At 41.1% G+C, this 72089-nt stretch overlaps 1 protein-coding gene across 1 annotated transcript; it reads right to left on the bottom strand.

Moving 5' to 3' along the window:
• Positions 1-25555: 25555 nt before the first annotated feature.
• Positions 25556-61643, bottom strand: LOC121169076 (nuclear RNA export factor 2-like). Its single transcript, XM_040999544.1, has 22 exons — positions 61613-61643; positions 59643-59732; positions 34158-34341; positions 33799-33946; positions 33421-33504; positions 33210-33314; positions 33028-33108; positions 32833-32902; positions 32593-32681; positions 32366-32473; positions 32076-32185; positions 30879-30915; positions 30416-30484; positions 30284-30339; positions 30028-30135; positions 29853-29911; positions 29643-29758; positions 29504-29546; positions 28665-28734; positions 27992-28174; positions 25882-25942; positions 25556-25743 (listed from the first exon to the last, which is right to left on the bottom strand). The coding sequence occupies exons 1-22, from the start codon at positions 61641-61643 to the stop codon at positions 25705-25707; spliced, it is 1941 nt and encodes a 646-aa protein (XP_040855478.1). The 3' UTR covers positions 25556-25704.
• Positions 61644-72089: the final 10446 nt, after the last annotated feature.

Genomic DNA, 72089 nt, shown 5'->3' with positions numbered 1-72089 from the left:
GGACTCTGAAAGAGATCGCTTAGGCTACCCTCCATCAGGCACAACATGGTTTTGCTTTCCTAAGGTACTCTTGGTTTCCATGTGATGTGAAAGGAATAAGAGTCTAGTGAGCTTGTGAGTGTAGCTACAATCCTATGAAAGGGCTTCAAGCGTTATGGAGTAATCAGCTATAATCGAAGGTGATAATGAAGTCAGAGGACCAGAAGGCTAGTCTAATACGCCCAGAGAGATGTGAGTCATTCTCAGGCGGCAGACTCAACTCTAAATGCTACCAGGCAATGTGTACATAGACAGGGCAGAGAACATTTCATCCAAGTACCCTGACTATACTCTGCCTCCATGAGGCTCTGGAAACCAGCACTTCCAAACTGCAATGTGCATGAAAAGCACCTGAGACTCTCGTTAAGTGCAGATTCTGACTCAAGAGGTCTGGAGTGATGCCTGAGAATGTGCATTCATAAGTTCCCAGGTGATGCTCATGATACTGACACTTTAAAGGAGTAAACACAGAAGCCACACCTGTAGCTTCAGACATCTGGACATGCCTTTGGCAAAGAAGCATAAAGACTGAGGAGACTCTTCTAAATGTTTGAGCCCTTTTGAGGGCCCCATAAAGGCATAATTTAGAATATGTTAGAGACACCAATGAGCAAGTCAAAAAGTGGAGGGAAGGAAGAAATTTGTATCCAGCAAATAGCATTGACCCTACACCTGTCTTAACACCTCCTGAGGAGGTAGTCTGATATGTTCAAATGACAACAATCATGACTAATCAGGTGGACTTTCATAAAAGGAATAAGAGAACAAGAGTGAGTGACACTCTACTGCTGTAGAAAAAATATATCAGAAAAAAATATTCCCCCTAAATATTGGAGTGGCATGGGTTATCTCAGATGTAAAAAGCCCAAAGCCAAAGGAAGGACAGCATTTGAGAAAGAGCAGTGGCAGGGGCCTTAGTTCTCACTAGGTCTCTAAGGCCATGGGTTTCAGAAGTATCAATAGCACATGCATTCAGCAATCTCCAAGGATGGCTGCCCAGGTGAAACAAGTGAGATCTCTAGAAGGTGAAAAGACAGGGGTTGCAGCAGCAGCTGTTGAATCACAGACTTGAAAGAGTATCTCTTGATCTTCTTGGGAATGTAAAAGTACACACACATCAGGACTATGGGCTGGAAGAGTTAGGGCTCTGTAGCGATTTTGGAGAGTTACCAGCTGTAGAATCTGAGTTGTCCTGCTATGGAAGTACAATGGGAGTGATGCCATGTGAGCAATTAGGGTGGTTATAGGCAGCAAATGACGCTGTAACACTATTTGGTAAACATTTCTCAAAATCCCATTCTTTGACAGAAGGATATAGAGGATTTATCTGCATTATAAGCAGAAGCCATTAACAAATCCAGTCTTTCCACAAATTACTAATTCATAATCATAATATTTCAATTACGTTTTTGTTCTTGGGGTCCTTGTCGTGATTTCTGGCCAATGGTAGCATCAGTTATTTTCTTCAACTTTGGACAAGCTTAAAGGAACATTAACAAAACATTTTAGCAATATAGATGATAAAATTACCCCAGATATATTTTTTATCTTACCACACCCATAAGGAGAATTACATCTAAAAGGATATATATATATATATATATATATATATATACCTTTTTCTTCTTTGTCATTCCTTCCCACTTTTATAATTTCCTTTTTCCCTTTTCTCTTCATTCCAATTCCTTATTGCTATTTCTCTTCTATGGCATGCTAGCCTGTCTTTCTTCTTTCTTCTTTCCTTCTTTCCTGTGTTCACTCTTTTACTCTCTTGGCTGAATCCTTTTGAAAACATTTTTCTTGTTTACCTTTTTTTTTATGAGGATTTTTTTTTAAGATTTATTTTACTTTTATTGCAAGGACACATTTACAGAAAGAAGGAAAGTAGAGAGAAAGATCTTCCATCTGCTGGTTCACCCCAATTAGCCACAATGGCCTCAGCTAAACCAATCCTTTTGTTTGTTCATACTAACCACTCTCCCTCCCTATCTTTCTTCATTCATTTCTCCCTCTCTTCTCCCATGCCATCCCTCTCACCTTCTTTTTTCCTCCCTATCTGTTACTGTTGGCACCAGCTATTTTTTATTAAATTGGTTTTTGCCCTCCCAATTGTCATTCTTTTTTTCTCACATTATTTTCTATTGGCTTCCTGTCTAGCATGCTGATGTTGCAGGTGGTGGCCTTATTTGCTTCACCATAATGCCAGCCCCTGATTCATTAAACTTTCTCTTCATTTTTCTCCTTCCTGTCCCTTCCCTTTCCTCCCCTCTTCTTATGCTTTTCTACCTCCTTTCTAAAGCTTTTTTCTTTCCTTCAGTCCTACTTTCTGCACTTGATCTTAGGCAAAAGGTCAAGAAGCAATTACTGCTACATTTTTTATTTCTCCCACTGCCTTCCCATAGGCTTTTCATTTTTAAAGACACATCTGTCTATTCACATACTGCTTAGCTCATATCTGTCTATTCATATATTACTTAGCTCTCATCAGTGTATATTTTACTCTACTTTTAACAAACTTTTTTTTTATCTTCCTCCAGCCATAGCTGAACTTAATTTTTTCAGCAACTCCCCGTAAACTTCTTTGTCTTGTCCTACACATGCTCTTTTTTTCTAATCTCTTTTAAATTTCTTCAGTCTTCTCTCACTCCCTCTTACTTTTTTGCCCTGCTATGTTTCCTTCTTTTGTAAACTCTTTCTCATCTCTTTTTAGGTATATTTTCTGAGGACAGTGCTGTGGCATAAAGAGTTAAACTTCAGCCTGCAGTACTAGCATCCCTTATGGGCCCCAGTTCAAGTCAGCTGCTCCACTTTGGATCCAGCTCCCTGCTACTGTGCTTGGGAAAGTAGCAGAAGATGGCCCAGGTACTTTGAGTCCCTGAGTTAATATGGGAGATCGGATGAACTTCCTGACTTCTCGCATTGGCCTGGGCTGTCCTAGCCCTGGCTGTTGTAAGCACTGGGGGAGTAAACTAGTGAATGGAAGACTTTGTTCACTCTGTCTCTGCCTCTCTCATTCAAAGAAACATTCTGTATTCTGTACATCTATTCATTCTGTATTCTGTAACTTTTCCTTTGCCCTTTTTCCTGGACTCTAAGGTTAGTCTAGTCTTTGGCTCTGCTTTTTTTTTTTTTTAACCTATGTGTCTATTTTTACTGTATTTGTTATCTGACATTATCTTTTTCGATTTCACATCCACTTTTCACAACTGTACTTAATTTTCCACTAGTTTTGCCTTTTCACTGTCTTCTCATGTACATTTTTGAAGCATGTTTTCTAGAGTTCCATTTCTTGAAATATTCCTTCTGCCCTATCCTCTGCCTGCCTTTCTTCCGCCCCTCCTTCATGTTTCTTTCCTGTATCACTTTTCCTTCCTTTCTTCTTTCCATCTCACTGTCCTCCTTTCCTTTATCTCCCACCTTGCTATCCCCCCTCTAGCCTTCTTCCATTTATCATCCTATTTCTCCTTTTCAAACAAAGCCATTTATTTGAGATACACATAGAGAGTGACTTAAGGTTGACTACTTAAATGGCTGCAAATCAGGTCTAGGCCAGGCTGAAGCCAGTAGACAAGAACTCCCTTGTGGTTTCACACATGGGTGGCAGGGACACAAGTACTCACACCCATCTTCCCTGGCTTGTCAGATGCAATAGCAGGGAGAAGGACTGGGAGTGGAACAGCCAGAACTTGAACTGGTAATTTTTTAGGGGATGTTTTACATCATAATATTGTCCCTTCTTTTCATCCTTTCCCTCCATCTATCTTTCCTTATGTTCCTCTACTCTATTTTCTTTTTAAATTTTTGCTTCCTCTTCTCTTATTATGTTTTAAGTACATTTTTATTAGCCCCAGCTTTTATAGCCAATTAGTAAATCATCTGCTTACCTAAGTATCTATGCAGCTAATTTTACAAACTTTTTTCTACTAATTTTATATCTGTCCTGATCATACAACAGACTTGCTCTTTTACTGGCTATTCTCTGCCATTCTCACTGTCCCTCTACATCATTAATTATATTCTCCTTTCTACTATTCTTCCTTACCTACTCCTTCTTCTGCTAGTTTTTTGTTGTTGCTATTTTTATTTTGATTATAACCTCCCAAAATGAAAAGTCACAAAACAAAATCAACAACAGGAAGAAAAAATAGAAACTTACAATGCCGTGAATTTAAATAACACGCTACTGAATGACTAATGTATTGCTGAAGAAAAGAAAAAGGAAATCAAGAACCTTCTTGAAGAAAATCATGCTGCTGTATGATCTATGAGTCATTAAAGATTTTAATTAGAAAAGAAAAACGTGTTTGGAAGAAATGAAACTAAAAAGAAAAATATCAAAATCCATGAGATACAGTTTCTGCTGCTATTTGTTGGTGAGATGTATCTTCTGTAGGCAACAAATAGAAGGGGGTTTTTTGTTTGTTTGGTTTTTTTGTTTTCAATCCAGTCTACTAATCTATCACATTTGCTTGATGAGTTTAATCCATCTATATTCAGGGCTAATGTAAATAGGTGGTAATTTGTTGTTTACTGACTTAGTCATCCGTGTTATTTTGCTGGGCCTTTGGTTTTGGTGGGTACTATTCCTTTTCTCTGTGAAGAGAACATCTTTAAGTATCATTTGTAGGACAGGTTTGGAAGAAGCATATTCTTTTAACTTTTACTTATTGTGAAAGAATTTTATTTCATTTTCAAAGACAAAAGAAAGATATGTTATTCTGCTACTGGATCACTCTTGATTATTTAACATTTACTCTCTGCCCCCATATTACTATTAGCTTCCCCTTCTTGAACTCTAACCTCTATTGACCCTTCCAACCATCCATCAAGTAGCTTTCCATACTTCTATTTTGCTGTATTCAACTGACCTCTTTTTCAATCTTACTCCCCCATAATTCCATAATTCTTGAAGCAGGCACTGTGATATGAATTGTAGATTTCCAAATTTAACTGCTCATGTCAAATTCCTGTCACGTACCCTTCCTCTGTAAGTCTGTTCTACTTACCTATCTAATAACCTGACTACCTTCGTACCAGTCATCCACCCACCTGTTATAAGTGACTGCCTTTTAGATCTTCCTCTCCTTGCTATCACAATACGTTTAGCTTCTTTTCAATTCCTCTTTTTCAAACGTCCCTGCTTTCAATTTTTGCTTTTCCTACCAACTTATACTTTTAATCTTTTTCTTTCCCCTTCCTGCCTGCTTTGCACATATACTTATTGTTCGCTCTTCTGTAAACATTTATCTTCCCTTTTGCATCTTCCCTTGGGCTCTGTTTCTACTTTTCCAAGCTTGTATTTTTAATGTCCATTTGATGCATCTCTCTACATTCTGCCTTGTTACCTGACTCCTCCTTTTTTATGTCTGCTATTCATGATTACACTTAATTTTTCCTGAGCTGCTCATATTCACCTTCCCTTTATTTTTATTATTCTAGAGATTTTCTCCTTATAAATAGCTTCCTTCTTTCTTTTCTCTTTCCTTGCTCCATTTCTTTTTTGTAAAGATTTATTTTTATTGGAAAGTCAGATATACAGAGAAGACGGGAGACAGAGAGGAAGATCTTCCATCCACTAGTTTACTTCCCAAGTGGCCACAAACAACGGTTGAACCGATCCAAAGCCAGGAGCCCAGAGACTCTTCTGGGTCTCCCACAGGGGTGCAGGGTCCCAAGGCTTTGGGCCATCCTAGACTGCTTTCCCAGGCCACAAGCAGGGAGCTGGATGGGAAGTGGAGCTGCCAGGATTAGAACCAGCACCCATATGGGATCCCGGCGTTCAGGGCTAGGACTTTAGGTGCTAGGTCACTGCGCCAGGCCCTCCTTTTAATCTCTATCCACAATCCCCTCTCCACAACTGTTACTTAGTGCTGCTCCTTTTTACACAACTTCTTGACTCTTTCCTTTTTATATTTTCCTAGCTGATGATCCCTTTACCTGCCCCCTTACTTTCCTCCCTTCAATTCCTGCCCTCTCCTCTGCTCCTTCCCCTTCCCTCTCTCAATATGTCTCCATGCTTTTCTTTTACTTTCCTCTTGTCTGCTTGTTTGCATGCCTCTTTTCCTCTCCCTCCCTTTTTGTTCCCCTATTTTTTTCCTGTATGTTTCACTTCCTTTCTTTCACTGTCTCTTCTTTGCCTGGTTGCCTTTTCCCCTTGTGAAATTACTTTTCTGTCATATTTTTCTGTCTGTACCTTGCCCTTTCCCAGCTCCTTCATCCAGAAGGTGTCTTCCCACTACCTTCTTCCATTTAATTTCCTTTGATTCTTTTGTCTCTTTTATTCTATTTCCTTTCTCTTTATATTTCATGATTTTTGCATCATCTTTTCTTTCCGCCTTCTGCTTTTCAACACTTTTGTTCTTATGGTTTTCTTACTTTATATATTTTAAAATCTTTACATATATTTTTAAGGTTAAGATCTTAAAATTTAATATATATTTATTTTATATATTTTAAAATCTTTGCTTTTATATTCCATAGAAAACCTTTTTTTATTTTACTAGCTTTTTCTCTCTAGAAACACTGTGTAATTTTTCCTACTAGTTTTTCATTTAAAAATTTTAAAATACATTCACCTGTCTCCTTTTTCAGTTTATTTTTTTTTTTTCATTTTCACTGGCTCCTTTCATTAAATGTCTTTTTCTTTTCAATTATTTTACAATTTTATTTTCTTACTGACTCCTCCTTCAAACTTCTTTCCTGCTCATCTTATATGTCTATCTCTGCTACCTCCTTTACTGCCCATCTCTCTTGTGTTTGTCTGTATACTATTTCGTCTAACTTCCTTTCAAATCTACAATACAGGCATGCTTGTTTCTGCACAGCTAATATGTTCTATGTACGCTGTATATACATAGGTGAGTATATATGTGTGTGTGTGTATAATCTTTAAGCTGGATCTGTAAATACAAAATATCTTGTGCAGTGCCTACCAGGTAGCATGAAGTCCTAGGACTCACCTTCGTAAGGGCCTTTGTCCTCAATGTATAAGCAGAAGAGGGTTTTATAAAGGTATCAATATTTAATGTATAAATGTGCCCCATCTTCTTTGTATTTTATTGTTTCTCACCTTCTGCTTCATCTTGTCCTTTGCTTGAAAAGGTATTTTCTTGTCCTCCCCTCTTAATGGCATGTCTTTTCATTTGTTCTAAATGGCGCGCAATTTTTTTCTCCACAAATGCTCTTTTCTAAAACATTGAAAACATATTTAATATATTATCAATTTGCCACTGGAAATGCAAAACAGGTATACATGATGTGATGATACATTTGAAGTAAGCCTATCTTCCTATTTTGAGATTTCTAAAAGTCACAATGAACACAAAGCTAGAAAGGTATGAGAGGTACGTATACTCTTACAGCCTAGCATGAAGATGAATATTTTTAATAACTACATAGTCCCAATTTAAAGCATTGCCCATTTTCTGGAGACTGGCCCCATTTCTAACCAGCCCTTGTAATACAGGGTTAGTCTAGACTGGATCTCTCCGTCAGTAGCCAACTTATGTGTGCAGGCCAGTTTTGAAAATTCTCCTTTTAAAATAGCAAAGGCCTTTCCAATAAATAGCCTACATCATTGATTAAAAACTCATTCCACCTTCTGATCAATTTCTTCTCTGGTTTTCCGACGCTGTTCTTCAAATTTTTCTTCTCGTCTTATTTCTTCTCCAATCTTTGTCAGAAGTAACATTTCTTTTTCTTTCCATTTCTAAAGAGAACAGCACACAGTAGTCAGCATGGATTCTTGCTCATATTAATTTTTTTGTGCAAATGAGCAAATAGTAAATTAGATCAAATGAATGGTTTACTGGAAATTGGGTGAACCAAAATGAAAATCTTGCATTGGCTTTAGAATGGGCACATCTCACTTTCTTATTGATAGTGTGTTGGTATATGTAGAAAATTAAAAAAAAAAAACAGCAACAACATTATGCTCTTAGAAACTTACTTCAAGCATAAAGATAGCTCCAGGTAAGTATGCTAAAATGCTTACAAATATTCTCACACAATTTCCCATTTAATATTTAAAATTTGGCAATTCTTACGTCTTCAATTTGTTTACAGAGGTCAAGTTTTCTTCGTATGTAGTTCCGGTGTTGTCTTTCCTGTTCTTTCATACGGACTGCATTTCGCTTTTCTGCCATGTGCTGGGCTTTGTAGAATTCCCCATGAAGCAGATCTCTATACCTAAAAGCAAGTGAAGGCAAATTGTATATTTCTCTTAAGATGGCATTACCTACTTTAATGTTTCCAAATCACCTGCTTGGTGGTTTCATTATTATTATTATTTTTTGAACTGCAGGGAAATTAATGTTATTTAAGGACCTTTCAGCTAGTATAATCTATCAGCTCTCCCATGCTGTACTTGTTTTACTAATTTCCATTGCAAAATTGTATGGCATTGTAGCTGGGATAATGGCAAAAGGTGGAACACGGAGATTCAGAAAAAAGCATTTTATACAGAAATTATTTCTAACTTATTAGTCAAAATAAACCAAAGGACCAACTTCAAAGAATCAGGAGATTGGAATTCCCTTTACAAATAAGTGATAGCCTAGTGACTAAAGTCCTCATTTTGCATGCACCAGGATCCCATATGGGCACCAGTTCATGTCCTGGCAGACCTGCTTCTCATCCAGCTCCCTGCCTGTGGCCTGCAAAAGCAGTCAAGGACAGCCCAAAGCCTTGGGACCCTGCACCCATGTGGGAGACCTGGGAGAAACTCCTGGCTTCAGATCAGCTCAATTCCGGCTGTTGCAAATGCTTGAGGAGTGAATCAGCAGACAGAAGATCTTCCCCTCTGTCCCTCCTCCCCTGTATATGACTTTCCAATAAAAATAAATAAATCTTAAAAGCAGAACATAAGTGGACCCTGGTCCTCCTGTGATTCACAAGTGCCTGAACAACTTCTTGTCTATAGAAAAGACTGCAGACTTTCAACTTTCTTCTTTAAATGTCGGCTTGGTCTACTTCTTGGACTCCCAGTTGCTCCAATTTCTGAAGTTGAAGATTCGCTTCCCTAACCCTTGTGCCTAGATTCCTAATCTCACAGTAGTTAAATAGTGTCTATTATTTTTGTTTATCCTGTATCTAGTTCTTTCTAGCATTTTTAACAACTTTTAGGCACTCACACTACGTCCATTAAATATGCATTAACTTTTATTGCACCTGTATTTTTTTAGCTGCTCCTGTCTTGGGGTGGTTTGTGATTCTTCTTGCAGTAGCCATTCTTGGTACAGAGCAGCCTCACAGCTTGTATGAACACTCTTGTTATAAAACTTATGCACCTCTTTTTCAATCATTCTCTGAAATAAAAAAGATAAACTTTTTATATTTGCCAGAAATAAGCCTGTCCTTTGAGATGTCTTTGTATATTTCTTGTTCAATAAATGTTCTGTGTATTGCAAATGGTTAATTCTGTCAGTTCCATTTAAGTCTAGTGTGGCTGGCTCTATTCCAGGGAAATGAAAATCTTCTCTGTGAATGAAGATAAATATCTCTATTTTATCTTCTATAGATCTCTTATAGAGATCTTATTTGTTATTGTAACACCTTTCAGGTAAGAACACTGTAAAAAAATTTTCCACATAAGACCAAATTTTACATTAAAATTTTCTTACAGGTTCCAAATGAAACAGACTCAACCATTTAACTTCCCTGTTCTATGATATATTTTCTTTCCCAGTCTAATTTTATACTTTTCAGATAATCCCTGTATTTGTTAATTTCCTCACAATAAGACCTACAAAAATCCCTCCCCAAAAATATCAATACAAAGATGTAACAATCAAATAGCTTTCCAGAGAAGAAAGTAATATAAATCATTTTAATTGCAACTCTGGGATCAAGTCTAATAGTAATGCATTTTAGTGACAAGTTTAAAGCCAATATCTCTACAGCTTTCCTGTATCACCAGGAAATTTCTAGCTAAATACTATTATTCCATTAATGTAGTTCACAACATAACCAAAAAAACTTACCAATCCCAATCAATGTGCTATGGTAACACCAACATAATGTTTAACACCCCAAAGAACTTACTTTATCACAATGTATTTTGCTAGCTTTACCATTTTGTCTTAGTTGTCCTAAAGGTTATGCAAGATAATCCTTGACATAAATTTAGTGGCATTGTTACTTTCAATCAGGGGTAAGACATTGCAATGCACTTGGAAGAAAGTAAATACATAAATAAATGTGTCTGTTTTATGTATTCTGCTATTGTTAAAGGGAAAAGGTCAAGTAGGGAATGAGTAATATAACATATATATATAACAGGCTCCTGATGTCCTGACTCCAATACTGGGTCATTTGTTGGGTTTTCATAAGATATCCTCTGTTGCTCAACTGAAAGTTGACAAATGCTCTTAGTGAATTGCAGAAGCCAGTGTCCATCAAGTTTCTAGGTTTTTGCTAGTTACCAGGAAGCAGATTTCAATGCACTTTATTGTTGGTGATGTAGTCAGCTTTCCTTAATCTCCTCAGGGCACCTTTTTGCTTATGGTATTTTTTTTTTAATGTGGGTCATGTAGACTTTTATACCTAGTCTCCCTAAGTTGGCAATAGGGATCAGTCAGGTTAAAATCCTAAGATGACTTATAAAACTGCAGATAAAGATTAAAACGTATTATAAATCTAGAATAAATGAGCTTACCCCTTCCAACATCAGTTTATTCAAGTGATTAGGCTATTCACTGAAAATAAAACATGCATACAGAATCCAAAGCGAGAATGCACGTAGTGTGGAACCCGAAGGCTTTTTTGTTCGTCCCCTCCCCTGTCACAGGCCTGTCTTTAGCCTGGAAATGACCTGTGGAATCTCAGATTTGGAACTCTGCTCCATGTGTCTTAGACTGAACCTCTGTGGTACCGTTTGTGAACACTGAGATGAGTGCTACCAGTTGGGAAAATGAGGACAGTGCATGCCAAGTTCAGAACCCAGGGGTGACGAAAGACATTTCAGGATGCAACACTATGCCACACGCAGGTAGACAAAGCAGGGTGTGGCCCCCCAGACCTGTGGCTCTGTGTGGGCCCCCAGACCTGTGGCTCTGCCTTGAAGATAAACTTAAGCTTTTCAATTGCTTTAACTCCAATTGGTACATAAATCTTAAGTTACACAAAGCGAAAAATCATTGCAAGTGTTTCAAGCTTAACACTAAGCTGAAAAGGGAAAGGAAAATCATGTCAGCATCATTAATATCCAGTTTACCTTTTCACGTATTTCTGTAGTATAGAGTACATTCTGACTTCCATGAATGTTAGGCAGCTTGACCCCGAGGGGCAGATCCAAGAAGTTGGATGCTCTGACCTCCTCTGGGAGGAGGGTTTTCGGTAAGGGCTGTCAGATATAATGGAAAAGCTTGTCTCTTTTTCTAGAAATGATTGATTTACTTTAGATCAAGCTATTCATACTTCAATGGGCTCATACCTCCCAGTAAACCAAACGATCTCAGGCTCAGAGTTAAAGCACCAGGCAGTTGACAATCCAGAACCCCTCCCCACGCCCTCCTCCTCCACCCCCCAGTTTCCCTGGGATCATCAGCCACACTCTGATCCTAGCTCAACACTAGTCTCACCCAAGCCCTACCTGCAGCAGTTCAGCTGCCATGGATCCGTCTCTTGCCCTCCCTTCATGTCATTGCCCCACCCCCAGCCTCATAACCCCGCCCTGAGGACCAGAAACGGAGGGCTGACTCACTGGACACTGCCGGCTGCTATGTTGCTCATTGTCTTTGTCCAGGCTGCCGGCAGTCGCCTCCGCAGCCTGGGAAGCCTTGCTGCAGTTGCTACGGTAGAGATCCATGGTTGACGTCAGCCCCCATTCGGCCACTAGTGGGCTGGAGGCTGAGGTGGCTGGAGGCTTTCAGGACGCCTCCTCACTCTGGAGACCCAGTGAGGACTGAGCAGCCAGGAGGCTGGGGGAGTCAGTTGGCCACGCCCCCTCACAATGCAGAGTTCTGTGAGGTAGTACTGAGGTTTTCAAACGGTGGCCCAGTAGCGTCCCCGCACGTGGGCGGGCTACCCGAAAGTGTGTTGCCCAATGAGGTTCACGCTCACGGGTGGGCTACTCTAATGGGCGTTATCCAATGAACGCCAGGCTCTCAGGTAGGCCAAGCTGTTCTAGTGTGTGTCATACAGTGTGCGTCATGCTCACTGGTAGCGCGGGCTGTTCAAATGTGTATACCCAATTCACGTGGAACAGGCTGCTCTAGAGTGTCTCACCCAATGAATGTCGTGCTGTTGGGTTGGGGGCTGCTCTAGCATTTGTTGCCCAATGAACCTCACACTCTTGAATGGGGCAGGCTGTTCTAACATGTCACGCACAATCAGTGTCACACTCTCAAGTGGGGTGGGTTTTTAAGCAGGTGTTGGTAAATGAGCATCAGGCTCTCAGGTAGGGAAGTATGTTCAAGCATGTGCCAGTCAATGAGCGTCACTCGAGTGGAGTGGGTATTCTAGCGTGTGTCTCCCAATGAGTGTTAATTAAGCTCTCTGCTGGGAGGGCTATTCTAGTGTGTGTCGGCTAATTAGCGTCACATCCTTGAGTGGGAGGGGCCGTTCTAGTGTGTACAGGTCAATGAACATCATGCAGGGGCAGGCTGTTATAACCTGTGACACCCAATGAGCGTCACACCCTTGGAGTGGGGTGGGCTGTTCAAACATGTGTCGGCCACATTCTCTGATGGGACAGGCTGCACTACAGTGTGCTGAGCAATGAATATCACATTCACAATGCGGGGACGGGGGCAGGGGGAGGTTACACTAGTGTATGTTGCCTAATAACATCATTCTCTCCAGTGGGATGGGCTGCTCTAGTTTGTGTCACTCAATGAACACCGCATTCTCCCATGGGACATGCTGCTCTAATGCGTGTTTTTCAGTGAATGTGCTGCACATGTGGGGTGGGAGGCTCTAGCGTTTTTCATAAATGATTTTTTCCATGGCAACTGTGACAGGCAACTTTAACGTCCAAAATGATCATCATGTTCATAAGTGGGGTTGCCTGCCCTAGCTTGGGTCCACAATGATGGCATACTATCCGGAGGGGGAGAGGCATTAACCACCCTCTCAGCATAAATTACCACTCTGAGACTTCTCACATTTGGAATGCACACCTTTGGATGGGCCTCACCTTCTTCTCTTGAGTAGCACAGACTTGAATGACAGTCCTGTCAACTGTACCCCAGGCTCAGACCCCTCCCTCTCAGGTTTGATTGACATCATTACACTTCTCAGAAGGTGGTAAGTGTATCCTCTGTAGCTCTGGCTGTGGCTATGGGTACTTTGGCATACTTGCATCTTCAGTCTTCTGAGGTTAGGGTGTCAGACTTCTCTTCCTAAACTCTGCCTTGATCCTGCCCTCTCAGCCTTGATTGTCATCCATACACTTCATAGACTTGGGGGTGACAGTTCTCTCCTCTGGAACCCTGGTTGTTGCCCCACCACTTCAGCCTTCATTGGCAACCTCACACATCTCAGACTTGGGTGACTTTCCCCTCCCCTGTAACTCTGGTGGTGGCCTCTCCCTCTCAGCCAGAATTTTCAAAAGAGAGGGAGCAGTGTCCTCTGGGACTGTGGTTTTGGCCCCACCCTCTCAGTCTTAATTGGTTGCCTCACACCTCTGAACCATTGTTCATACCTTTATCTTCTGAACCTTTGTGGTGGCCCTGCCCTCTTGGTCTTGACTGGCAGCCTCAGACTTCTCATAAGAAGGTGACAGTCCTATCCTCTTGAATCCAGGTTGTTGCCCCGACCTTTGAACCTTGATTGGCAGCCTCACACTTCTCAGACTTTGATGACAGTACTGTTCTCTGGAAACCTGGCTGTGGCACTGCTCTCTTAGCCTTGATTGGCAGCCTCAGACTTGGAACTGTAATTGTGAACCCTCCCTCTTTGCCTTGATTGACATTGACACCTTCTGAGGTAGCCTTATCCTCTGGAATTTTCTTTCTGGCATCAGTCTTGGGCTTTCTTGGAAACCTCAGACTTCTCAGACATGCATAGCATTCCTGTTTTCTGGAACCCTGGCAGTGGCCTACTTCCTCGACCTTAACTGACATCCTTTTCGTTCTCATGCTTAGATGTCAGAGGTATCCTAATGAATATTGGATTTCACTCTTACCCATTTGGACTTGATTGGCAGTATCAGCTTCCTGAAGCATGGGTGGAGCCATATCCTCCTGGTCCCAGCATCTTGGGGTGCTTGGCAAACTCAGACTTATCAGCTTTGGATGGATGTCCTCTTCTCGGGAATCCTGGTGGGCCACCCTCCCTATCAGCCTTGGTTGAGTATTGGGTGACCATCCTATCCTCTTGAACTGTGATTTGGTCCCACCCTCTCAGCCTTGATTGGCAGCCTCATGCTTCTTAGAATTGAGTGACTGTCCTGCCCTCTGGAACCCTGGGCATGTCTCCACCATCTCAGCCTTAATTAGTAGCATCAGCCTCTCAGAAGACTGTGACAATCCTGTCTTCTGGAACTGTGATTGTTGCCCTGTCATCTCAGCATTGATTTGAAGCCTCATACATCTCAGGCTTGGCTGACAGTGCTGGCCCCTTGAAATATGTTCATGTGCCCATCCCAAACTTTTAGCTTCCGTGTGCTAGGTGAGGGGAATAGATTCATCGGTGATGAGCCCTGAATGTGAAGTGTTGAGGAATCAAAATGTGGATATCTCATAATCTGGCCAAGAGCTGTTCACCACACTCTTAGAGCAGACCCAAATTTAGTGCACAGTCTGTGAAGACAGATATGCATGAGTGTGTGTGTGTGTGTGTGTGTGTGTGTGTGTGTGTGTGTGCGTGTGTGTGTCTGTGTGTGTACTCACCTGGTGACTCCGTGGTCCACGGAGAAACCGGGAGAGGTGTTCTAGGGGCTGCACCTGCACCACTAAGGGGATTCACATATTTACAGGAAACATGTGCACCTGTGCTTCAGTCTCCAGTGCAGGGTCTCCAAGGAGCTGCAGAGCTTGGGGTGGAAATTGACCAGGCAGCTGCATCCTTCAGTGTGTGCACTGGCTAGTGCAGGTGGTGGACTGAACCTGACCCTGCACTAGCTGATGCACACAAGAGTCAAGTCTGAGGTCACCTCAGCAAACTTTCTTGTGGGACTCTGCAGCTAGACTATTAGATTCAAATCCTGGCCACATGAAAAATCATCATGTGTGACCCAACACTGGAGTGCATGTATGAGGACTAGGCCTTCACAGTTGCTGATGCCTGTGCAGTGGGCAATATACCCAGGTACACACAGGGGACATAGCAGCCAACTCATCTAGACCAACAGAGGACTCTTCGGAGGACTTAAAGCAGAATAGATTGGACCACCCCCCTGGCAAAGCTTTGCAAAATATTCCTGAGCATGTGAATAAATTTATATGGACTTGGTCAAGCAATGGACCTTGGAAAGATTTTCTCAACCTTGGTACAATGAAGCTGGTGATATCTCAGAACTATGAAAACCACTGAAGTAACACCTTCAGGACACTTTTCCGCAAATCGGGGTATATAAGGCATCATCAAATGAACATCCTCCATACCCGGGTGCTGATGTAGTTTGACAGCAATAGTGTCCCTGTCCCCTTTCCTCCCTGTGGACATGGGAATAAAAATTAAACCACCTATCCTTTTCCTTCTTGCCTCAACCCTCCCCACTCTAATTGGAGACCCACATGGGCATATATCCCTCTCAAATATGTAAACAACATTTAAAAATAAAATTTAAATTAAAAATAAAATAAAGCATAAGAAGAGGATCCAGCACTGTAGTGTTGCATTTTAAGCCACTGCCTGCAGTGCCTACATTCTATATAGGCCCTGTCTCTAGGCCCAGCCCCTCCATTTCTGATCTAGCACCCTTCTAATGGTCTGGAAAAGCAGAAGAGAATAACTCAAGTGACTGAGCCCCTATACTCATATAGGAGACTTGGATGAAGCTCCTGGCTCCTGGTTTCAGCCCAGAGCAGCTCCACCTATTGAGACTATCTGGGAAGTGAACCAGGAGATAAGAGATACCTCTCCTCTGCCTCTCTTCTCTCTGTAACTCTGCTTTCCAAATTTACCTTTAATACACACATATGTGTAAATATATATTTACTGGCCTAAAAACCCACATTAACCCACTGCAGGCATTTTTGAGTAGGAACAAGAAGACACTAAAGAGAGAATCAAGATGGCAGAATAGGGTAAGGATGGAGAATCATTAGCCAAGGTGAAACAGAAGGATGAGATTCCAGGAAATAGGAGAGGACAGGCCCATGGCAGAGGGGCACCTGGGGACTGACAGACATGGGGAAGCAGCAGAGACAATAGAATGGTATTGCAGTGTTCAGATACCCCAGAAGCAGTCAGCAAGTGGCAATCCAAGCTCCACTGGTTGCTAGAGGTCCACCAGCAGGCAGGTGGAAAGGGGAATTCACCAGAAGCTCAGATGGTGAATCAAGGCAAAGAATGCCCATCCTGCTTGTTTGATCCAATTAGAAGCAGAGACAGAAAAGGAAATCCCAAGCAGGCAATGTAGGAACATGATAGGTTTCACAGTCCAAATTCCCATTCGTGCCACATCGGGCATCCTTTTTTGTAGTAAGGCAAAGACTGTGGGAGTGAAAGGGCAAAAGCTAACTGTATGCATTAATCTGGGACAAACACATTTCAGGCTCAGGGCATTGCACTGGTCTCTTCCCACAGGGAAAACAGTACAGACTTGGCATCCTATGTGTTCCACCCAAAATAAGTTCGGGTAGCTCCCAGACCTAATGGCCAGCAAATCCAGAACTTCACCAGGGCCACATCAGGCGCTATTTTGTACAGTGTGGCAAAGGCTGTGGGACTGGAGGTACAGCAGTGAGCTAAGTGTATCCTAAGCTGGGAGTGCACTCACTCCCAAGTCAGTGCATTGCATAGGTCTCATGAGGAAAACAGTATGAACTTTGGAATCCTACAGGTTCCACCAAAAATAGGTCCATGTGGCCCTCAGACCTTATGACCAGCAGGTTCCACAAAGATCAGCACCACCACCAACAGTTATTTAGGACAACTGGTATGCCAATAATCCTGGAATGGCTTGAACTGGAAGTGGGAGAAAGTTTGTACAAGCAACAAAGCAGGCACAGAATGGAATCATAGGAGTTAGAGTGGTAAGGCAGAAACTGGAGCTACAGAGAACATGGTCAAAGCCTAACACAAGAGCCCAGGCCTAAAACTCACTGGAGGGAATAGCATAAGTGATTACAAACTAAGAAATTGGCACCAAACGCAACCAGAACTGTAGACCTATGGGTGATACAGATTAGAAAATTGATTCTAAGGAGAAGAATCTGCTAACCAGATGTACGATGACCAAGAGCAAAAGAAGAGACAAAGGCACAATGAATATTACTGAAAACTTTCCTGCGAAGGAGCAAAAGCCTTTTCCAACCTCAGAGTTAACTGAGGAATACATGAAAAAAAAAAGGGAGGTAAAGAATTCAAAACACTTGTTATAAAGCTTCTTATCAACAAAGAGAAGCACATGCAGGAATTTAAGGAATCTGTCACACAGGAAATAGCAACACTGAAACAAAATCAAGCAGAACTATTAGAAATGAAGGACACAATGGGGCAAATTAAAAATACAGTGGAAAGTCTCAACAATAGATGAATGAGGCAAAAGAAAGAATCATATCATTGGAAGATATTTTTTGCCACAATGGGAAAAAAAATCAAAAAGCTGAAAGAGGAGCTGGGTCAAGAAAAAAAAATTCAAGAATTAAGAAACACAACTGAAAGGCCAAATGTAAGAGTTATGGGAATTCCAGAAGGCACAGAAAATGAAGCTGGGTTCTTAAAGAATTGGAAAACAACATACAGGAAGGGCACAGAACTCCCCTCAGTGCTAACTAAAAGCAATCTTCACCAGAACGCATAATCAAGCTCTCCTCAGTCAAACATAAGGAAAAGATACTTAAATTTGCACGTGAAAAAAAATCATTTGACATATAGAGGAACTCACAGCTGACCTTTCAGAGGACACTGTACAGGCCGGAAGAGAAGATTCTAAAAGGAAAAGATTGTCAGCCCAGAATAACGTACCCAATTTGTTGCTTACAGGAGACATATCTCACCTGCAAAGATCAGCGGAAACTATATCTTATGTATTTTATTTTTTTTGTTAGTTTCATCTCTTCAAAATACTTTCTTCTGATCAAATTCTTCACTGACCCATAGTTCACACAGTAACATCATTTTCTTCAAGAATGTTCTTGATTTTCTTTTTCATTTCTTCAACAATATGTTAGTCATTCAATAGCATGTTATTTAATTTCATGGCATTGTAAATTTCTAGTTTCTTCCTGTTGTTGATTTTGTATTGTGGCTTTTCATTTCAGGGGATATATACTAAATGAGTCATGGAGACCATCATATGCAGATGTGAGGATACAATGCAGTATGCATCTCTACTTCCAGACAAAGATGCACTCCCAATGAAACTGTTAAAAATATCTTGACAATAAGATGTTAGACTCTGCCATTGTTCATGCCCATAATGTCATGATACACTTATATAGCAGAATGATTGGCTTATGACTCTTTAGCAAGACCTATGTTATTATAATAATAAAGGGGAAATCAGAGGGGATGGGAGGATTTTGAGAGATGGGGTAAGGGAAATCCCACAGCCCATGCGACTGTATCATAAAATAATAAAAAGTGGAAAAAAAAGAAAAAGAAAAAGAAGGCACTAAGTAAATACATGGGCAACTTCCATAGTTCAAATTTGATTAAAGTTGGATTCCTCATATTGACTTTTCATCATGCTCAAAATCAATCCTAAACACTTTGTTACATATTCAGCAACAGATGATCCCCCTTCTAACCCTCCTTTCAATTTTATCTAAGAATGCATCCTACGTTCCCTGCTAACAGTCTCCTTTTATCACTGACTCCTTATCAACCACTACACTACAACTTATGTCCCAGCACTACAACGGACAGGTATACTAAAGGTTATAAATTACCTCTTATTTCTTAAGGGAGGGAGGAAGAGAATGGTAGAGAGGAAGAGGAAGAAACTGAGAGGGAGAAGACAAAGAGAGCTGGAGAGACCTTTCACCTGCTATTTCACTCCTCAAGTGCCTGCAGCTGGAACATCTGGACGAGGTGAAGTCAGGAACCTCGGGCTCCTTCTAGGTCTCCCACACCATTGGGAGGAGCACAGGAGCTGGACCTAACACACGTTAACTCCCCGAGTGCATACCTACAGATAGTTGGATAGGAAGTGGAGGCAGGACTTGTTCCCAGGTACTCTGAAATAGGGTGTGGGCATACCATAGTGTTCATACCTACAAGTCACTTTTTTTGCCACTGGACTAGTTTTTTTGTATAAATAATTTAACATACTAAGCATTACTTTAAATGACCTGCCAAGATATACATGACTGAGTAGACTCCTTCATTCCCTTAGTAAATCTTTGATACTGTCTCACACTCCAGGTCCTAATGAACTGGATACGAATATAAGCTGTCTCACTCTCTAACTGGGCCATCTTGAGCAAAGTCCTTACTCTCTCCCTCAATTTATCATCGATACAATTCTGGTTAGTCACAGTATCCACCTGGTAAGACAGTTGAAAGCATTTGGCCAATTTTTAAATCAGTTTTACTTAATCACCATTGATAATACTATCCTGTGAGCTACCAAAACAAATGCTTTTAACTGAGGCTTCAAAAGTAGTGGCATCCTAAATACGGTGTGACACCACCTATAAATCCTGAAGTTCATGTGTACAGAAACTATTTTCAAATAAGGTCACAGGTACAGGGACTTAGGGACTAAAGGCTTGGACAGAATTTGCTGGAGGATGCAATTCAATCCAGTGCCATGATACAAGCAGGTTAATTAACCAAACTGAGACTTTGTCCATACTCATCTATCCATCCATATGGGAGACCTGGAAGAAGCTCATGGCTCCTTGCTTGGCCTGTCCCAGCCCCTTGGTCATTGTGGCTAATTGGGGACTAAACCAGCAGATTCTGTATGTAGCTCTGATTTTTAAATAAGTAAATCTTTAAAATAAATTAAAAGCAATCAGTTTTTAAAAACACAATACAATCCTAAGATGTGCTCATTCGGGGCAGGCATTAAGACACCTGTTGCAATACTTACATCCCATGTTGGAGTGCTTGATTTAAGTAAGCTCAGCCCCCAACTCTGGCTTCCTACTGACATATATTCTGAAAGACAGCAAAAGATGGATTACATAATTGGATTCCTGTCCCCAACGTTAGAGTTCAGTACTGAGTTCCAGTACTTGTCCAATTCTGCAGTTTAGGAGTAAAACAGCAGCTGTAGAATATCTCCATCCCTCTGTTTTTCTGCCTTTCAAAAAAATAAAATTCGTATATATCCACATAAGACTTTAAATAGCGATACCATCTTGAGAAAAAAAAGAGAAAGAAAAAACAAGTGGTATCTATTCCGAATTTGAACTATATAACAAAATCTATATTAATCAATATATTATGGTATTGAAATAAAATAGACATAGACTAATGCAAGAGTGGATTCCAGAAATAAGCCCCTCCCCCACAGACACACACTCAACTTACCTTTGAAAAGGGCATCAAGAATACAGTTTGCTACCATACACCAAAATTAACTGGAATTACAGACTTAGACCCAAGATTCAAAACTCTCAGATGCCTAGAGAAACTTGTTGCAGGAGTTCTGGGGTGAGTGTGGCAGGAGGAATGGCAGAAGGCTGGCTCAGTCACTCAAATCTCCCCATGACCATCACAACTCTGTGTGTTGTGGCCCTTCCTGTCACAGCTTCTCCTCCTGGCTGGACTCAGTGGCGAGTATTGCAGGCTTGTGTACTAAGGTTTTTCCTGTGTGTCAGGTTCTTCATCTCATTGGATCATGAAGAATGAGGTACCTGTAAAAAGGGAGGCATGAGCAAACGGAAGGACATTTACTGAGAGAAGCAGAGGAAACTCTGGCAACCAGGAGGAACTGCCAGCAAGAGGTGGCTTGCCCAGGAAGGGACAGTCTACCCCATATGGGTGGTTATCCCAAACTGCTGTTCAAGAATACCTGGCTAGGATATTTATGTGTTACTAAAGGAGGAAATTCATCTGACCCATGAAATTATATGTTAATGAAGTCTTTCATATGAGTCAATCAAGAGACTGACATCGGAGTAGCCTGCTTTTAGTGCTCATAATGAGGTGATATCTTGTTATGGTTTCAATTTGTGTACTGCTAGTTATTAGTAATGCTGAATACCTTTTCATATATTCATTGGCCACTAGTTTGGCTTTTGAAAATATCATATTCTTTCCCCATTTTAAAATCAATTTATTTGCTTTTTTCTCTCATGGGTTGTGTGTGTGTGTATACAAATATACACTGGAAGTCAGATTTACAGAAAGAGGGAAGCCAGAGACACATCCTGGCACTTGCTCACTCACAAGGTTACCGTAAGAGTCAGCCATCCCACGCCTGGGAATTTACCCATATGAAACAAAATCAGCTTACAAAAGAACTGTTTGTACCCCTTATGCTTATTCCAGCACAATTCACAATATCTAAGATAAGGAATCAATCCAGAAGTCTACCAATAATAAAGAAAATGTGGTACATATCCACTATGGAATACTACTCAACCATGAAAACAGGATAAAATCTTGTTCTTTCCAACCAAATGGATAAAAGTGGAAGCAATTAGGCTTAGTGGAATAAGCCAGTCTCAAAAATACAAGTATCATATATTCTTCTAATATTTGGAAGCATCCAATAAAACACAAAAATTAAATAGGAATGAAATGGTAATTTTGGAATGTGATTATCATTACTAACCTATGTTTATACTTCTTTGGAACTGAGATATTCCTATTGCTTACTTGTTCAAAGCAATGATTTGCATCTACTTAAGCCTATAAATATAGAATAAATTAAAATTCTGCATTGGAGAAAATTGAAGAAGGAAGAGGAAGGAAGTGATTGGGAGTAGCAAGAGAGAGAGGAAAGTGTGGTTGTGTGTCTACTTTTCTCACAAAAAAGAAAAAACTCACCTTGCCTGCCTCTATTTCCAAAGCACCAACTGCTGCAGTGAAGCTGATAAATTCCATCTGCATATGAGACAAGCAGCCCTGCTGCTACCAGAAGCTTCCAGAGACATACAAGGGCACAATTCAGGGAAGAGATCAGTCTCCTCTGAATCTTGCACCTTCAGAAGTTCAGAGCACATCTCAGGAACAAGACTTACACATTTGGGGGATCTGGGGAGGTTTTCCTCGGTTTCTTGGAGTTAGTAGCTGGTAGCAGCCCGCTCAAATAAGTAAATAATTTTAAGTAAAGAAAACGTCTGGTCTGTCCTTAGACTTGACTTAAAGTAGTTCAGAACTGTGGAATTCTCTCATCGTACAGCTGCTTGCCTGCCACAGTGGAGTAGAGGTCAGGGCCCTTTCTGCTTCCCTTTTCAGGACATGATAATGTTGCAGATCTAGGGGTAGTAAATAGCAGCATTGGGCTCCACTCAACCTGCTTTGTTCTCTCTGCTGACTTTCAGCATCTTTGTGCTGTTAAAATTCTCATCATTATATGGAAGTCATTGTACATTCACACTCCTCATTTCCAGTACTTTACACATCAAACTGTATTCCTGGAAAAATGCCGTTCACCAATCAGGGAACCAGGATAGAAGCAGGAGCTGCAATGGTGGTTAAAGTAACATGCCTGTTTTCTCTCTGCTGGTTTTCAAGTCTTTTTGCTGTTTGTACTTCCTGTCATTTCTTTCCATAAACTTTTCCTTAGATTGTCTTCTGTAAATTCAGTTCTAATGGCTCAACTAGCATCTTGGGTTCTCTGTAGTAGTAACCAAAGTACCTGTGGCCCAGGCCTTCTCTAAGCAAACGCACCATCGAAACATTTGAGCTGATTTAAAGTAACATTAAAAGAATATGAATAACTGTAGCACCAATGGATTTGCTCTTGTAATGAAATTTTTTTTTTACCAATCTTAATAACAACTAATAAATCCCTTTTTTATTCTTTTGAGAATCCCATTTGTAGTTTTATATAATTTACAAGTGACAAAACTTAACACCAAAAAAACTGCGGTATGTAAACACAACAGAATAGTGCTCTACCACAAAAAAAAAAATACTGAAGTTCTATCATCTTCAGTAGAATTAATGAAATTAGAGCACATCAAATTAAATGAGCCATACAAAAAGAACATTAATTTCTTCTCCTGTGTGGAAGCTAAAATTAGATTATAACTTAGTCTAGTTCCTGGATGTTGATTCCTGCAGGTTGGTGTGGTTGGGCGGGCTAGGAGTTTACGTTAAAAAAAATAGGATAACTTGGATATGGCTCATTCATTTCAATACCTGTACTGACATGAGATGTAAGTGTGGTAAGAAATACATGAGAACCTTTTCTATTACTACTTAGTAGGTTTTGTGCCTTTAAAGTTATTATAAGATTTTATTAGATTTTTTTCACTATTATTTGAAAGACAGTTTTACAGACACAAGCAGAAAGCTCTTCCACCCACTGGTTCATGCCCCAAATGACCACGATGGCCAGAGCTGAGCTGATCCAAAGCCAGCCAGGAGTCTGCTCTGGATCTCCCAAATGGTGCAGGGGCTCCAATGACTTAGGACAGCCTCCACTGCTTTCTCAGGTCCTAAGCAGGGAGCTGGTTCAGAAGTGGAGCAGCCAGGACACAAACAGGCCCCTGTATGGGATGCCAGAAATTGCAGGCAGAAAATTAGCCTGCTGAGCCACCATATGGACCTCATGAAATAAACATTTTAGAAAGATTAAAAAAAGTATTTAAAATACTATTTCCTCCACAACATATCAAAATAAAAACAAACTATGCAAGTATAAGAAACGCATTGTGTGAAAAATTAAAGTAGAGGTATAACCTGTGAAGTGGTAGCATGTCAATTGTGTCATGATTTATAGAATTGTAACCTGCCATTTTAATCTTCTGTATCCCATAAAGGAGTGACAGAGCTCCAGTCTCCATTCTGCATCCAATTCTAGCTTTCTGTATAGGCACACAATCGGAACCAGCAGATCATGTCTCAAGAATTTGTGTCCCATTACACATCTTTTTTTTTGAAATTACTTTTATTATTTGCAATGACACAGTTTTGTAGGTATGATTCCCTTCCCCCAATTCTTTCCCTCTTTCCTTCCCCACCCTTCCTTCCTGCTAGCCCTCCCCATTGCTATATTAGCATAGTCCTTCAGAAACAGTTTCAAGATTCACATTGTGTTTCTGACTTCTGGCTTAACCTCTGCTTCTGCAGGCACTTCTTGAGTGAACAAGTACATGAGATCTCTCTCTCACACAGGGTCATACATTAATGAGCTATTAAAAAAAAAAAACTATTCAAACCTGTTGTCACAAGTGCATGCATTACACAAGTGTAGAAAATAGCTTGTTCAAGTGTCCCATTCAACCTTTGCCTGCACTTTTGTACTACCAGTTGCCAACCATTGAGGAAGATCTCATAGAACTGGGCAGAGTGTGATATTCTGTGCTACTATTCTTATCTGGAAGTGCAAACGACTGGCAGATCTACCTTAAGACAGAGCATATGGTGTCAGCTCTTTGAAGACTGCACTGGCAATTAGGCTGAACCAAATCATACCCGCAAATACAACAGTGTTTTAAAGACTTATACAATCACAACGAGAGCTATGAAAGGCCTGTTTACTACTTACCTGTATTTATAGCATAAAACTGAACAGTTCATTAAAATGCTCAAATGTTATAAATGAGAAATACCCATTAAAAGATATTTCTCTGAGGCAAGTGGTGTGGCGTAGCACATAAAACCACTGCCTGGAGCAGTGGCAATCCTATTGAGCTTCTGTTTGTATCCCAGTTCCTCTGTTTCCTACCAGATCTATGCTAATGGCCTGGGGAAACCAGCAGTCCATGGCCCAAACGTTTGGGTCGCTGTGCCCATGTGGGAGACCCAGATGAAGATCCTGGATCCCGGCTCAGCTTTGGCTGCTATGGCCATCTGGGGAGTGAACTAAAGGATGGAAGACTCTTTCTCTCTGACAACTTTCAAAAAAGCAAGTATATATATACATATATATGTGTATGTGTGTGTAGTGAGATATATATATATATATATATATATATATATACTTTCTGCCTCCCCTCTATTTCATTCTGCTTCATTCCCAGCTTCTTAGTCCTCAGTAGACAGGAGATAACTGCTTCAAAGCCTTTGTTTTTGTCATGCCACAATGAGGCAGTCCCTTGAAGTCACCTGCATTCCTGTAGTTGGAATTCACTCACAAATCACCCATGGAGGCAACTTTGATGTATCTGCTAGAGAAAGCCAGGAAGAAAGGCTTGGGGCAAGGAGGAGAAGAAACTTTCATTTCTGGTCCTGCTGTCTCACTTCAAAGACAGAAGATCAATCTGGGACACACAATATATAACATGTAGTAACACTCTTTATTGTAAATATAAACAGCAATATTGAGTAGGGAAACAAGAAAGAGATGTGTTTTTGAATGGTTTTTAATGAACTCTTGCATCCCAGATGGTAAAGTCTCCAATTCTAGTCATGAATGTGACTTCAGCAGAAAAAAGAACTAAAGATGATGTGGATAAAGATGAAGATGATATCTAAGGGTTCCATTTAGGTACTCTGATTGAAGGCTTCCTTTGGAATTGAGCCCTGCGTATGGATGAAAGGAACAAGGATATCACAACAGTCAGCAATTCAAAGTTTTATCAGCAAGTCGAATGGCCTCCACCTTCCAGAAGGTTCAGAGGCATGCATTCGTCTTATACGCACTCATTCCCCAGACCTCACCTGGAGGTTAATGAAGTTCTGTGCTGCTCTGGTATAGTCCCATCCATTCTCCTCAAGGCACCTGGGGTGGGAGAAAAACAAGTGATCCTTGTCACCTCCACAGAAAACAAATTCCAGTTACACTCTGTCAATCCTTCACCCATGCCACTCTTCCACTAGGACATATATGCCAGAATGAGTACTGTTGTCACTATGAAGAACTTTAGAAAAACCACAGTGTCTGTCACTAACACTCACACAAAAGGAATTAGCAACAGAAAAAAAAGTAGGTGTTAAAAACAACAAGGACTACCTGGTGTGATAGCCTAGTGTTATAAAGTCCTTGCCTTATAAAGCACCAGGATCTCATATGGGCACCAGTTTGCTTCCAGGCTGTACAACTTCCCATCCAGTTCCCTGCCTGTGGCCTGGGAAAGCAGCAGAGGGTTGATCAAGTCCCTGAGCTCTAGTCCCTTGTGAGAGACTCTGAGTAAGCTCCTATCTCCTGGCTTTAGATCAGCTCAGCTCCTGCCACTTGGGGAGTGAAACAACAGACGGAAGATTGTTCCAATAAAAGTAGGATTTATAAAAAGGGAATCTTAGCACAGAAGTTCAGGAAACAACAAATGAAAATTCAAAATACTTCCAATTACTTTTAAGTTGAGATGCAACATATACAACACAGAATCTGCCACTTAATGTATGACTCAGTAGTTTTCTGGTATATTCACAAGCTTGTGCAACCTATAAACTAGTTCCCAAACAGTTTCACTGGCTCCAGAAAATACCCTTAACTATTTAGCAGTCACTTCTTTTTCTCAATGTCTCTGGAAAGCATGACTGTTTTCAGTCTCTATAGATTTACCTATTCTAGATATTTCTTATAAATAGAATCACAAAATATGTGACCTTCTATGAATGGCTTCCTTCACTTAGCATCAAGCTTCATCCATGACAAGTTTCATCTATGTTAAAATATTACTTATGACTATCAATACTGCATTGTGCGATGTGCCATATTTATTTATATGCTTATCGGTGAAGTTGCTTACATTTGTTGCTGTCATGAATAATACTCCTATGGACATTCACGTACAGGAATTTGAATGAATACATACTTCCATTTCTCTGGTGTATATGTATAGTAAGATATGGAAACTTCATGTGTAACATTTCAATGAACTGTTCATCTGTTTTCCCCAGAAGTTGTTAAATTTTATATTGCCATAATTAATATATACAATTTCAATTTCTCCAAATCCTCACCAACAGTTAGTATCTGCACTTGGTATCAATCATTTTATCCATTCATCTACCCTAGTTGGTACAAAGTGGTGACATTCGTTATGATCTTTACTTATACCTCCCCAATGACTAATGATAGAGAGAATTCTCCATGTTCTTGTAGGATATTTATATATCCTCTTTGGAGAAACACCCATTTCAAACTTTCTAATTTTAAAATTTGGATTGTCATTTTATTGTTGAGTTATAAAGGTTCTTCATATATTCTAGTCAGATACGTGAATGAATGATGAGTGATACTATGTCTCATTCTGTTTCATTCTCTTATTAAAAGCAGCTTTTAATTTTGAGAGAGTGCGCTGAATCTTCATATTCCACTTGGAAGTAATTGTTTTATTAACAACAATTACGTACTCCAATTTTTCAGATGCAATACTTTCATTTATATCTTTCATTTCATTAGCTTATTTCAGAAATATTTTTAGATATTTTAGAATATAGCATTTGGTACTACTGAAAATGAAACTTGTTTTGATTGATCATTGTAAGACAGAAGTACAATGAATTTTTGTATATGGACCTTGTAGCCTATAATCTATCTGAAAGTATTGGTTAGTTCTACCAGCTTCTGGTGGATGCCTTCTGAATTTCCATTTGGAATACATGCCATTTGGAAGTTCTATCATTTTATTTATTAATGTTATATCAATTAAAAGTTCTTCCCACATATCTGCATAAGAGTATAACACCTTTTTCTCACATCCATTATTTTTATATGAAAGGAAAATAATTGCATAGTTTCTTCTGCAAATTGTAAAGGTGTTTCTGCTCTGCATACCCCTGCTATCCCAACTGCTCACTATTCCCATGCCCACCTAATACTCACTTTTGAGACCATTCAAATTTCATCCCAGATTGTGTGGAGAAAGACTGCACCATTTGCTGCTGCAACTCTGAGAGGATGGGAATGGAACTGGAGCTCGGTGTGTCTTCTGGGATTGAAACTGTGCTTTGAGGTGTCCTGGTGCTGATGCCACTCACAACTAAATGGTCATTCACAATGCGTAGACTGGAAGGAAAAAATGTGTACTCAAACTACCGCAAAAGTGGATATCCCTGGATTCACACCACAAGCATCTTCCATAACCACTACTAAACAACAATTGGATTCTTTGCATATCATTACTATTCCTGCTTCCTAAGATCCATGGCATGTACTTTATCCACTCATTCAGAAAGGCTGTGTATCACCAATGTTTTTCTATAGCCATAGCCTCAATGCATTTTTATGATACTAAAAGGGGGTAGCTACATTTACTGAAAGATATTGACTATATATTTGTCAAATAATTAATCAACCTCACAAAAACTGTGTTGGAGTCAAGAAGAGTACCCCTATGACTCCAGAGTGTGTGCTCTTAATCTCTGAGCCACAGTGCTCCTTGGATCAGCTGCTGGCCCCTCCCAACACTGAGAAAATTCTCAATGCTACACCACCACATTCCCACAACACTAGCCTAGGGAAGAACCAATTTCCCAGCCAGTGACGCAACACATACCTGAAACTGTCGCCAGAGACAGCAGTGAAAGTCCGGGTGAATTCGAATGCAGAATCCTGAGAATCACTTTCTATTGAAATAACAACAAAAACATCCCTTAGAGTTGCACATGCTCTACCTACTCACACACCATGCCCAATCCACATTTTATCTATATCTTACACTGAGAATGAAACAAATGTTCACTTGGTGTTAGAACAGCCAGGCAGGAATGGGGAGGGTGACAATAGGAATGAACTGTCAGTAGCGCTCACATAGGACAAGCTACTTCACAAATGCAGTTGATTCCTCTTTCACAGCTGGCCAAAACATGGCTGATACAGCCCAATTTTGCATGTAGAGAAACTGAGAGCTGAGATAACCCGCCCAAGAATTAGAGTAAACACTTGGGCTAACATCATCAAATTCTACAGCCTGAAGCCAAGTTGCAGTAAACTTGGCTACAAACTACAGCCTGTAAACCTGGCACCAGATATGTGTGCTGGCTCATTTCCTAGATGGACTAATTCTGATCCAGCTTTCTTCTAGTGCGTTTGCACAGCAGTGGAAGACAACACAAGTCTTTGGGTTCCTGGACCCACCTGGGGAACCTGGATGAAGCTCCTGATTCCTGGCTTCTACATGACCCAGCCACAGCCATTATCATTTGATAAGTGAACCACCAAAAGGAAATACTCTCTTTAGTTCTGCCTTTCAATTAACTAAACAATTTTTAGAAGAATGTGAGGGGAAGAATAGGAAGAACGGTAAGACTATAGAAGTCTGGGTAGGTTCTAAGGGGGAGCCCAGTCCGAGGAAGGGAGAACTAGAAACTCTAATGTGACTCTCCAAACACTCACCTCCCTCAAACACCCCACTGACAGAAAAGCAGAGCATCATTTCCTGAAAAAGAAGAACTCAGGTGCTCAGGATCTTCCTTCGTCTCTCACCCAGCCCCAGCTTCCTGGGGTCTGCTGGAGGGAGGAAGCAGGTGCTCACCGTATAGAGCCACATGTCTATTGAGAAGGATTTTAAGTCATGTCTTGTTTTTGGCAACAAACTGAGGGTGTCTACAATGTGATGATTTGGGTGCTTAAGCAGCTGCCTTCTCAAGTCTGTATGAGAAAGGAACAGAAAATCAGAACAACCATACTCTGACCTTTGGACCCTATGACTACCCCCATCTCATGTTCCCCATGATATGCTTACAGGGGTCCTTGGCATTCATGATATCCCTGCTGTTCTTGAGATACTCACACAGGCCATTCCTAGGATACAAGGAAAAATAATCAGTGATCCAGACGGTCCGGATGTTTGCAAGAGCTGATGTATACCTTGCTGACACCTACATGGTCATAGGTGATGTCTCAATTGCAGTACTCACGGGACTTGGTCCGTGGATTTCACGGGAATGGTGAGCGAGAAGCAGGCTTCCTCATGATAAGCACCGAGGAGACTCCGGCGATCTCCATGGTCATAGATGGAGTAATACCTGTGAGGAAGTAATGAGGACAGTGAGGACAGGCTATCTCTGTGTTTCAGGTTTCACATAAGACCTGAAAACTCCTATGAGCAAATCTGTACTTGAGTAGAATGCCTGTCCTAGCTTTCACCTTTCTTATGGTCCCTGGGGTACTTACTGCTGCAAGAATTCCAAGACCAGACTCTTTAGCACTTCAATATCTTTTGGCATTTCCTGGAATCAAGACATTGGATTTACTGATATACCTACCTTGCAACATCTCGAATATTGCCAAGTCTTTCTTCCTTACCTTGCAGGGTTGTACTAACTCAGAAGGAGCAACATTAATGTCAATGGATGAGGCTATCTCTTGGCCATCCTAAAGAGAAGAGGAAGATAGCAGTGCAGATTAAGAAAATGACACACGTTTACACAGAAGATTAACACACTTAGAAGGGAAGAGTGGTCACAGCTCAGGTGAGAAACGCTTCCAGAAATTTTGTGGACAAGATTACAGTGTGCATATGCATGATGGTACCCTGCAGACTTTCCTATTACATGGAATCGGTTGCCTTTCTGTGTATAAATGCACATCTGTGTCTTCACTGAATATATTTCCAGGGAAATATTCATGCCCTTGTCAATAATAAATGTTCTCAAATAATGACATTCTGAATCAAATGTGTTTCTGGACAAGACTCAGAGTGATCAGGATGAAAATGTGGATGTTGGGAGCAAAGCAAGTGGAGAGAATGATGACTACAGGTACTTACCAAACGTAACAAATCAGGGAAACAACGCTGAATGGCACTGTTCAAATCCACAAAAAGAAATAAATAAATAAGAAAGAGAATATGAAGTGACTGTCAGTTTTGGTAACATATCTCCCTATTTGCGACTCCCACTACCTCTAAACTGTCTTTCCTCTTCTTCCCCCTGGGTAATTCCCATCTGTATTGTCCTAACACCTTTCTTCAGGGCAACAAAAGGTATCACTGGGACTTGTGGCTTCCTTCTCCTCCCTGTGTCCATTCCCTTTCTCCAGGTCACTTGAGAGGCTCTTCAGGGAGTAGGTAACTGGGAGGAACACCAGTCCTCTGCTATTCTTTGAGCATCCTTCATTCGTCTTGTGCAGGCTATGGTCCAACATGGTCCAGGAAGAGAGTGCATCCCCCAAGATGGTGCAGGATTACAGTGGATCCGGGAGGGGAGTAAGACAGGACTCAGGTGGCAGAGGGAGGGATGCATAGAGATGATAAAAGAAAGGGAGTAATTGCATATCAAGGATAGGTGGGTGGGGGGAGACATAGGAGATTATAGGAGGGAGAAGGAGCAAAGCGAATGGTAGGCGGCTGCATGGTTGTGGGGATCATGAAGAAAGAGCACAAAGTGATCCCTTGGAGTGCTCTGCCCTTCTTTGCACATGCTCCCATTTCCATCTGGTCAGAGATGTGTTCCCTTTCTCTACACCTACGCCCTCCTGTAGGTGTACTTCAGGAAGCAGGGCTTCATGTTCTGACCAGGGTCACAGACATTTAACCTTGACACAGATGCAGGTAACATGGACTGATGTGGATCAAGCACAGTCTTGTGTTGACTTGGCCCTTCCCTCACATGTCATTAAGAGGGTCCTTCCTTTGCTGCAGAAAAGATCCCAGCACTTACCAAGACTGACATGGGGTTTCTTTCCTCACACTAAAGACTGAAGCCATCATGACATCTGCTCTACTGGCCCAGTGCTGGGAGTTGGACCCTACTTTAGAATAAATTAAAATTCCCTGGGTCAAGTAGTCACATGCAAAGAAGGGCAGAGAACTCTAAGCAGAGCTGAGAAAGAGACAGAGGGAAGGTGGGGCTGTGGTCTTTCCATAGAACCAGACCTGCCTCTTCCTGCAGGTGGCACTTTCATGGTTATATCAGGCTCCCAGGAGGTGAATGTCAATAGAAGAGTGACAGGAACTATCACTGACCTTACATAGGCAGTGTGGTTAGGGAAGGTGTCGCACAACGGGTTCCCTTCTAGCCATAACTCTTCAAGCTTCAGTTCTTTCACTTTGTCTAATTCAAAAACTGTCTTCAGCTAAAAAAAAAAAAAAAAAAAAAAAAAAAGGAAACTGCAAATTCAATCACTGGGAAACATCTGGGACTCTGAAACCCAAGCCTCTACTTTCACCCTTTATCTGAATGTTGTTGTTACCTGATGTGCATGTGCACTCATTCCTACCCCCAGCCCCAATTTCATCTTCCTCCTTCTTCTCACCTCATTTTTGGAGAGGTTCAGGATCCTGACTTTGGGGGCCTTCTCTGTAATGTCACACAAGCCATCTAGTTGGTACAGTTTGTTGCCACGCAAGTTCAAAGACAACAGCTTTGTGGGAGGTGAAGTTAGGATGACAATTACCATCTATCGCCAGGAAGTCAGTTTCTCCCTCCACATCATATCTTTACACGTCAATGTAAATTTAAGTACTGTGCCAAAGGTCTCACCTCAGGAAAATTCCCTTCAATAATCTTCAATGTGGCATCCATGCAGTGTCTTCGATTCAGGATCATGTCAATATTATGAATAACCAAGCCTTTGTGAGGCCAAGACAAGAGAATCAGAAGTAGAAGCATTCAGAAAGACTAGTATCACTACAACACCCTTCCAAAATTGTCATGTCCGTGTCTCCCTTCCAGGTAAGAACCTCTACCCCCATCTACTCATAATTTTCCTGTGGCATGTACCTGGGTCAAAGCGGAGATTTCGGAGGTCCAGAGCTTGCTGGGAAGCATCATATCGTTTGTTCAAGGTCAACTGCAGAAACAGACATTGGCGGGTGGAGACACAGATCTGAGGTAGTGGTGGTGCTAGGGAAATCTGGGGAAAAAAGATGGGTCTAGGAAGTGTAAATTTAAAAAGATGTCTGGAGTCTGCATTACCTTTAGATATTGCATTTCCTCTGGCTTCAACTGATTCTTCACAGAGTAGGGTACAGAAGAGCGATGGACAAAAATAGGTATCTATGAAAGGAAGGTGATGGTAAACACCAGGGCCTCTAATCCCAAGGAGAAATATCATCCCCTGGCCCTGGAAATCAATACAGGCAACGTCTTCACCACACCTTTCGGTTCTCATTATCACAAATCTTGCGGCTCACATTCTTCAGTGCAAATGCAGTGATAGAATTCTGCACAAAGAACCGGGCCTGGTTGTGGCTGTAATGAAACTATGGGGAACAAAGGAAAAACAACACTCATAGGTTAGTAGCCTCTGCTGAGCAAAAGCCTTTTCTCCCAACTATGCCCACCCATCTGTTTTCACAAAACTCTTACATCAACCGGGGTGAAGTTGACAGCACATTCGTTCTGGATTGAGTTCACCAGCCATGTCTTGTTGTAGTTCCTCCCATGGGGAATCTAAATGTAAAAAAACAGAAATAACCACTGAATGACACCACAGAATTAAAAACAGGGAACACAATTAACTACATATTCTTTTGGAATATTCTAGCTGGCTTTAAAGGAATCCTGAAAGAACTGATGACAGCTTTTCTTATTTTATGCCAAATATTGGCTTCACACACCTCTCTTCCTTTTCCATTCATAAACTCTCCCCCATTGAGTCACCTTAAGCTCTTCATTGCACTCTTCCCTCTATGAGATTCTTCAGAATATTCTATCTCCCCACAAAGACATTGATAAGACACTCACTGTGACCTTGAACCAGCATGGAGACATTTCATCCTCTATTTCCTCCCTCATTTCTCTCTCTGAACATTTTTTATATGGGCACATATCCATCCGGTCACGATTATCATTCAGTCTCCCCCTCTTGCTGCATCTCATAACACTGGGATTTCTGAGGAAAGGGATAGAAGTAAGGTTCCATACGCATTTATACAGTCTTCTGCAATCCCTCCCATCACTGACAGCAGGGCTTCAAGCAGGACTTCCCATTTTCAGCATTCTTTCAACTTCTCAGCACAGAATAAAAATCAGGGCAACAAAAAGCTGAACAGTTGTATTTTTCCAGGAGGTGTTTGATGCAAATCAGCTCCCGAGCCACATACCGTCTTAACTGCTGTTCCTGGTGTACATCCCTCATGGCCACAGATTCATCACCGTCCTGGCGTTGTGAAGGTGCACATTCATACCTACCATGCTCATCATGAAGGTTCTCCCTGCCATAATTACCCTGGAGGCGATTGCAATTTCGCTTCCTTCCTTTGTTATCACTACTCCCAGCATTGTATTCTGAAATCAGAAACAACATACAAGATTGAAGACACATCAATGATCACAATCCACATAGTATATCATGGGCTAACACCCATACTAGAGCATTTAAAGCAAAAATCTGCCCCAAGGGACCAATCACACAATGAACAGAAAGCAGAAATTCTCTGCTTGTGCAGATATTTCACAGATGGCACAAACAACGGAGAAGGAGCACAATGTACGTGTGCATTCATGGATTAGACTGGACACCAACCAGACGCTGAGAAGCTGTTCTAATCTTACCTACCTCTCTCAGGTTTTTCTAATCTTAATACTGTGTCACTGTCTGGAGGGCAAAATGTATCATGCCTTTCAAACTCAATGAGCCATCAAACTGAGTCTGTGAAAGATTAATTTTTTTTTACTGGTATATTGCAAGCTTTTAGACAAGTGAGACTGATTCAACGACATCCTATCCTCTTCCCCAGCTTCCACACAAACTTGGCTTAAATATCCAGGCAAATTTTCTATTGGCCCACCATGAAATGCTTATATCCAAGAAGTCAACACTTTCTAAACTGGACCCTTTTCTTTTTTTAAGATTTATTTATGTTTATTAAAAGGCAGATCTACAGAGACGAGCTACAGAGAGAAAAATCTTCTGTTCACTAATTCACCCCCAAGTGGCTGCAATGGCCAGGAACTGAGCCAATGCAAAGCGAGGAGCCAGGAGCTTGTACTGGGTCTCCCACGTGACATATGGAGGATCAAGGCCTTGGGGCATCTTCCATTGCTTTCCCAGGCTACAAGCAAGGAGCTGGATGGGAAGTGGAGCATCCAGGACATGTACCAGTGCCCACATGGGATCCCAGTGCATATAAGGCAAGGATTTAGCGACTAAACTCTTTCACCAGGCTCTAAATCGGACTCTTCTTTAGCACACTAAATGACAAACTGGAATGCTAAGGAACTTTCACCTGAAGCTCAGGAAGCAAACCCAGACAAAGAACTGCACGTCCTGCTGATCTGTTTGATTTGATCAGGAGCAAAGACAGAGCAGTAGGTCCCACATGGGCAGTGTGAGAACAGGGTGGGTTTTACAGACCAGTCTGCCCCACCCCCAGAGCTGAATTGGGCACCATTTTGTTTAAGGAGGCAAGGGCTGTGGGACAGTACTGCCCATGCACTGAGCGGGGAATGAACTTATTTCTGGCTCAGTGAACTGCTACAATGTGGCATCCTACAGAGTTCACCCAAGATAGGTCCAGGTAGCCCTCAGATGTGATGGCCAGCAAATCAAGAACTCTAGTAGAGGCATATCAGGTGCCATTTTGTACAGTGTGGAAAAACTTTAAGACTGCAAGGACAACAGTGAGCTGTGCATGCATTGAGCTCATTGAGAACTCACTGAGTTCAGTGCATTGCACTGATACCACAGGAAAATATTACTGACTAGGGTACTATATGGGTCAAAATAGGTCCGTGTGGCCCTCAGAACAACCAACAGGTTCTGACAAGGTCAGCACCAAAAACAACCTAGCTATATAGGACACCTGGTGTCTCCCTAATATTGGGAACTGCTTCAACTGAAACTGGGAGAAAGGTTGAACAGTCAATGGTACAGCCTCAGCATAGTATCACAGGAGGTGGAAACTGGTAAGCCAGGAGTTGGGACTACAGAGACCATGGTGGAAATCTAATGTAAGAACCCAGACCTGGAACTCACTGGAGGGAGTGGCACAAGTGACTGCAAACAAAAAGACATGTACTCGCTGCAAAAAGTAAAAGCAAACTGTAGACCTGTGGGTGACACAGCTTAGAAACCTACCCCAAGGAGAAAAATCTGATAACCAGAAGTACAATGACCAAGAGCAAAAGAAGAGACAGAGGCACAATGAATATTACTGAAAACTACTAAAAGGCCTAATTTAAGACTTATGGGAGTCCCAGAAGGTGCAGAAATGTATAAAATGAAATAATAAGGGGAAATTTCCCTAATTTGGAGAAAGAATTCAGAAACAACATCCAGGAGGGATACAAAACTCCCAACAGGCTTGATCAAAAGTGATCTTCTGGGCCTGGTGTGATAACTTAGTGGTGAAGGTCCTCGCCTTGCATGCCCGGGATCCCATCTGGGTGCCGGTTCTAATCCCGGCGGCCCTGCTTTCCATCCAGCTCCCTGCTTGTGGCCCGGGAAAGCAGTCAAGGATGGCCCAAAGCTTTGGGACCCTGCACCCTCGTGGGAGACCTGGAAGAGGCTCCTGGCTTCGGATCAGCATAGCATCGGCCGTTGCGCTCACTTGGGGAGTGAATCATTGGACAGAAGATCTTCCTCTCTGTCTCTCCTCTCTGTATATCTGCCTTTCCAATAAAAATAAAATAAATCTTTAAAAAAAAAGTGATCTTCACCACAACACATGATAACCAAGCTCTCTTCAATCAAACATTAGGAAAAAAAATCCTTAAATGTACAGATGAAAAAAAAGTCAACTGACATATAAAGGAATGCCAATTAAACTCACATTGGATCTCTCACAGGAAATGCTACAGCCCAGAACAGAATGGAGCAACATACTCCAGACTCTAAAAGCAAAAAATTGTCAACCCAGACAAACGTAACCAGGAAAGATTTCCTTTGTCTTTGAAAATGAAACAAAATTCTCCCACAGTAAAGAAAAATTAAAAGAATATGCCTCTTCCAAACCTGCCCTACAAATGATACTTTAAGATGGTCTCCTGACAGAGAAAAGGAATAGTGCCCACCAAAACCAAAGGCAAATGTGAAGAACATCTCAGTAAAATAACAAAAGACTAAATCAATGAACAACCCATTGCTAAAATGACAGAACCAAATTACTACCCATTCATATTAACCCTGAATGCAAATGGATTAAACTCATCAATCAAATGTGATAGATTGGGCTAACACAACAAAACGCAGCTATTTGTTGCCTACAGGAGACATTTCACCAACAAAAGCTGCAAAAACTATATCTCATGAATTTTGATTTTTTTTAGTTTCATCTCTTCAAAACACTTTTAATCAAATTTTTCAATGACTCATAGATCATACAATAGCATCATTTTCTTTAAGAAGGTTCTTGATTTTCATTTCTTTAGCGACACATTAGTCATTTAGTAGCATGTTATTTAAATTCATGGTGTTGTAAATTCCTTTCTTTTCCCTGTTGTTGAGTTTGTTTTGTGACTTTTCATATAAGGGGATGTACAGTAACTGTGTAATGGAGACTATCAGATCCAGATGTGAGGATACAAAGCAGTATGCATCTCTACTTCCAGATCAAACATGGACTCCTAATGAAACTATTTACTATATCTTGACAATAGGATGCTATATCTTGACAATAGGATGAAGAGCTATTCTGTAATAATGATAAGGGGAACTCAGTAAGGGGGGAGAGAATTGGGGAGGGGATAAGGGAAATCACAGGGCCTGTAGAACTGTACGATAAAATGATAATAATAAGAAATAAAATTTAAAAATAAAAATCTTCCACCTGCTGGCTCACTCTTTAAATGGCTGCAATATATGGAGTTAAGCTGATGTGAAGCCAGAAGCCTAAATATTCTAAATATTTTTCTTTATGTAGAATTTGGCATATCACTTCAACTGCTGTTTTGCCTCTGGTTTAGCTTCTGAGATTGTACTACCAACAGCAATATTTCCAGAGCTTCATGACAGGGATAATTGCTTCCAATTTACACAGGACCCACAAAAGTGAAACTCAGGCTTGTTCTCTGCACAGGCAGCACTATGTGTGAAGAGACACAAATTAGAGTTTTTCTCATATCTGGTTTTCTGGGATTCCTAAATGTTCTGCTGTTGGTTCAAAGACCTAACAGTCCAATGAGAATTTCCCACAGATCACATAGAGTGAGCACTGATCTAGTGCTTGAGTCCAGAAATTTCCAGGGTTGTGTAAGTTCTACAGGATGAAACATTCAGGGTTATTTCTTTGCCCTGCAAATTTTCTTGTTTCTTGATTGTGCTGAATTTTGGTGGTAATATGGCTGCTTGCTATTATCAGACTAACACAGTTTTGCTGTGGCTGAATTGGATGCATTGATGTTTGATGCTGGCAATTCAGGTTTCTTTTTTTTTTTTTTTCTTTTTTCTTTTTTTTTTTTTTTGAGTAAAGTTAACCCTGTAGTGATATGCCAAATTCAACATAAAGAAAAATATTTTCCAGTGAAACCTACTCCACAAACAAAAAAAATATTAACCATACATGTAGATGACAAGATAGGGATGAACCAAGCAAGAAGAAGAAGCATGACACTTTCAAAGAACACATTAGATTTTCAGAAATAGATGCTGATTTGAAGGAAATCTGTGAAATGTATGAAAATAACTCGAAATAAGCCCACTATGTATAGGTGCTGGTTTGTATCCCAGCTGCTCCAATTCCCATCCAGATCCCTATCTGTGGCCTAGGAAAGCAATAGAGCCTTGGGACCCTGCACCTGCATGGGAGACCTGAAACAAGTTCCTGGCTTCAGATTGGCTCACCTCCAGCTGTTGCGGCTACTTGGGGAGTGAATCAGCAGGTGGAAGACCTTTCCTCCCTGTCTCCCCTTCTCTCTTCTGTCTTTCCAATAATAAATAAATAAATAAATAAATCGTTAAAAAAACAAATCCAAGACAGAGATAGCAATAATTTAAAATTAGGAATTTGAGGGAAAAATTGTTCAAAAATACAAATTGAAAGCATCAACATAATAGACTAGGAAACAGAATCCCGGATCCCTGAAATAACCCATACAAAAAATAGAGAGTTAAAAAGAATGAGGAAAGTCTACACAACCACAATGTACAGGATATCATTAAGTGAACAAATATTTGTATTACAGGGATAGTTCAAGAAAAGAACGAAAAATACCCTGAAATCAACTGATGAATAAAGTAACTGTTAAAACCTTTTCAAGTCTTCCAAAACATAGATGATGTGTTCACTTCGGCAGCACATATACCAAAACATAGATGATCAAAGGACTACACCACAATCAGACTTAACAACAACACCTGAAAAAAAAAAAAAAAAACCCTGCCTTCTCAAAGGCACATTATTCTCAAATGTTCAAACATTAAGTACAAGAAGAGAATGAGGTGGTAAGATAAAACACTTGAGTTACCTATAAAGCAAACTCGTTAGACTAACAGATGTCTTCTCAGTAGAAACGCCACAGACCAGAAGACTGAGATATTAAAGGCCATGAAGTAGGAAAAAACAAAAACAAACAAACAAAAAACCAACCCCGCAATCAAGTATATATGTAAAGTGAAGATATCCTTTACAAGTGAAATATAAATAATTTCTAGGTAAGAACCTGATAGAATTCATCATCATAAGATCAACCTTATATGAAATTCTGAAGGAAGTCCTACATTGGAAGAGAATACATAACATGGGCCCGGCACAATGGCTCAATGGCTAAATCCTTGTCTTGCAGGATCCCATGTGGACGCTGGTTCGTGTCCTGGTTACTCCACTTCTCAGCTCCCTGCTTGTGGCCTTGAAAAGGAAGAAATAATGGCCCAAAGCCTTGGAACCCTGCATCCACTTTGGAAGACCCAGAAATTGTTCCTCCTAAACTCAGATCAACTCAACTTCTGCTGCTGTGTCACTTGGGAAGTGAATCAGCAGATGGAAGATCTTTGTATTTCTTCTTTCTGTAAAACCTGCCTTTCCAACGAAAATAAATAAATCTGAAACACACACACATAGACACACACACACACACGACAGTACAGAATTCAATGACAAAGCATATACAATCAGTATGTAATCAACAAAATGGCATGAGTTAGCTCTTATCTATTTACATTAACCTTGACTGTAAATATATTAAAAGATATAGATCCACCAAACAGACAATTAAGGACACAACTTCATTTAGGTCTCTACACAGAATCATTTCACAGTAAATATGCAAACTGAAAAATGAAGTTTCAGTAAAATATTTACCATGAAAATGAGCTGGAGTAATTACACTAATATCAGATAAAATACAATCGACATTAAAAAATAATAAAGACAAAGAATGACATTATGTATTGATGAGAATTGATACAGCAGGAAGACAAAGTAATAAATAATACACATTGATACAACACAAGATGACCCAAATACATAATTAAACCGAAAGGGAGATTAGAGTCCCCAACACAATAATACTGAGGGGAATTTTAACACTCCACTTTCATCACTACAGATATCACCCCAGCAGAAAATAGCAAAGACACATGAGAGTTAAACTTCAGCAGGCAACAAATGAACCTATCAGTTATATGAAGAATGCATATACATATCATTGGAGATGGAACATTTCCTAGGAAAGACCATCTATGACACTACAAATAATGTCTCAGCAAACTTATATATATTGAAATCATACCACGTATTTTCTCAGACTACAAAGGGATAAAGCAAGAAATCAAAAATAAGAAAAACAGAGCATAACAACATGAAAACGGAACACTATGCTCCTGAAATGCAAATAGCTGAAGAAATTGAAAAGGAAAGTTTAAAATCTTGAAGCAATTTAACTTGAAAAGATAAAACATATCATAATCTGTTTTTTTTCTGTGAGAAAAAGCAGTATTTAGCAGTCAGTTCATAGCAACAATTTCATAATTTAATAATGGCTTCAGAGAACAGAGCTGTAGTATAGCAAGCTAATCTTCTACCTACAGAACCAGCATCCCGTATGGGCACTGGTTCTAGTCCCAGCTTTTTCACTTCAAACCCAACTCCCTGCTAAGGGCCTGGGAAAGCCACAGAGCATGGCCTTTTGTTGGAAACCCAGAAGAAGCTCTTGGCTCCCAACTTTGGACTAGCTGAGCTCTACCAATTGCAGCTATTTGGAAAGTAAGCCAGCAGATGGGGGATCTATGTCTCTGTCTCTTCTCTCTCTCTAACCTTGTCTTTCAAGTAAGTTAATTGCACTAAAAATGATTTCACATAAACAATATAACTGATGCAATCAAAAATATGATTCCAAACATGAACAGGAGGCAAGAAATAAAGAATAGCAGAAATAAATGAAATTTAAAGTACAAAAGAATAAAAAGAAAAACTGATTAAAAAATAAACAAAATGGACAAACTATTAGCCAAAATAATTTTTTAAAACTCAAAATTATAGATTAAAAATAACAAAACTGAACAGGGAAAAGTAGAAATTTTTATCCCTGAGACTGTAAGAAATGAAAAAGTCCATTCTCATCAGTGTAGCAAAGCAAATATGAAAATAAAGAAACAAATGACATCAAAATGGAAACAGAGGAAATGAAAATATCCACATTTGCAGAAAACTGATTTTGTACATGGAAATTCCTACACACTAAACAAAAACCTGCTAAACTGTAAACCAAATTAAATAAAACCAAGGAAAACATATATACAAGCAGAGTCCCATTTTAACATACAAATAATGATCTTCATGAAACAGAAATCAAGAAATAAACCAGATTCACAATAGACGAAACTTAGATATTTATAGCATACATGAACAAATTTAAGCAAAGACGTAAATGAACTCTAAAGTCATAATGCTAAAACCACAAAATTACATTTTCTTAACCACTTCCCTGCGACAACAGTGTGTAATCAAGGTTAAAATGACTCTGCTAAAGTCTCTGATTGTAGTCTATTTAGAATTATTAAAAATTCTCAGAATGGAAAGAGACTCAAAATAAATTGAGGTTAAAAAGAAATTTCAAAACTAGAAGGGCTTGGCTGAAAGGTATTAAATGAAACAGTGAATGAAAAATTTCCCTAACATCGAAAAGGATAGTGGAATGCATAAACAAGAAATACAGAGAACCATAAATAGATTTGACCAAAAGCCAGCCTCACCACGGCACATCATAGCCAAGCTCTGCTCAGAAAGAAAAGATGCATAGAAGTGCATGGTAAAAACCAATGATAACATATAGAAGAACGCCAGTCAGACTCACAGGTGACCTCTCAAAAGAAGCCTGACATGCTAGAGGATAATGGAGAGATATAATCTGGAGCTTACAAAAATAAATAAATAAATAAATAAATAAAGCAAACTTCCAATAACTACCTTATCAACTAACAAATGATGCTTAATGACATACTACAGCCAGATAAAAAGAACAATACATGCTAAAGAAGAAAAAATGAAGAACATCTCAGGGAAACCACAAAAGAAAGTTAAATCAAAATTCAAGAAACACAACGCTAAAATAACAGGTCCAAATCACTACCTATCGATATTAACCTTGAAAGCAAATGGCTTCAACTCATCATTCAAAAACATAGAATAGCAAAATTGGATCAAAGACAGGAGCAGGAATCAAAGGTGTAAGGAGCATCGCTCCTTGGTTAGCAAGGCTATGAGGAGTTTCTGGTTGTGTGGCAAGGCCCAGGAGAATCACCTCATTGCCGTCTCACCCCACTGTAATGACAGTCAATCACCTCTGATATTTCATGGAATTTTCTTGAGGGTATTGTTGTTTTTCTGCAAATGTGAAATGATTTCTCTAACTGGAAGCTGATTTTATAAATCATGTTTTGGTAAAAGGGTTTTTAGCAGCTTAAGACAATGACACACAGCTAAAAGTATACAATAGTACAACTGAGTACATATTGTTACCAAACACCTTTATATGTGCCCACTTTGTCTGGAACTTAACCTAAAATGTGTAATGTTCTCCATAAGAAATGGCTTGATAATATCTTAGAACAGATGACAATTATGGAGATTCAAACTGCTACAAAACGTGGAATGATGCAGTCACCTTGGCCTCCTACCACGTATACCAAAAAGTATATGGGATATCTCCTAAAATGGAGATAAATGTTTTGAGCCCCTAGTGGAAAATGGTTTGAAAACTTTACCTTATATTGGCATTTATACTTAGGGGAATAAAATAGTTTAAAAAAGATAAAAAGAAGTTTCCTGTGAAGGCTCTCCATTCATAGAAAGGCCGAGCTGCCCTTATCCTTCCCACTGCCCTTTAACAAAAGAACATAGAACAATTGAATCAGTACTAGGTGAAGGTTACAGTAATTAGTGTATGAATGATTATAAAATTTTGGTGGGATTCATCACTGGCATGCAGGGATGGTTCAAAATTCACAAATCAATAAATGTGATAAATCACATTAAAAATAAAAAATAAAAATCATATGATTATCTCAATAGATGCAGAGAAGACATTTGATAAAATCCAGCACCACTTCATGCTGAAAATCCTAAGCAAGATAAGGATAGAAGGAACATTCGAAATCACAGTCAAAACAATTTACAAAAAACCTAATGCCAGCATTATACTAAATGGGGAAAGACTGGAAGCCTTTCCAATAAAATCTGGAACTAGACAGGGATGTCCACTGTCACCACTACTCTTCACTGTAGTACTGGAAGCCCTTGGAGAGGTATTAGGCAAGAAAAAGGAATTAAAGGAATCCAAATTGGAAACAAGGAACTGAAATTATCTATTTGCAGATGACATGATTCTCTACATAGGAGAAACAAAAACTCAAGAGGATACTGGAACTCATAAGAGATTTTGGCAGGGTAGCAAGATACAAAATTAATGAACACTAATTGATGGTACTAGTGTACACAAATAATCCCATGGCTGAGAAAGAAATTGTAAGCACAGTCCCTTTTAAAATAGTGGAAAAAAAATCTTAAATACCTAGGAATTAAGCTAGTTAAGTATGTAGAAGACCTCTATGACAAAAACTTCAAAACATTAAAAAAGGAAATAGAAGAAGATATTGAAAAAAATGGGGAAACTTACCATGTTCCTGGATTGGAAGAATCAACATCATCAAAATATCCATATTAACAAAAGTAATATACAGATTCAATGCAATCCCAATTAAAATCCCCACAACATTCTTCTCAGAAACAGAAAAGAAGATACAAAAATTTATCTGGACTCACAAAAGACCACGAATAGCTAAAGCTATCCTGAAGAATAAAATCAAGCAGGGGAACTCACAATTCCAGACCTCAAAACATACTACAGAGCAATGATCATCAAAAAAGTCTGGTACTGGTACAGAAACAGAGAAGATCAGCGGAACAGAATAGAAACACCAGAAGGGAGCCCACACATGTATAGTCAACTAATCTTTGACAAGAAAACTGAAAACAATCCAGGGAAGAAGCCTGGTCTATTCAACAAATGCTACTGGACTAGATAGCAGCCTGCAGAATTAAGAAGCAAGACCCACACCTGTCATATTACACAAAAATAACCTCTAAATGGTTCAAGGACCTAAATATGCACTCAGAAACCATCAAACTATTAAAGGAAAATATATGAAATACTGTCCAAAAAATAGGAACGGGGAAAGGGTTCTTGGAAAAGACGCCAAAAGCACAAAGACAAAATAAACAAATGGGACTACATCAAACTAAAAAGCTTCTGTATAGGAAGGAAACGATTAACAAAATGAAGAAGCAACCAACAGGATGGGAGAAAATTTTTGCATACTACACAGACGATAAGGGACTAATACCCAGGATTTACAAAGAGCTTCAGAAACCCAGGGACAGTAAAAAACAAAACAAAAAACACGTAAAAATGGGCAAAGGAAATGAACAGGTATTTTTCAAAAGAACAGATTTGAATGGCTAACAGACATATGAATAGATGCTCAGGCTCCCTGGCCATCAGGGAGATAGAAATGAAAACCACATTGAGTTAGCATCTAACTCCAGTAAGACAGGCCTACATTCAGAACTCTAGTAACAACACCTGCTGGCATGGATGTGGGGAGAAAGGCACTCTCCTTCACTGCTGGTGGGAGTGTAGGCTAGTACAACCACTGTGGAAATCAGTACAGAGTGTGCTTAGAGAATTCCAAATAAATCTGCCATATGACCCAGCTATCCCCACTCCTAGGAATATGCCCAAAGGAAGTGAAAACTGCATATGAGAAAGGGATCTGTAGTCCTATATTTACAGCAGCACAATCTACAATAGCAAAGACATACAAACTATCCAGATGCCCATTCAAAGAGGATTGGTTAAATAAACTGTGGTACACCTATCCCATGGAATATTACTCAGCCATTAAAAAGAATGAAATCATACCATTTGCAACTAGATGGTCCCAACTAGAGACCATTATGCTCAGTGAAATAAGTCAATCCCCAAAAGACAAATACCACATGTTCTCTCTAATATAAGGAAACAACCATGCAAATTGAAATGTATAGTGATGCAGTAATGCAGACTACCATATCCAGATGTGAAGACACAATGCAACATGCATTTCTACTTCCAAATCAAAGATGAACTCCCAACGAAAGTGTTGAACATACTTAAACATTGGGATGATGGACTGTCTGACACTCTGTACCAGCAATGTCTGGGCACACTTAAACAGTAGACTGATGGAATTGTAACTCCTTATGAAGTAATGTACTACTGTGACATTACGGGTAAAATCAGTTGAGGGGTGGGAATTGTGTGTAGGTGGGGGAATCCCAGACTATACAGAATTGTACCATATAATTTGAAATTTAAAATTTAAAATTTTAAGATATTTGTAATTATTCTTTTAACTATATTAAAAATTAAACATTTGGATATTGTGCAAAAGCTTGTTATGATTTCTGTATAAATAAAGAAGGCAACTTTTTGAATTGTCCATTATGAGCATCATGCCATAGTGGTCCACATCTCTTCATGTCTTCTCACCAATCCAAGCATCCTTTGCAAGCTCTCAAGTCAGCCAGACCTGGATTCTGGCAGACAGGACCTATGTACCTGTTGCCTAAAGGAAACAAACCACTCTGACAAGATACACAGAAACAAAGTGAAAGGATGGAAAAGGATATTACAGGCCAATGGAAAGGAAAAATGACTTGGTACAGCCATTCTAAAAGCAGATTATACAGACAAGATGGGAAAACTATTAAAAGACACAAAAGAAGGCACTACATACTGATTAAGGAATCCATTCAACAAGAGGAAATAATGATGATGAATATATATACGTTAATATAATATATATAATTATAATGATATTCATATCTATATTCATTACCTTACACCAAATGCCAGGGCAACTTGCTACATGTAAAAATTATGAACACATTTAAAGGGAGATATAGACTCCATGCAGTAACAGTAGGAGACCTTAACAACCCAAAAACCTAGATGGAAAGATTGACTTGACAGAAATTCAGCAAAAAAAAACAGGGCTCAACCACAAAACAGGATAAAAGGACTTGATATCCACAGAATTTTTCATCTTTCAGATGCATCAAACACTTGTTTTTTCATCATAAAACCTTCCCCAAAGTTGATCACAATACAGACCATGAAACAAGCTTTCAGCAGATTTTCAAAAACTAAAATCATGCCACGCATTTTCTCAGACCATCAAGTGTGAAACTAGAGATCAGCAACACAAAATACCCCCAGAAAATGTGCAAATACTCTGACACTAAACAGCATGCTGCTGAATGAATGAAAAGATAAGAAAAAATTTTAAAAAGAAATAAAATTTTTCTTGAAATAAATGAAGACATCCACTTAAAAAAAATCAAAACATGTGTGATACAGCAAAGGAAGTACTATGAGGAAAATTCAATGAAATCAGTGCCTGCATCAAGAAACTAGCAAGGCACCAGGTACATGGTCTAAACATAAAACTTAAAGAACCAGACAACAAAAGCAAAATAAACCCAACATTAGCAGAAAGAAAAAAATCAAGATAAGGGAAGAAACACACAAGACAGAAACCAAAAGAACAATGCCTAAGATGAAGGAATTGGAGATCTGGTTCTTTGAAAAATATCCACAAAATAGATACATTATTAACCCAAATAATCAAGTGAATGAGACTAAATCAATAAAATCACAGATGAAAGGGAAAATACAACACGTACAATCAGACACATTTACGAGCAACTATATGCTTATAATCAGGACAAACAGAAGAAATGGATATACATGTGTGTATACACACACACACATTTGGAGCACATATAATTTATCAAAATTGAATCATGAGTGATGGTTACCGCAGTTACAGGAAGTGGGTGGACACCACAGTGACCTTAGCCAGAGATCTGGCACACCCCAAAGGCAGCCAAGGTCACATATGGGCCAATGGTGGACAAAGGCCAACACTGCTTGCCCTCTCAGGGTCAAAGCAGGTCCAATGCCAGAAGCCACGTCAAAAGGGGTATTAAGACCTTTGTCTTCACTACCCAGCTTCTCTTTCTACTTGTGATCTCTTCCTTTCCTGGTCTCCTCCTTTCCTGCTCGTTCCTCCACTGTTTGGGGAACAAAAAAGGCCCAGGAATAGACTTCTCTTTGCTTAAAAAAGGCCTGTTTGTACTCAACCGGTGTTTTCTTTCATGAGTGGTCGGTAAATCTACCATTTTGGCACCCAAATCCAGGGTTGTAGATCAGCTTCCATCTGTGGAGCCTGGGTCTCCCCCTCTTCGAGCCACTGACCTCCTGGAACATTTTCTGGCCACGGATTGATAGCCGTGAGCCAGGTAAGCCCCTCCACCTAGCCTCTTCTGTCCCAAAAGTCCTCTTCACTGCTTCATTGAAACCATGCATGTTGGACCCCATTTGAGCTCTGAGTGTCTAGGGAGACGTCCCATTCACTGGCCTGCCCTCCGTGGGGAACCGGGTTCTCTTTCTAGTTTGCCTCTCAACAGGAGGATGCTTTCTATGAGCCCGAACTAGCCATAAGACAACTGGGACAGAACGGACAGCTCACAGTCTTGGGTCTATGATCCCCAGACTCCACTGAGATATCTGTTGGCTAATTTCAACAGCATGGGACTAGGCCAAGACTTAGGCTGCAAATGATTCAAAATGACTGGCAGAGGGCACATTTAGTTTTAATATCCTCATGAAACTGGACAATTTCTGTCACCACAACTGCAAGTGGTCCAAGATGTCTTACTACAGATCTTTTGGGAGCTCTGTTCCTGCCCTAAGCTTTACTTTTTCTGTTCTGTGTGCCAAGTTCTCCAGGCTAAGGCCAAGGCTTCCCCCCCACCCCTGTTGATTTCTCCAACCCAAAGCCTGATCAAACTTCCCCAGAGCTGCCTGAACTTCTGTGATTCTCCCCAACTCCTGCTCTCCCTGTTCTACCTCCTTCTCTTCCTCCTATTCCTACTCTTTCTTCCCCACCCTCAGATTCAACTATCCTGACTGAGGTGCTGCTGTTTCTACATCCACTACCACTCACAGATTGTTGGAACCATCTCCAGACCTGCCTCTTCCTCCTCCTCCTTTGTAGCCACAGGTGCCTCCCCTGTGGAAGATATCACATCTACATTCTTCGTCACATCTACCATTCTTCATTCTTCATCGGAATCACGCCTGCCCCCTCCCACTTGTACTATCCTGAGTAACAACAATTTGCCTGCATTGTCTTTAAATCCATTTCTCCCTGCCCACTTCCCTACAGCACCACCCCTGACTCAGGGAACTACCTCTGACTTTCCAGTCGCCACCAGATCCATATCCCATGACTTCATCCACCTCTCCTCCTTCCACCCAACAACCTCAGGGTTAAATTCTCTCTCTCTCTCTCTGACATTCTCCCCCTTCCTCAGCAACAGTCACCACCACCTCTCCTGTCCTCCTTCTTTCTCTGATAAGCCACTCTGCCCACAGCTGCAGGATCCCCCCGCCATCCAAGGACATTTTAGCTTTTTGTTCTTTCTTTCTTTATCAAACTCCCTCCACCCGCCAGCCAGGAGAGGAGGGTAAAAAATATAACTAAACAGGACAACAGCATTTTAAACTACACATTATTGTAACATTTCCTTTTAAATGGATTTTAACTAGTTAATGACTAAGTTTCCTAGTTACCTCCAGCAAAATGTAGATCTGATTCTGTTCAACTGTACTATGTATCTGCAACTATTTTCACATTGAGATGATCCTTGTGTTTTCTACCTTTCATTAGATTCTCACTGCTTAAGATCAGTAAAGTTATGTACTTGTTTTAAAAGCATCTGAGTAATCACTTTATATCAATAACTAATCTGATCTACCCTGTGTCATGTAAAGAGATTCTGTTCCACTGATATTTTAAGCCTTCTTGGCATCCTTGACACGCATTCAAAAAAACTCCAAAGTTGCAAATTTTGGCATTTTGACATTTGCAGTAAAGCCTCTGCAAATGTCAAAGGATTAATCTCATTTTGTAGAAATAACAACTAGTTAGGCTATTCAGACTATATTAAAAATATTATCAAGGAGCAAAGTAAAGCAATCCTACTGACCCTGCCAACATCCAAACTCTTGGGACTGGCTGAGGATTAGGAGGGCCCAGGGATGGACACCCCTAGCACCTTTGCTCAGCCCAGGATCTTCACTGAGATAGCAGGTAAGTCCATCAATTTCCTGGGGGACACAGGTGTGCCTATTCTGTTGTCTGCCCACACCAGCTGCACCTATCCTTCCCATCTCTCAGTTAAGGGTATTGAAAGAGTTCCTTCTAAACCCTTACAGATGGATCATTTGCTTTGCCTCCTTGAGGGAATACCCTGCACCATTTCCTTCCTGGTCAACCCCTTGTGTCTCACTCCATTGTTGGGACGTGACATCTTATCCACAATGAGTGAGGGGCCTCCTTCACCCTGTTCAGAACACAGCCTTTGCTGACATCACTTCAGCAGCACTGTCACTTGGCACAAAAATCTAAGATTTTGCTCACCCTGGTTGACACTTTTTCAGAGTTTGGCCTCTTAACTGTTTTCCAGACAGACAACGAATCCCTCTTTATTATATGGCTTCTCCGAGAACACACAGACCTATGCTTTCCACATCCCAACCCAAACTTGCCAGTGAGTCTGGACTCCCTTCCTCTCCAATTGGGAGACTTGGTTCTGCTCAAGACTCTTCACCAGGTCTCTCTTCAGCTGTGGTGGACCGGACCTCACACAGTGATCCTTACCACACCCACTGCAGCCAAATTTCTTGGCCACACCTCCTAATACCATCTCTCCATTTCAATCTTTTTTGAGCCACTACTCATCTCAGCAGGGTGTTCAACAGACAGGACCTACTACACTAATCATTAAATGCCAGGATGCTTCCCCTGCCTCTGATCCTATTAACAACCCTGCTCTACCTCCTGATAACTAAACAGACCTTTACATACAACAGATCACATCACTGGCAGAAATAGCTTTACAAAACTATCTAGCACTAGATCTTCTAACTGCAAATAAAGGGAAAACCTATATATTCCTACAAAAAAATTTTTGCTACTACATCAATAAATGAGGCATGGTAAAACCTGGTATAAAAAACTTATGATCAGTACATAACAGACTCAATAATCTACAAAACCCAGGTAACCACCTTGGTCTTGATATTTGGGAATCCCCCACTCATGTCATGGCTCATTACAATACTTACTCCACTGATAATTATAGATCCCTCACTAAATATTGCCCTTTAATTTGTAAGGTTTGTTAAAAAAAAAAAGATCGTGAAGTCTCACGAGCTACTTTCAACCAGATGTTGCTGCACACCTACACTCCAGTACCCATGGATTCACCTCCAGACCTCACTTAGGGACAACGACCCTCTCAAGCAGGAAGTAACTAGATTGACTTCATTGTCCCTTTGCCTATTACCAATGGACTGGAATGACGGCTACCGCAGTTACAGAAAGTGGGTGGACACCACAGTGACCTTAGCCAGAGATCTGGCACACCCCAAAGGCAGCCAAGGTCACATATGGGCCAATGGTGGACAAAGGCCAACACTGCTTGCCCTCTCAGGGTCAAAGCAGATCCGATGCCAGAAGCCACGTCAAAAGGGGTATTAAGACCTTTGTCTCCACTACCTAGCTTGTCTTTCCACTTGTGGTCTCCTCCTTTCCTGCTCGTTCCTCCACTGTTTGGGGAAAGGCCCAGGAATAGACTTCTCTTTGCTTAAAAAAGGCCTGTTTGTACTCGACTGGTATTTTCTTTCATGGGTGGTCCGTAAATCTAACAATGAGGCAATTAAAATTCTAAATAGATCGCCCATAACCCAGATATTGAATCAGTGATCAAATCCCTCCCAATAAAGAAAAACCCAGGCCTGGATGAAATCACTGTTGACATTTACCAAACATTTCAAGAAGAACTTAGCCCAGTTCTCCACAATCCATACCAAAGAACAGAAAGGGAGGAAATGTCCAAACTTTCTATGAAGTCAACATCAACTTAACCAGATGGTGACACAACAAGGAAAAAAATTCACACATTGATCTCTCTGATGGACAAATATGCAAAAATTCTCAACAAAATACTAGCCAAAAGAATCTGACAGTAGATCAGACCATTCACCAGACCAAGTGGATTTATTCCTGGCATGCAGAACCTAGGCCATGAAAGCAAAAATAAACCAATGGGATTACATGATGCCAAGAAGCTTCTGCACTGCAACAGGAATTGTCAATAAAATAAAAAGACAGCCAAGAGAATGGGAAAAATTATTTGCATAATACACAGCAGATAGAAGACTAATAACCAGGATATACAAAGTACTCCAGAAATTTAGCAAAGACCAAATAAACAATCCAGTTGAGATGGAAAACAGAGATGAACATATTTTTTTCAAAAGAGGAAATTAAAATGTCTAATAGACCAATACGAAGATGCTCTATCATTCCTGGAAATACAAATAAAATCTACAATAAAATCCTGCCTAGCCCCATTAAGAATGGCCAACATACAGAAATCAGAAAAACAACAACCGCAAGTGAGGATACAGAGAAAAAGGTATACTAAACCAGTGCTGATGGGAATGCAAATTAGAGAAATCAATGGAAGTCAGTATGGAGAGTGCTCAGACAGTAGAAAATAGATCTAAAATGCAACCAAGCTATACCAGCCTTAGGAATATATCCAAACAAAATGAGATTTGAATATGAGTGAACTGCAACTCCGTGCTTATATCCCTGCAATTTACAATAGTTAAGATATGGAAATAACCCAGATGCCCATCAATGGATGAACAGCTAAAGAAAATGCAGTATGTTTAGAGAATATTGCTCAGCCATGGAAAACAATGAAATCTTAGCTTCTAAACAAATGAACCCAGACAGAAACCATTATGCTTAGTGCAATAATCCAGCTCCCCCAAAAACACAAATACCATGTTTTCTCTCTAATCATCAACAACTAATACACAGAAAACACACACACACAAAACATAACCTGGAGAAGTACTTGGAATTAACACTGTAAACAGCAGGTGTCTTTACTCCTGAGTAACAGCAGGACTTCCATTTTTTATTTTAACTATACTTCTATGTTATTTTCTTCTTTCCCCCTATTGCCAGGCCATGATACACTTACATATCAGAAATGAAGTTTGTAACTATGAAATGAATTATTATGCTATTGAAATTAACTTGGAGAAAAATACTCAGGGGGATATAGGCAGGGAGGTGGATGGAGGAACTTCTATGCTTCTAAATCTATGCTGTGAAAAGTGTGAAATCTGCTACTTTTATATAACTTAAAAAGTAGCAACAAGTAAAAAAATAAATCAATGAAGATTGCAGTTGATGGAGTTTACTGCCTAACCACCTATTTCAAGAAATATATTTACAATTCCAATGTGCTGAGAATTACTGTTACTGTTGCAACAATCTTTTGTAATCATGTTCTACCTTTAATTTATTCAGCTAATGTGTTCAAATGTATCTATTTTATATTGGCCAATAATCTTACTTTTGCACAAATATATTCTCAAGAATAACTTTGGGGGCACAGTGAGGTAGCCTAGCAGGTGAAATTCTAGCCTTGAAAGCACTGGGATCCCATATGGGTGCCAGTTCTAATCCAGCCACCCTGCTTCCCATCAAGCTCCCTGCTTATGGCCTGGGAAAGCAGTGGAGGATGGCCCAAAGCTTTGGGACCCTGCACCCGCGTGGGAGACCTGGAAGAGGCTGCGGGCTTCTGGCTTCAGATCGTTGCAACAGTTGTTGTGGCCACTTGGGAAGTGAACCAGTGGATGGTAGATCTTCCTCTCTGTCTCCTCCTCTCTGTATATCTGACTTTGCAATAAAATTAAGTAAGTTGAAGAATTTTAAAGAATAATTTTACTTATTATTAATAAGATCTCTCTGTTTCTCCTTTGTGCACTCATAATTTCTGATACTTATCAGCTTGATCAAAAATTTGAATTTATTAAGGTGAGTGTGCATGTTAATCTTCCACCTCCTATGCCCGAATCCTGTATGGATATTGATTTCTGCCCTGGCTGCTCCACTTCTGATCCTGCTCCCTGTTTACGACCTCAAACCAGCAGAGTACAGCTCAAATTCTTGGGTCCCTACACCAATGTGGGAGTCCTGGAAGAAGCTCCTCATTCCTGGCTTTCAATTACGTCAGCTCCAGCCATTAAGGCCATCTGAGGAATAAATCAGTGCATGGAACTAACAGATGGAAGATCACACACACTCTCTCCTTCTCTGTAAACCCACCTTTCAAATAAATATACATTTTTAAGTTGCAGTTATTATTCTACCATTTCCTTAATGTTATCTCTAAGTCTTTCCTGCAGCTGCAAGTGTATCACTCTGTTCAATAAGAAAGTGCCTTTCTATTCCTTTCAATTTTATGCAAGCGTAGTTCAGAGATTTTATCACTGTTATAGGTGCTTCTATAGCAGACATATAGCAAATTTGTTCAACTCTGTCGCACCTGTTATCACATTCCTCTGTATCTGATCTTATACTTATCATCTGTTCTTGACAAAGTAGAAAGGTATGAAACATTTTTTTTTTTCTAATCAGAGACTCAATTAACAGACTATGGTACTACCACTAGATCTTATTTTCTTCAGTGAATACAATGAAACTTGAAATACTCAATGTTTTCAGTTGTTTGGAAAACACCCAACGCTAAAATAAATTCATTATTTTGACCAATAACCTTACATCGGTTGCATTAAACCTGTAGGATACTAGATGACTAAGGAAGAGAAAATCACATCACTGAAGTAAATATTTCTATTATGAATATACCTGGAATTTACTTGAGAGTAACATTCACTGCAGGAAAGAGTGGAAACAGAATGCTTATTTTTCAAATATTATGGAATATACAGCAGAAAATATTTTCAGTAGATTTATTCTAGAACATCTATTTTTTTAACAAAATGTATTTATTGAAGCCTTGTTATGGCATAGCATATTAAGTTACTGTCTGTGATGCCAGTATCCTATATAGGCACCACTTCTGGCTGTTCCATTTCCTATCTAACTCCCTGCTAATGTACCCAGGAAAGCTGCACTCTAGAAAGCCCAAGTTCTTGGGTTCCTGAGCTCACATGGGAGACTTGGAAGAAGCTCCTGGCTACCGGCTTCAGCCTGACTATTGTAGCCATTTGGCGAGTGAATCAATGGATAAAAGATCTGTGTCTCTCCCTCTCTAACATTTGCTTTCTAAAATTTTCAAAATATTTATTTATATGAAAGACAGAAAAAGAGAGAATCTCAAACCTCACAGCTCTCAGCTCTGACGGCTTCAACATCCAGTATTGAGCCTGGCCATAGGCCAGATCCCAGAATTCAACTGAAGTTTTCCACCAGGCTGTCAGGGACACAGCTACTGAAGTAATCATCTGCTATTTCCCAGGCTGTTCATTAGCAGGAAGGCAGACTCGGCAGAGCTGGCACTTCAATACAAGGTCCCTTATATTGGATGCAAGCTTTCCAAGCAGCATCTTAATAACTACACCAAATGTCCACCACAGAACACTGACTTTAAAATTGTACCAGTTTGCGGGGCACACTTAAGAGACTGATGGAATTATGACTCCTTATGAAGGACTATACTATTGTAGCAACGTGGAGAAAACATGTCCTGGGTGGGAGTTTGCAGGGGAATCCCAAATAAAATTTTTTTAAAAAATGCAATTGGGCCCAGTGGCGTGGCCTAGCGGCTAAAGTCCTCGCCTTGAATGTGCCAGGATCCCATATGGGAGCCAGTTCTAATCCCGGTAGTTCCACTTCCCATCCAGCTCCCTGCTTGTGGCCTGGGAAAGCAGTTGAGGACAGCCCAAAGCTTTGGGACCTTGCACCCATGTGGGATACCCAGAAGGAAGGTCCTGGATCCTGGCTTCCGATAGCATAGCATCGGCCGTTGCACTCACTTGGGGAGTGAATCATCAGACAGAAGATCTTCCTCTCTGTCTCTCCTCCTCTCTGTATATCTGACGTTCCAATAAATAAATAAATCGGGCCCGGTGCCATGGCACAGTGGTTAAGGTCCCTCGCCTTGCACGCCCGGGATCCCATATGGGAGCCTGTTCTAATCCCGGCGGCCCCACTTCCCTTCCAGCTCCCTGCCTGTGGCGCGGGAAAGCAGTGGAGGACGGCCCAAAGCTTTGGGACCCTGCACCCGCGTGGGAGACCCGGAAGAGGCTCCTGGCTTCAGATCGGCATAGCATCGGCTGTTGCGCTCACTTGGGGAGTGAATCATCGGACGGAAGATCTTCCTCTCTGTCTCTCCTCTCTGTATATCCGCCTTTCCAATAAAAATTTAAAAATAAATCTTTAAAAATTAAATAAATAAATAAATAAATAAATCTTTAAAAAAATGTACCAGTCTGGATTCTTATCCAGGCTCTGACATTTACAACCTATTTAACTTTACATAAAAACTTACTCTCTCCAAGCTTCCATTCTTTTATACAGTATTCACTGCTGCTGAATACCAAGTGCTTCCCCTTCATTTCTGTTGTGGGCAACTGGAAAAATTACACTTCTTGACTGCCTTCATGTTGGTATAATGATATATATGACTGACTCCGGCCAACGTATTGGGAGTGATAATGCTACTTCCAAATGAAAACATCAGTTGCTGGTTTTAGACCCTTTAAAATGTTCCTCTCTGGCAAAGTTACTGACAACTTTCTAGGTGTTGGCTGCTTCATCACTTTTTTTTTTTATCAACTAGCCATTCCAGTAAAAATCAATTAAACATCAATATCCATAATCCATAAGGGACAGGCAGTTGCCCCAAATATGAACTAGGGGTACAAAATAACCTGCTGAGATTGGCACTGATATAATCCACAGCACCACCTGGCCTCTCCAGACTCATATCTCATCTGCAAATTAACACAGTGTCCTTAGGGCCAGCATCATGGTTCAATTGACTAATCCTTTGCCTGTGAGCGCTGTCTGTCCATATGGTCCTGGATCATGTCCCAGCTGCTTGCTTCATTTCCAATACAGCTCCCTGCTTCTGGCCTGAAAAAGTCACAAGCCTAAGTCATTGGGTCCCTGCACCCATGTGGGAGCCAGGGTTCCAGCTTACTGGCTCTTGGCTTCTAATTGCCTCAGCTCCAACTGTTGTGGCCACTTGGAGAGTAAACCAACGGATAAAGGTTCTTTCTCTCTCCTCTCTGTAAATCTGCCTGCCCAGAAAAAATAAATACGGGGGGAATCAAGAGTGATCCTGACAACCTCTTAACAGGAGGTCATATGCACAGAGCGGGGGGAGGGGGGGGATCCCAGAGTGGAGCAGGTGGACAGGAGGAGGCTTGTATCCCAACCCTGGAGACTCCCGGATCCTCACCAAGGACTATCAGTACGGGCACAAAGGACTAAATCCCAACTGCCAAGGAGACCAGGGGGAATTGGAGTGCCTCCGGAGGCCGAGAACTCTGAGGTCATCCACTCCCATCTGAATCTCCCACATGGGATGGAAGAAATCCAAATCCCTCCTCGCAGGGTCCAATGTCATTGGAACAACAGCCAGGAGCCCTGAGCGGTCTGCAAGAAGAGTAAACTTCCTTCGGGACTAGGGAGAGGAACCTTCTCTGGTCCTTACTTAGTTCCAACTTTGGATACCCAGCCTCTCTTACAACAACCATCAGGATCACCCTGGAGCCCCCCCCCCAAAAAAAAAACAAAACAAACAAACAACCAAAAAAAATTAGAGTAGGTAGACAGAGAACAACAAGGAAAGCGTAGAACCAGACAGGAAAAGGTCAGTGGGGACTCACATATACCTTACTAGGTAGGACACGAAAATAAGTTACTCCTAACTAGGGTATTGAAGATTTCTCTGCACACCCCTCCTAAAACTGTTCTGTGTCTCAACAGTTGACATATGCCTTGTTAAAATTATAAACCAGTTTGGACTATCCTAAAATCTGCCAAGTTCAGTAAAATTATGCTTCAATACAATAAACGGCTAAATACTAAAATGAAAACAGACAAGATAGAAGCTGGTTGCATATAAGCTTAAATTGAAATGTCAATGAAGTAGTCACAGGATGTGGTTAACAACTTGCATTTTAGTAATCTTTTCTTTTTTTTTTTTTTAATTGGAAAGGCGGATATACAGAGAGGAGAGACAGAGAAGAAGATCTTCCGTCCAATGATTCACTCCCCAAGTGAGCGCAATGGCTGATGCTATGCTGATCTGAAGCCAGGAGCCTCTTCCGGGTCTCCCACGCGGGTGCAGGGTCCCAAAGCTTTGGGCCGTCCTCCACTGCTTTCCCGCGCCACAGGCAGGGAGCTGGAAGGGAAGTGGGGCTGCCAGGATAGAACCGGCGCCCATATGGGATCCCGGGCATGCAAGGCGAGGGACCTTAACCACTGTGCCATGGCACCGGGCCCAACAACTTGCATTTTCTAACATATCAGTCATTCAATACCATGTCAATTAATCCCATAATATTGTAAACTGCTGTTGATGTTATGTTATGGCTTTTAATTGGTCGGAACGATATTCTGCCAGCTCTGCTTTTAGACCAGAGATGGCCTCCCCAAGAAACTGTTGAATTGATCTGGACAATAAGATGCTGGACTCTATGCATGGTACATGCTTGCAATGAAAGAAACAAGACTGGATTTGAACTGTAATACTGCATAAGGTGGAGGAATCCGCCATGGGGGGAGGGGAGAGTAATGGGAGGGGTTGGGGAACCTCAGAGGCTATGAAAAGATGTCATCAAATGAAATGCAATTGGGTCCGGCGGCATGGCACAGTGGCTAAAGTCTTTGCCTTGAATGCGCCAGGATCCCATATGGGCGCTGGTTCTAATCCCAGCAGCTCCACTTCCCATCCAGCTCCCTGCTTGTGGCCTGGGAAAGCAGTTGAGGATGGCCCAAACCCTTGGGACCCCTGCACCCATGTGGGAGACCCGGAAGAAGTTCCTGGATCCTGGCTTCGGATCGGCACAGCATCGGCTGTTGCGCTCACTTGGGGAGTGAATCATCGGATGGAAGATCTTCCTCTGTCTCTCCTCCTCTCTGTATATCTGACTTTCCAATAAATAAATAAATCTTTTTTAAAAATGAAATGCAATTTAAAAATAAATAAATAAATCAATCTTGTTTTTTTAAAAGAAGTGTCCTCTCACAATTTTTCTGAGAATTAAATGAGAAATTTACATGCGAAGATTATCAAATGCCTGCTATATCACACAGGCTCAAAATATGACAACTAAAATTATTACATAATAATAAAATGTTTTTGAAGAGCTTTGGATTATTTGCATAAACCAAGAGCTATCATTTCAGCTCATCCTGACAGAGAAGCTGGATCTTGCTTTCAGGAGTGGGGTACTTTTTCTGGTGCTACAGATTAACACTTATTTTTCAAAGATTTATTTATTTTTATTGGAAAGGCAGATATACAAAGAGGAGGAAAGACAGAGAGGAAGGTCTTCCGTCCAATGATTCACTCCCCATGTGACCGCAACGGCCAGAGCTGAGCCAATTCGAAGCCAGAAGCCAGGAGCTCTTCTGAGTCCCCCACATGGGTGCAGGGTCCCAAGGCTTTGGGCTGTCCTCTACTGCTTTCCCAGGCCACAAGCAGGGAGCTGGATGGGAAGCGGGGCCGCCAGGATTAGAACCAGCAACCATATGGGATCCTGGTGCATTCAAGGCAAGGATCCGAGGACCTTCACCACTATGCTATCGTCCTGGGCCCATATTAACAATTTCTATGGCACATTTATATACTTATTTTCTGTCATAACGATAAAACATGCTTGAAACTTGGAGTTACAGCTGAATAATTAAAACATGCAAAGTTTCAACAAGCAGAATGATAACTGAGATAAAATTAATTACAGATCATGTAGTCTTTCTTCATGACACGAATATATAATAGTTATTACAAAAATACATCCCATTCTTTGCAGTGAAAAACAGTACAGATTTGGAACTGGTAGAAAGCTGCTTATGTTGGCAGCTTATACAATGCTGCATTCCATTCAAACTGGGGAAATGATCCCTCCCTTTGTGAATCATGCTGTACCTTATCATATTACCTTTTAAAAAATCTATGGTATGTAAATTTATTTACCTTTGTGGTTATATGGCCCACTCTTCTTTAGGGTAGACAACATGCTATTGCTCTCTTGGTCAGTGTTTTGCAGATCTTCAAAGTGCAGAGCTGAGAGAAAAACAGAAAGAACTACAAATAATGTGAGGATAAAATAACTAGCAAATAATATTTCTACCATCTATCAAGCAATCTTTACAGCCCCATAAATAAAGCATCTCACTATTTGCTCAACCTCATAAATTCAATTCTACTTTCACAGGATTGACAAATATGACCTATGATTTCACTTAAGATTTTCCTCCTTAAATATATTCACTACAGCTACATGAAGAACAAAAGACTATACACAGTAAAAAATCTTAGAAGCAAGTCACAGAAATTCAAATGGGGATATGAGAGGAACAAATGGTGCCCAACTGAACTATTTGAACTAATTTTGAGATCACAAGCATACACAAACCACCTTCCCACTCCTAAATGTACTTTTAAGAATAACACATAAATTCCGAATATTCAGATCCTGGTTACTGTCACACTTTTATAGAAACATCCAATTCTTTGGAAGGAACTTGCCCTATCCCTTGAACAAGATTAGCATGTTTACCAGGGAGTCAGTGCTGCTGGCATCTCACATGAACTCAGGTGCTCATTCCAGCTGCTCCACTTCCTATCCAGTCCCAGCTCCTTGCTACTAGCCCTAGGAAGGCAGCAGATGTTCCAAGGAATTAGGCCCCTAAATGCATGTCAAAGATTGGGATGGAGTTTCAGGTGGCCATTTAGAGAGAAACTAAGTAAATCAAATATTTCTGTGTCTCTCCGTTTAATTCAGATTTCCAAATAAGTAAATCTTCAAAATGAAAATTTTCCAGGACAATATACCATGAGAAAAAAGAGACAAATTAAGACTGGATGAACAGTCGTCTCTAGCAACAGGGAATTTCTGGCATTGTTAATAATGCTGTGAGAAGAAAGGAGCCCAGGAGGACATCCCCAGGCACAAATAGAGAAGAAACTAGGCTGAGAAGCCAAGGGATTGATTGATTCAGAGGGCAGGGGAGGGGAGCACTACTGTGCCACCTACGGATTCCAGGAACGGAAAAAAAAAAAAAAAAAAAAAAAAACAAAAAAAAAACCTAACACCTGCCACAGCCTACACCTTGCTCCAAACCTACATGCCCCCAATCCTGATGCCCAATCTCACTGTCCCTCCTTCACAGGCTACCATCGGACCTATGTGCCCACAACCACCACATCGTCTCACCATTGCAGTTGCCCACCCCTCACGTCCTACCCTTCATCCCACATGCCCACAAATGCCACATCACATCCAACCACAATCCCCTTACATTGCCTTTCAACCTACATACTCTAAAATACCGGGCCTGCCACTCCCAGATACACTTTCTTTGGTCTTTCCTGCCCCCAATATAACACTCTTTCCCGCCTTCCTCCCTAGCCCCACTTTTCGACCTAATTGCCCAGCATGCTGATGCCCTGTCCCACTGCTGTCCCTCCCTCACATCCTACCTTTCAACCCATGGTTCCTGCACTCTGACACCACTTCCCTCCCCTGTCCGTCCCTCACATCCCACCCTTCGACCTACTTGGCCCCAGCCTTCCACTGCTCCTCCTGGACAACGTGCCTTTCATAGTAGGAGCCCACCAATGCCTTACACCTTCTCACCGCCCCTCTCTCACACCCCACCTTTCGATCTATGTGCTCCCACAGTGACGGCGTGTTCCTCCGCCATCCTTCCCCCAAACACCACCCTTCGACCTACGTGCCCCCACACTGAAGTCCCTTCTGGCCACCGTCGCTCCCTCGCACCCCACGTTTCAACCTATGCCTTCCTCACGGTGACTTCCGTGACTCCCGTTCCCGCCGCCTTCCTTTCATCACACCTCAGCACTCGACCTACCGTGCTTTCACGCTGACTCCGCGTCCTGCCTTTGTCCTTCCCTCACACCCCAACATTCTACCTACTTACCGCCCATGCTGACGCCCTTTCTGGCCGCCATCCTTCCCTCACATTCCAGCCTTCGACCTACTTGCCCCCCACGCTGACGCCCCGTGCTGCCACTGCCCTTCCTGGACAACGTTCGTTTTGTATTAGGAGCCCACCAATGCCTTGCACCTTCTCGCCTCCCCTCTCTTACACTCTCTTCTGAAGCCCTTCCAGCCGCCGTCTTTCCCCCCACACGCCACCCTTCGACCACGCTGACGCACCTTCTGGCCACCGTGGTCCCTCCCTCACACCCCACGTTTCAACCTACGTGCCCCGCATGCTGGCGCCTCCTCCTGGCCACAGTCCCTCCCTCACAGCCCACCCTTTGACCTACTTGGCCCCGGCCTTCCACTGCCTGTCGCCGCCCCTCTCTCCACACGCTAGTCTGAAGCCCTTCCAGCCACCGTCCTTCCCTCACTCCCCACCCTTCGACGTACCGTGCCCCCACGCTGACGCAGTGTCGTGTCCCTCCGCTGTCTTCCCTCACTCCCCACCCTTCGACCTAAGTACCCCCGAAGCTGACGCCGTGTCCCTCCGCCACAGTCCCTCCCTCACACCCCACCCTTCGACCTACGTGCTCACACGCCCCTTCCCGCCACAGTCCCTCCCTCACACCCCACGTTTCAACCTACGTGCCCCGCATGTTAGCGCCTCCTCCTGCCTCAGACCTTCTCTCCCACTCCACCACTTACTGGCCCTGTCCTGCTACTGCCTCTCCAAGACAACGTACCTTTTGTACTAGGAGCCCACCACTGCCTTACACCTTCTCGCCACCCCTCCCTCACATGCTGCTCTGAAGCCCTTCCAGCTGCCGTCCTTCCCTCACTCCCCACCCTTCGACGTACGTGCCCCGGTGCTGACGCCGTGTCCCTCCGCCGTCCCTCCCTCACACCCCACCCTTCGACCTACATGCCCCCACGGTGACGCCCCTTCCCACCGCCGTCCTTCGCTCATACCTCACCGATTCGACGTACGTGCCCCCCGAACTGAAACCCCGTTCTGCCATCACTATCCCGCCACACTCCACGTTTCAACCTACGTGCTCCCCACGGTGACATCCCCTCCACTGCTGTCCCTGCCTCACACCCCACCCTATGACCTACATGGCCCCCCACACTGAGGCCCATCCCGCCTCCCTTCTTCACATTCTATTCTTTATCACACACTTTGTCCTGTCTCCCCTGCGGTCTCCCTCCGTATTTCTCCACCTCGGCAGCAATACTGTTTTTCTCCCTCCTTGTACTTCACAAGCTTCTGTGGACAATGCCCCACCCTACACTTTGTGGACGAGACAAGTCTGTTCACTTTAAAAAGCTAAGCCTGCCCCCTATCTACCTGCCCGCCTCCGGAGCACTTTGCTCTCTGGAAGCTCCTTGGCGCCTCCTAGAGCTGACTTTTCCAAGTAAAATTCCAGTTAAGGTTAGTTCAATCCTGTTCTAGTAGAACACCGCCCAGCACAGCAGGATTTGACAGAGGCTAGCCAGTGGGTTCAGAGGATACTTTCTGCCTGAGCCAGGACACTGACCCCAGTTCTAAAGGCCCTCTGCACCTGTGGGTCGGAGCACTCAGAGGGCGAAATTTTCAAGGCCCTCCACAATGCTTCAACAGCGGGTCTTTTTACTTGGTGTGGCTTGAGTCCTCGTGACGTTGAGAACCACGTGACTTTCAGTGTTGGCACACATCATCTGTCATCTGTACGCTGCGTAGAGGGTTGAACCAAGGGTCCTAACCAACAGAAACCACTTCCATAGCATGTCTGCAGTGTTCACATTATAGTTAGGCCTTCACCTGCCACGTTATGATATCAACAATGTTACTGTTGGTATATGCACCGCCAGGGTTTAGCAGTTAAAAACGTTACTGTGGTTGAGAGGACTGAACATGGCTTCCAGCCTGTATTTGGATGAGAATGGAATGGGCATACACGTCTATAGCCTACACATAACCCAAAGACACGGTCGACTGGAATGTGTCCAAGTGCTGAGGCCGTCACATGATAGTAAAATGAGAAAGCTAGAGAAAGGGAGAATCCAGATGAAAGAGTAGGTGCTACCTTGCAACGGTAGAAGGGACATAACTCAAAAGATACCATTGCCTCAGTGCTTAGGAGCCCATAGAACTAATACGATCAATAGGTCTGAGCTTAACATATGGTTGTAATAGCCACACAATGACAGCACCCATGTGACCTGTAAGCTTCATGGTTTACAATATTCATGTTCTCATGCTCACAGGGGCCAAGACCAGCTTCTTGACGGTAAAGTCCACTGAGCACAGGGTTCCCCTAATTTTCACGTTTTTAAGATATCAGTCACTCTCTGCATGAAAACTGACCCTTATTCAGAGCAAAAATATTTTAATTTCACAAACACCTCTTCTGCTGATTTGTATGGCCCAAAGTAATTCTAGTGTTGTCCTTCTGCTTTGTTTACGTAGGAAAGTGATGTTACACAAGAATAGAGATTATTATGTTTGAGTTATGTGATGTGGCATAGCTATGTAAAGAAAAAAATCAGAGGAAAACTTCACAGACCATATTTCCCACTGCAGTTAAATATACTGGTAAGGACGGCACACTGTGTTTGTTGTTCTAAGCCTACTGAAGATAGCCACAACTGTTGAGATGAAGGCTAGGAAGATAGGATAGAATCTGAGAAAATCAAATTTTCTTAGGTAAGGAATTATGTACTTGACACATGTAAATGTAGAATAAGGAATTTTCAAATTAGAAAGCATCATTTACAGTCACAGGATGGTCTCTTGTTTCAAGAGTAAACATCCATTGCAACCTCAGTTTCCATAATTTCTTTTCTTCTTTTTTTTTTCAGAGTTGGGCTTAGTTTCTTTTTTATTATTATTATTAATAACATTGTATTATTTAATTTCACACACATAAAGAGATCTTCAGTAATAGACACAGAAAAATTGCATCCAGTCCAGACATTGTCAACCCAGACTTACACAATTAATGATGACTGGAATCAACAGTTTCAATCAAAAGATAAATCCTAGTGGATTACAAATTGTAACTATTTTTAGGTTGGATTTTGCAGATACTCATTTTTTTTCTTTTTTTTTTTTTTTTAGATTTATTTTTATTGGAAAGGCAGATATACAGAGAGGAGGAGAGACAGAGAGGAAGGTCTGCCATTCAATGTTTCACTTCCCAAATGGCCACAATGGCCAGAGCTGAGCCAATCAGTAGTCAGGAGCCAGGAGCTCTTTGGGTCTCTCACACATGTGCAGGGTCCCAAGACTTTGGGCCATCCTCGACTGCTTTCCCAGGCCACAAGCAGGGAGCTGAATGGGAAGCAGGGTCACTGGGATTAGAACCAGTGACCATATGGGATCCAGGCACTAGTAAGGTGAGGACTTTAACCACTAAGTTATTGCGCCTGGTTCCAGAATTACTCATTTCAGCAAGTACTTTTAGGTCTATAAAGCACTCAAAAATAATTTTTGTGCGGTAGGGAGTCATAGTTTATTGATTTATATATAGTGAATATTCAGCTGTTCTATTCTGGCTACATTTTTCAAAAATAATTTCATTCCTGTCAGATTGTTTTGCCAAGTTTGTTGAAAATCAAGTGCTCACATAAACGTGAATCTGTTTTTAGGCTCTCTCTTCTACTCCATTGATTTAATTCGCTGATCCTTATGACAATAACATACCATATTGATGAATGAATACTTCTTACTACAATAATCCTTACTTCGTTTTACAAAATTTAAGCCTCAACAAAAAAGAGTATATAACTTAAGCTGAAATAAATAAATAAGATCAAGATGAGCCTAAAACGCACCTGAGGAAAAATTCTTAAACATTTTGTTACAGCTTTAAAACATTTCATAATTACTAGTGTATCACAAACAAAACATATTTTCCTGGAAATATCTAAGAACTGTTTCAAAGCAAAATTTCAGGTTAAGAACAAATTATACATCTTAAAGTGTTTTTGATGTTACCTGCAGTTTGTCACATTTTTTCAAGCCATTAACCTGTATCTCTATTGAAAATGGTTGACAATTCAGGTTACCTACTTTGAAACAGTAATGATGGGACAAGGGAATCCTTCTGTGTCAATTTGAACGAAATTAGTACAGACTACAGTTTTTTAAAGCCATGCACAATTTGTTTACAATGGATTTTTAAAGAATGCTTTAAACAGTTGCTTTGGTTTTTTTTTTTCTTACAAAATAATGTTATACTATATTCTTAATACTGATCTTTTCCAAGTTAAACTTTAAAGGAAGCTGTATAAAAGTTTTTATTAGAAGTCCATATTTTTCTTTACAAAGCACATATCTGAAGTTGATTCATGACTTTTTAAAAAAAAGATTTATTTATTTATGTATTTATTGGAAAGGCAGATATACAGAGAGGAGGAGAGACAGAGAGGAAGAGCTTCCCTCCGATGATTCACTCTCCAAGTGAGCACAACGGCCGATGCTATACCGATCCAAACCCAGAAACTTCTTCTGGGTCTCCCACAGGGGTGCAGGGTCCCAAAGCATTGGGCCGTCCTTGACTGCTTTCCCAGGCCACAAGCAGGGAGCTGGATGGGAAGTGGAACTACCGGGATTAGAACCAGCGCCCATATGGGATCCTGGCTCATCCAAGGCGAGGACTTCAGCTGCTAGGCCACGCCACCGGGCCCTGATTCATGACTTTTTAAACCTTTATTTTTTATTGTAAAGAATTTTCTCATAATTCATTTTATTAGTGAACACTATGAGTCCATCTTTTAGCTTCAGCATGTGAATTTTTTAATTTGTTCATTGTATTATTAAATCACTTTAATAAAGGGAAAGTTGGTGGGACATTGAATAGAAAAATGAATGAGTTATTTTTCATACAACATTTCAGTTGGTAATAAAGAACTCCAACCATGGGGAAAAAAATCACACTATCTGTGGTCTGACCATGGAGTGCGTATGTCAGAACTGAGCCTTCTAAGTTGCTGAAGACAGTGTAGTGGAAGGCATGTACAAGGAGGAGATGGTAGTTCATTGGAGGGCAGAACAAACTGGACATCTCTCCCAGCCAAGCTTTGACAGCAAGTATCTGGGCCAATGGAGACTCTAAGGAGGACTATGTCAGTCAATGGACTTTGAAGGGATTTCCTCACCCATGGAGCAACAAAATCAACAGCATTTCAGGACTATCGAAACTGAGGTACCCTCAGAGTATGCTCCACATCAGGGATCCTGGGACAATGCTGGATGGCCATACCAACAGATACTGATGCGGTTGGGATGCTGATGCTGGGTGTGGCTTCTCCCTTCTCTCTTCCTTTTCCACAGACACAAGAAGAAGAAAAAGATAATTTGGAAACAATGATCTTGTCCACTTTCCCCTATTCCTCAACCCCTTCCACTCTGGTCGGTGGCCACATGGGTATGCACCCTTCTCAACTATGTAAACATCAGCAAAATAAATTTTTAAAATAATTTCAGCTATGCTTACTGCATTTTTAAATAGCTTATATGGTCATCATGAGGTGTTTTGTTTTCACAAGAGACTAGAGTGGAGAACAAGGGTAATAGAAAAAAAAAATAAAAAGCAGAAGCAATTCATCTTTGCTCACCATTCCAACAAGCCCAAGTGAGTTCCCAAGAGAGATGCAGGGTTTTATAGTTCTAGCCAGCTAGGTTCATGTCCCATGACCAAAAAGAATGAGAAGCATGGACAATGCAATGAGAGGAAGGAAAGGTTACATTTTAAAAAGAAAGGAAAGCAGAAAGCTCCACACCATGCCATGAGGTTTCACAGAAGTGATAATCCTTTGAATGGAAGTTCATCTAGTGGTTTAGGCTGTCAAAGCAGTTTGTACAGGATTCACAAACATGTCAATTAGTCACTGATTGCCTTCACATTGGTGGATAATAGGCATTGGAGCTGTGGGTCCAACTTAAACTGTATTCTGCATACTTTTCTCCTTATTTCTATATTGAGTAACAAGTCCATGGATCAAGGGAAGTGGCTCCTCATGATCAGCATGCAAAACTGAATTCACAACACTTTGTTATAGTATGATTATGTGTCTGCTTTCTACTTAACGCCTTATTTTTTCTAAAACTGCTTTGAAATAACTGGGTTAAAATTCAGTTTGTTCTTATAAAGAAAAATTTATTTTAAGGTTAGATCTTGTATATTAAAAGTTCAAATAACAGTATTATATGATTTTCTCTTCTGTATCATGATATGTTTCTTTAACCATCCTCTGTAATAAGTTCATAAGTTGGCATGATGTACTAATTCTCATCAAGATTTTTCTGTGTTTTCATAATAGACATAGATTAAGAATGTACATATTGGGAAAGTTTTTGATGTTTTCTGCTGCATTTATTGAGTCTTTTTGCTTGAAAAACGAAGTCTTACGGAAGTTAGTAGTTGCTTAATCTAAAACACTTGAGTTAACAATTTATCTGACTAGTTCTACCTCACAGCTTTGTTTAAATCACTCAGATTAAATAAATTATTCTTTTGGCTTTAACCAAATTGTTTAAATTTCTGACAACACTTGACCAATCTTGTGCTTGTTTACATAAATGTCTTATGTTTTATACTCTGGAATCAATGGAATGTGATTCCAGAATGGACCCATCCACAACTTTATACCAGATGGAGTTTGTCCTGCATTTTATGATAGCTTTATGATCATGGGTGTAGTGGGGAAGTACACTTATACTTCAATCTTTAACATACAACTAGGGACCAGTTGGTGCCAGAACAGGGAGGTAGCTAACACATGCTTCCTTGCAATGTTCCCTACCTATAATATCCTGGCACAATGGAGTCAAAATCCTGGGGTGGTATGTTACTGTCAGTGTAGTGGTAGGGATGATGCAGTTACTTATGGGGAGTTTCTATCCTTGGGCAGCACACCATGACAGAGATAAATCTGGCAGCCATTTGAGAGACACACACGTCTTTCCAGCTGAAAGCCATGGCCAACTAAAGGAAAAAAAGTATATGTTTTTGTCTTGTATATCCTGCCAGCTGTTTTTCTTTGTTCTGCTACAGCCCTCAGGCCTTATTTTAAAATCTATTGAAATATACATCACAGCACTTTAAATTGTAGATATATGATACAGATAAGTTTATTAATCAGTATGAGCAAAATTTTAAGACAAAAATCAGAATCGGAATACCCTTTAAGAAAGTAATATCTTACAGTTTTCAAAATCGTCGGTGCTGATAAACTGTCCATTTGAAGATTAAGAAACCATCTAGGCTGAATATTAAGATTCTTAATGTCTTTTTCAGTAAACATACCTGTTACCCTAAGGATGAAAGATTCCATTAACCACTGTGTATGTTCCTCCTTGCTCTATCAGTATATGTCCTAAAGCTTGTCAGTTTTTCAAGACTAACAGTGTATCCACAGATTTGAGTGCTTCTGGCCCAAAGCAATGTTTAAGTTTCTAAATTTAACTTCATAGCACATATCGGGATTTCCTAGCATTATAATAGAACTCCGAATTTTCCTGTCAATAGCAGTTTCCAGAGAGAATCAAGAGAAGAAGTAAGCAAAACATGTCTGGCTTAAAATGCAACAGCTTTGATGTGACAAAAGCAAAGGTATCACTTATCTTTTTTTGCCTTCTAGAGAGATATTTGAGGCAACCCAAGATGGCAGATTAGGGTGAAGACATGAAAAACAGAGCAGAAAAGTATTAGCTGGGGATGGCAGGGAATGGACTAGACATAAATCTGGGTGACAGTGAGAGCAGTGTAGTGTCAGAGAAGTTGCTAGGGATCAATAGCAACTAGGAAGCAGCACAGACTACACTGAGGGAACAGACTTACCCTCAAGCTTTTAATCTACCTTCTAATCCACCTCTTTTGGAAGGCCTCTGCTTCTCTCAGAGAACTTTGAGGACATTGCTGTTCAATATCAGAGAAAATAGCTGCTTATCCCCTAAAAATGTGATTTTGAGGCAGAAAATATGTCTACATATAGGTCATATAGACAACAGGGCTGTATTGAGTTACATAGAGACAGGCCTGCACAGTGGTAGAGACGAGTTGGTAGAGATGAAATTACTGGGAGCTGCATCAGTTCACAAAGTTCTAAGCATTGTGATAACTCAAGGCTAACAACCTTCTGTATTTTCTTGCCTGCCTGCTCCCACCCAGTCCTATAAAAGCTTGAGGCAAAGGAAAATAGCAACCCGGCCATTTTTGAGTCTTATTGACTACCTGGTTGTCATTTTCCATAACATTTCTTGAGATCACCAGGGTCTGTTGCTTTTGGGTGGTTGGCTTCATGGATCTGGGGCCTATAACTTGGGATTCAGAACCAAGAAGCACGTGCCCTTGAAAAATATTCAATATCTCCTTCCAAGACTCAGGAGCAGACGATGCACATGAAATGAGGACATAAAGTAGAAAGAAACCATCTTCACCTGATCATCTGGATGGGTAAGTCTGTTCCCTCAATGTAGTCAAAAAGGTTGACGCAAGATTGATCACCCCATCTGGAGACAAAGCTCCAGCTCACAGGAAAAATGGAGTTTCTTCTGAGGAGGTGCTGGAGAAACCACTTCTAGTCAGGTCAGGAATTTTAAACTGGAAATGTATAGCCTCTAGTGTGCTTAAAGTGAGTCTGTGAACCCCATACGACCTGCTGGCTTTTTTCTATCTCCATTTCAGTAGAACAGTCATGCATGCATGTATTTGGAGGAAAACTGGTAGGGGACTGATTGGCTCTGGCAGAGGCTACTCCTTTGTGATCTGAAATTCCCCAGGTGGATTCCAAATGTCAGCTGCCTGATAGGGAATCCAACTGCCGAGCTTTCTCTCCTTGTCTTCGGCTGGCTTCTCAGTGAAGGAGAAGTGAGACTTCTGGGTAACCCCGCGAGTATTCTTCTTGAGGGTTTGAATTCCTTAAGTGACTCATGTGAACCCTTCACTCCATTCTGTAGTTCCTCAGAGAGTTGAGAAAACCCTGGCCACTTTACTCTGACATCTGTCTCTACCTCCAGTCTGGCTTCCGAGACCTGAATACATGTGGTGTCACAGTCTCATTCCAGCTACACAATCTCAGTGGGCTCCAACCTATGGTTCTGTGGGGAGCCATATTTCCACTACAGACTGATTCCAGTCTATCAGAGTTAGGACCCAGAGCAGAGCTTATATGCGCGTCCCTGAAGGTCCCTTCAGAGGCTTGGCAAGGAAAGCAACTGGGGTGGGAGTGGAGAGGGAAGGTTCAGTTCTCTGTATCCCAACCCTTGTGACACTAACCACATTTGGGAATAGGCACATAAAAATGAGTTCCTGTCAGTCCCGATCGAAGTTAGAGTCTTTCCTAGATAACACGCTAGTTAACTTTAAGACAGGGCTTTTGAGACTATAGTATCCAAATGAAGCATTCTAAGCTAAAAGCTTTCTATGAATTTGATTGGCTGATGTTCAGGGTTAGCTGGTCTAAAGATGAGACATTAAGATATTTCAATTACTTTCTGAATTCAGGAAACCTGCCAGAGGAGCTCCAGATGGCCAGTTCAGTTCCTGTACATAGACTCTTGATTTGCTTGTTTGGGTCACTCTGGTGGCTCTGTTACTGGATAAAATCTCAAGATGGCCCAACCAAACTCTTGGTAGCTACCAAGGTGTGCTCCAACCTGCTGCCCCAATTTCCATGATGTGGAAGACATTCCCCAACCATATGCAATATCGTTCTAGGTCCCTTCTGGTGACCTCATCAGTCTGCCAAATACAGCAGAGGCAGCACCTACCCTCCATCAACTCCCTGATGCATTCGGGCCATAGCCTCCAGAGTCATCTCAATCAGTCATCTCAATCAGTTCTATTTCCCTGGGCTGCACCTGAGCAACATCCTGTCATCTCCCACCAAATCACACCTGTGAATCTGTTAGGGGGCTGATCTGGGAATTTTCTGGGGCCACCTAGATCAAATACTGGATAACCGAAGACAAAGTGCAAGGAAGTACTTCCTCTATGGGAGCAGACAAAGAAGATGGCCTACGTCATTGACCCTCTTGTCCTGGTTTATCAACCCTTTCCCACCACCAGTATTCTCAACTGGTACCATCACACACACACACACACACACACACACACACACACACACACACATTTAGAAAAGCCCTACTCTACGATTGATATCGTAACTTCAAAATTGGAGACCAGCCTTCCCACCTGGAATAACTGCTGCTATCTCATGGCAACTCTCTTTGAATCTGACGAATGTGAGTCTCTATAGCTACAAAAGATTGGCTAAGATATCATGGACTGACAGACTAGATCCATAGGATTGGGCCTGGTGAGCTTTTCCTGATACTCACCTGGCCTGGGAGCCGAACACTACAGAGTCTAAGGAGAATCATTAATGTTGTAAAAGCTAAAGGCACCAGCCAGGGACCCCAGGAGGCCCAAGTTGTTCCTCATCCAGAAGAGACCTGTTTATTTCTTGCTTGAACAAATTCTGTG

Source organism: Ochotona curzoniae, unplaced genomic scaffold (assembly GCF_017591425.1).
Source record: "Ochotona curzoniae isolate NIBS_2020 unplaced genomic scaffold, NIBS_Ocur_1.0 scaffold_1852, whole genome shotgun sequence".
Taxonomy (NCBI): domain Eukaryota; kingdom Metazoa; phylum Chordata; class Mammalia; order Lagomorpha; family Ochotonidae; genus Ochotona; species Ochotona curzoniae.
Note: the sequence above shows the minus strand (reverse complement) of the source record. Positions and strands in the feature narration are given on the sequence as shown.

Excerpts from the sequence above, each read along its gene's own strand:
- LOC121169076 (XM_040999544.1), bottom strand. The coding sequence starts at position 61,643 with ATGGCGGCCAGAAAGGGCGTCAGCATGGGCG. Across the intron at positions 33,315-33,420 it reads TCAACTTCACCCCGGTTGAT|TTTCATTACAGCCACAACCA; the intron begins GTAAGAGTTTTG and ends TGTTCCCCATAG. Across the intron at positions 25,943-27,991 it reads AAATTTGAATGGTCTCAAAA|GTGCCTTGAGGAGAATGGAT; the intron begins GTGAGTATTAGG and ends CTCCCACCCCAG.